The sequence below is a fragment of the Corvus cornix genome, chromosome 4, assembly GCF_000738735.6.
Source record: "Corvus cornix cornix isolate S_Up_H32 chromosome 4, ASM73873v5, whole genome shotgun sequence".
Classification (NCBI taxonomy): domain Eukaryota; kingdom Metazoa; phylum Chordata; class Aves; order Passeriformes; family Corvidae; genus Corvus; species Corvus cornix.
Genome location: NC_046334.1, coordinates 6,864,255 through 6,936,343, shown reverse-complemented (window position 1 = coordinate 6,936,343; position 72,089 = coordinate 6,864,255). Strand labels below are relative to the sequence as shown.

The 72,089-nt window shown below is 37.0% G+C and overlaps 1 long non-coding RNA gene across 1 annotated transcript; it reads right to left on the bottom strand.

Annotated features, from left to right (window-relative positions):
• Window positions 1–23,846: 23,846 nt before the first annotated feature.
• LOC120409972 lies at window positions 23,847–66,566 on the bottom strand. Its single transcript, XR_005601863.1, has 2 exons — window positions 66,379–66,566; window positions 23,847–30,427 (listed from the first exon to the last, which is right to left on the bottom strand). It is a non-coding gene; the product is annotated as an uncharacterized LOC120409972 (long non-coding RNA).
• Window positions 66,567–72,089: the final 5,523 nt, after the last annotated feature.

Below are 72,089 nucleotides of genomic sequence, written 5' to 3'. Positions count from 1 at the left end.
TTCTGCTGGTGTTGAATATGCAGAAAGCTGACAGCCTGGAATGGTGTTTACCAAGGTAAAGTCATGTTCCACTCTCTGGAGGTCAAGCAATAGTGAATCTATACCTGTCCCTTAGCTTCGCCCGTTACGGAAGTTTTTTGAAGATTTATAGACCCTTGTGTTTTGCCACATATGTACAAATGCAAGTTTGTAACTGCCACCCAAAAAATACTGATTTGAAAGAAAGTTGATTCTATAACGATACAGAATGCTGTCCCACCTTCCTCATGCAATTGTTCGTAGCTGCAGAGAAGGACTCCACATTCACAAGGCAGTGGGCTTTCATGACTAGTTCAGAAGTGTTAGGGCCTCATGACCCTTAAAGTTAGTGCTCTGTCTTCAAGTGTGTCCTTATCTTTAAGATGAAAGCTGCCAGGACAGGCTTGGTGAAGGGTAATGAATATCAGAAGCAGTCAAAATGAAAAAAAAATTTTAAAAAGAAAAAAATTCATCTTTCTACTCTGGCCTTCATCAATCATTCATAACCACTGCAGCTTCTTCCAGCTTTCTGCTTTACAGCAGCACATCCCAGAAAGGCATGTCTTGTGTCTTGATATAACAGGAGGTCCTGCAGACAAAATCAAAGAGCAGTGGGACCAAAAGTGCTTACTGATGTGCAATCTTCCAGCTCAGAAAAAAATATTTCTTTATTTCATGACAATGACTCTCAATACAAAGGATCATATCTCCTTCTGAATACCAGTTTCTCCTAAATAATGTTCCTTCATCATTTAAGCTTTGGGCCCTTTGCTGCCTCCGGCAAACTAGGAAATGAGACTTCTTTCTCTTTTACTAATTTGTTCCTGGTTAACATTTTAAAATGGAGAAAACATATTTGCCTCCAAGTTTCATTAAGTAAACATTTTTTCAACTCTTAGGTCTCCTTGAATATGTTGGGGTTTTTATTAACTTCTTGATTTTTTGCTTTATTACATTTTGCTTAACTGTATTTGTTTCCTCTTTAAATTTATATTACTCTGGTATTTACCTTGGCATATTTTCCCATCTGATTAATTTCCCTCTTTCCCTGTACAACTTGCTTTCAGTCTCCTCTCTGCTCTTATTAGCCTTCCACATCAATCACCTTTTCCCTTCTATATTTTTATCAATTCCTGTCAGGAGCCTGTAGACAGCCCCCAACACATCCCCACACCTACCATCAACCTCTCAAGCTCATGTCTCCTCACCCCCACGTGCACACACCCAGGTGCACATCCACACATGCATACAAAGATTCTTTGGAAGCAGTCACTGTTTATTTCTACAGAACAATTTACCTTCCCTGTGGAAACAATGTTTTTGCTAGAAATTGGACATATCGTGAACCAGCCATAAAATAGAAGAACCAGAGCACGTAAGACAGAAGGACTTGAGCACGTACACAGGGGAAAAAGTCCATGGGAAGGTTGTGAGAAAGGAACAAGCAGCATTGAGGAGGATGTGAACGAGGAACAAGCAAAGGAAGAAAAGGATAAGAAAATGCAAACTGAAGGACAGTTGTGACATACATGACGGACTATGTGACACACATACAAGAGCCAATCATAAAGCATAAAGTAGCATGTGAAAATAGGCCTTAACCAATAATAATTATGCAGGATTGTGTGTAGGGAAAGTAAGAATTGTGTATTAGGGACAGTAGTTCATCAATAAAATGGCTTCTGCTTGATTCATATTGAATCATGTAGAGTCCATTGCTTCTCTCCACACTTCCCCACACAGACTCTCCATCATGTGTACCTTTCCTCCTCAAAAGAATAAAAATTGGCATGTGAAGAGGAATATCAAATGCTTCAATCTTTGTCTGGAAAGGCAAAATCATTAATTCTATTTTTCAGCTTCATTTGCTGGTCAGTGTAGGACCAAGGGCATACATGTTAGTTACAACTGCATAATTAGGGAAAAGAAGTATACTGTCAGAGTATGTGTAATTTCCTACTTACTGGGAGTGGGTAAAGTGGTGACATTTTGGAGAACCGTAGACTATCATGAAGGAAACAGGGGCAAGCTACTATTTCAGGAAAAGATTTCATACCTTATTTCCTGAGTTCATGCGTGTTTGCACTCCGTTATCCTACCATTGCACACCCTGTGTGCCATTAAGTTCAGCACTTCTATCTCCAACACAGACAGGTTGCAATCCAGTCATTTGAGACTGCTGCTTAGAACACTAGCAGCAGCAACACTGCAGGTGACCGCCTGGTTTTGTTCTGCAATTCCCAGGACCACTGCCATTTTAGAAAGACTTCCATGAAGAGGCAACTTTAGTTTGCCCACAGAAGTGTCCTCTCTTTTGTTTGCATGATTAATTTGAGGTAAATAAGTTACTTGGGTATTTCTCTACGTTTAGTTTTCCAGGCTCACAATAAACTGAGATGCCTCCAATCACCTTAGCAGTGTCATTTATTTTGACAAAGCGTAATAGAAGCTATTTTGATGAAAGGGTGAACCATATTAAAACTGGACAGTCTGGTCTTAGCTATGACAGGTTTCAGCATGTCATGCAGAATAAAAATAATTGGAAGTAGAAACAGATCTATTTCTCCCTTCCAAAGTCTGGAGATGTCCAATTGATCTTCTAGCTTAAAAAAATATATAGAAGAAAAGTAAACTGTCAATTATATGTCATCTACCTCTGTCAACTCTAAACATGCCATGCAGTGCAACAAACAGCTGTGCAAGATAATTCCTTCATCCAAGACTCCTAGGCCAATTAAGGAATCTTGTGGATAGATAAAGGGGGTTTCTTTTTTTTTTACAGTAGAATATTGTGTAAGTATACCAGGAGTTCAAAAACTGCTATGTGTATGTTTTAGGAGACCAAAGAGAAGTGGTATATTTCTATGGCAATACTTTAGCAAAAAATATTTGTTTCTCTGTGCTTCTTTAGCTGTAATTTAATCTGTTCTTAAGGATACATTTTCAGTGAATAGTTCCTTAATAGCAAGTCACCTGCACTACAGAAAAAAGTTTTGCAGAATACAAAAATAAAGTTTCTGATTTTATGTGCGTATAAAACAACATGGCAATTTCTATTCTAATTAAAAGCATGTGCCTCCTGCCCCTGAGGCACAAAATTTTAGTCAGTCTGTTTCCTAACACACAGTTGTAAAAGGCGACTTTGGAATTCAGGTGCCTGAATTTTAGATCTTTGACCTGAAAGGGTCTGACTTTCAGAAACTGCTCTGCATCTTTTCACTGAAAAGCAGTCTTCTAGCAAAAGAAACAAAGAAAATGCCGAGGTTTGTGTAGATAAACTGTTTGATGCTGTTGGTAGAATTTCTGAAGGAAGAGTGTTTTGAGTAGATACTTCTGTTCTGCAGCTGGTGATGCTGACGAGCAGGAAAGGAAGACCTACTTGTTGCTAAAAGAAAGCATTTTCAAACCAGCTGCTCGAAAATCTTTAGCCAAGAGCCTTAAACAAAGTAGCTTAGGAGACTGATGAACCGCTAATGATACTTTTTAACAAATCTTGCAAAATAAAAACCCTTCTGAAGACAGCCCTGTCCTGCCAACACCATCCTGATATATTCAACTTACAAAACCATGGGGAATTACAGGCAGATCAGTCTGACAATTATCCCCTACAAATTAGTGGAACTACTTGTATATAATGAAATTCTTGAAGATAAAGTAATTTTGAGTTAATTATCCAGATGACTGGAAGGAATGTAGCTGAGGTGTATAAAACAGAGAGGAAAAGAGAATGTGAAATCAACTACTGACTCTGTCTTTCAGGTTAAGACCTAGAGGCATCAAATGAAACTAGCAAGAAGAAAAGTCACCTAAAAAATGAAGTGGTTCTTAACAACACTCTAGTTAAGTGAGATAACTTCTTAACTTAAAGATTTTTGTGGGTGGTATGTCTATATAGGTCCAAAAAAAAAGCACTAGGCAAGTTCAGGGGGAAAAAAAAGCCAGGAAACTCAGATATAAAAATGGTAAAAATGATATCTTTAGCTCTCTAAGCTTCCAACTGGTAAAAATGTCCAGAGTATTCCAGAGAAAAAAAAAAAAAAAGAATTGCTGTTTGTCTTAAGCACAAGATATTTGATTTTGTCCCAGTCATACATTAATGAGCTAGAGGCATATTTTCTATGGTCTTTTTCACCATTCTCTAACAATCAATCACCTTGTGAAATACTTTTAATCTAAGAAAATTACAGACAACACCTAATACTTCAAAAATTACAGCTTGAACAGAGGTCAAAATATTCAGAAGTCTTCATAAATTAATGCTTAGCATGGCTGAAAAAAGGAAAATGCCTCTGTTCATGTGTACATACATATATTTAAACTGAAAAGGTAGGTTCTCACAGCTAACATGGCTAGGACCTTTTTGAGAGCTGCCTAGCATTTGGATTTGTATAAAAAACCCAGCTATATATTTCCCCCACAAGGGGGGCTGCCTCTGGCCTTGGAATTTGTGGATTGATGAGTCTTACTGTTCATCCTTTCCAGTCTGGGGCTTTAATAAGATGAAGGTTGACAGACTTCCTCATATGCCTACGACACTTCATATAAAAGACAAGAATTACTGTCAGTTTTCTGCATCACAGTTTAACACTGTCATCTTCATGGGTAAATCTTTTCCATATGGATGCTGAAGTTTACCTGGGTGGAATGGAGGATTTGTTCTGGCTGAAGAATCATAAATTGGCCAAAGGTAGAAGCAGTTTATTGAAAGGGATGAACTACTGCAGCTAGGCTTTTTTTTAAATTATTGTATCTGATCTGGCCTTTTCATATATTCACAGTCTCTTTGGCTATACTTCACTGAGCAAAAAGGAGTCCCAGTCTCCCAAGACGAAGGAATAATTCTTACCCATGTGCCAAACACATGGAAGGTAGTGGTCCAGGAACCCTGTACTCTGATTTCCACAGAAGAGGAAACATGGACAAGTAAACCTGTCATGTGAAACTGACAGATTTTGCCAAAAGCAATTTTTGTGTCAGAAAGAAATTTCTCTGAAAAAATGTGGTCAATGTAGAACATGACTTAGAGGTTTAGCACCTCCTCTGCAGGCTCTACTTACCTGCTGAAATCATCTATGTAGATATGACTGACCAACCTCCTGCCAAGACAGATGTCTTGATGACACCAAAATCTCTGTGGTCTCTGCTGTCTAAGTGTCCTAAGGAGCAAAATGCTTTAGTCGAATGAAGATCTCCTGACTCTGGTAGTATGAACCACTTAGGCCTGTGATATGAAAGAGACTAAATTAGGTGAAATAATACCTTCTGAATGGTCTGAAACTGTATGAAAATATAAAAACGTTACAAACCCCAGTTAATAATGGTGAGTATCAATAGCCTGTGTTCTGAGACATGGTTCCCTGATTTCATTTTAGTTATGCAGCATCAGCTTTACTGAGTTTGATCTGTGGGATCTTGCCTTTGATACTCTGTTTTAAATAAGAGCCAGAGACAATCTGTAAAAGACTCTAGATGGACTGACAATGAAATAGCTCATTTTCAATAAAATAATAATAATAATTTAAAATTACCTTTTTTTTTTGTTGAGGATTGATCATAGCATAGTGTTTAGATTTGGAATCTTTATATAATAGATTCAGGCTATGTGGGTGGCTGGGAATTTTTTTCTTTTTTTTAGTTTTTCTTACAGCTCTTACCCTGACAAATGAGTAAGCTGGAAGTAGGTGTTACCTGCTTAACTCAGAAACATTCACAGAAATCGCAAAGTATTAGGTAGCCTTTACAGAGGCACTCCGTGAAGCTTTTGCAGCTGAATTCCTTTTAAATACATGTCACATGAATATTCAGTCAGATATGCAAATGTAGGGTATCTGTTACTTTAGTAGCTTGATTTGTTATTTGAGATCAAGGCATAGATCACACAAAAAGCATACCAAAATATCAGACCTTTTACAATATTCTTGTACAGGATATACTGCCGGTAGTCTTGTTTGTTTTCTATTCCTCTTGGCAGTTTGCTTTCTTTCTATAGGAAAATAAACCCTAAATTCCTCTTAGCTTTGTCACTCCATATGCTTTGATAATGTGTTTCATTACTGAGGCTTTACAAATAACCTGAAAAGGAGGTTTTGGTACTGTAATACTAAATCTACGCAGTATCCAGCATCTCAGAATTAGTTATATATTGCAGATAGATGCAGTTAAAAGATTTGGAAAGTCAAAGAGGTTCAAGATAACTCTGTATTTCAAAGCACCTGACTGGCTCTGTAATATATTCAGGCCAGTGAGAGAATGGGAAGGATTGCTACCCTATTTCAGACACTTTTTCAAAGCAGGTTATTCACCAATTTCTTTAGGTGTATTTTAAGAACAAACTTTTGAATGTTACTCCTGAAACTCTTTCAGAGAAATAAACTAAATTTACTGGGGGTAGGGCTTTAAACAAAGATCAAAAGAAAGTAATTACTGACCACTGAAAGAACTCCTGGTTTGCTGAGAGGAGACATGTAAAGGTCTGCTAATCTCTTGCAATACATTTCAGGATATTAAGAAATCAGACAAGTAAATCAAATTGCCAGGTGTCCCAAATTTCAGCTAAAATTTCTCTGCTTCCAAGAAGACCTAGGACTGTTTACCTTCCCTTTGTCACTTACTCCCTTCTTGCCTCTCTCCCTCCAAAAGGATGCACAAAACAGTCTTATGCACTGGGGAGTTTTACCTGCCTGGGTGAGGACACAGTCTTCTCCAGATATTCTACAGAATAGTTCTTTACAGGTGGATTCTCTGGGAATGGCTGTTAGACATGTTGCTTCCATTCAAAATTAATTATGAATGGGCATGACACCCAACTGTTTAGCCTCTGTATAATCCCATTACACAATGGAGGATAAAAGTCCTTTTTTTTTTTATTTTTCCATCTCTCCCTGCCTCCCGTCATTCTTTAGTATTCTCTGTTCTGCTGTTACTGTAAGGGATTAAAAATCCCTCTGTAGCACTCCTTTTTTTGTCAGCTATATCACTTGGCACAACAAAAGATGTCAGTTCTCCCTACAAACTCTACCTTATCTATGCTTAAACCACTACATCTACAATACACTTTTAAAAGTTTAAAATGCAATATAGGCCAGCCAGGTTTATCTAGAGCAGGGTTTGGATGTTGACAACAGTGCAGAGAATAGGACTGAAATTACCCAAGTTTCCCAAATTTAAGAGAAGGGTACCTCTCTCACTGATATCTGGCTTGGCTAAAGAATTTATTTGTAGGTTCCAGTGGTAAAGTTAATCTTCTTTGTCACAAATCAACAAAGGCTCTAAAGAAGCTCAACACCAGACCACACAATCCAAGAAAACTTTAGGTTTAGATGTATAAGTTCCCAAAACTCTGCTGTGACTAAGACAAGTATTACATACCTGCCCTTTTCCTTTGAAATCTGTGGTGCTTTCTCTACAGGACCTTGTGCAAACGACTGGCGTTGCTGGAACAAATTGTTTCAATTAGGAAACTCTCTTTAATTTCCTTCCATGTTAAGAGGCTGGTATTCCAAAAGAACAAACTGCAGAAGAGATGTGATTTGCAGCCACAGCTATCTCTTAGTCAGGCAACAAGCTCATCAATGATAATAAGCAAACAGGAACTAAAGATCAGAAAAAAAAAAAAGAGAAGTCAGGAGAAGAGTAACTTCTTGAAGAGCAATAAAAGAACTGCAGGGAAGCTTCTAATTAGCAGCAGAAAAAAAGGAGGAATGTTGGAATATTTTGTTATCACAACTTTTTACATTTACATATTTTGTATAATAAATGAGATATATAGTTATATCAATATAATTTACATTCTATACTAGGTATATGTATATATACTTATTATTTCACTACCACCTAAAAGAAGATATTAAGAATTTGGTTTATGACCCAAAAAGGACATTGCCAACAGCAAAATGATTCTCAGACATTCAAGATTTTAAAAATTTTACTAACTAAGCAGCCCAGTGGCTGCTAAGTTTTTATTTCAGTGATATGAGACATGGAGAATGATACGAAATGTGTCTGACAGAAACAAGTCTCTCTCCAGAAGTAAGAAATTTTACAGAGCATGCCATGTGGGACCATGACATTGATGAAAGGAAGCTCTCCATACCAATGAACCCAGGATACAGCACTGGAAAAGTTTGATGGCCATTTAACCTTATGCAGCTATCAAATGTTATACACGTAATTTTTATTATTACCAATAAAACCTATTCCCAGTCCATTGCAGAGGGACGCTCTTTAATGGTCAGTTTCCTAATGTCATCAGCTTTGCTGCTACTCTGTAAAATGTAAAGATAGCTCCATTGCAGAGCACAGCATTGCTGCACGTACATGAGATCATCTGGGTCAATGTAATTGTTGTTACTGTGTCAATGATATTGGCCTGTGGCACCACTGCTTTAAGATAAATCTCAGTATTGTTTAATTATACTGTAAATGATGAGATTAGCTCAGTTGGTCAGAGCATGGTGCTAATAAATGCCAAGGTTGCAGGCTCGATCCCTGTGTAGGTCACTCAGGAGTTGGATCTGATTGTCCTCGTGGGCCCCTTCCAACTCAGAACATTCTGTGATTCTGTGAAACATGAACAGCTTTATGTACAGATTTGTTCTTCATATCTAAACAGATTCACAGCATGGCTTCTAATTCTGTGATATATCAATTTTATTAAAGACTCAAACAAAAACTCTGTGTAAACCACATGTAGAGAATTAATCATAGGGTTATGGAGTTGTCCTAGACTGCAGTATGGGAAAACAGAAAAGAAGAGAGCATGACAAATATGAACTCTAAAAGGATTACATGTTGTATAGTTCAGTCAATGATGAATATATATTTTAGTTGGAGCATATACAATACAGAAAGAGCAGTAAGTACTTCCTTTTTAATTGAAAGAGATTACTGCAAAGTTTTAGGTCAGAATATAATTTTTACACCATTTTGTTGGGTTCTTTTTTCCTTCTCTTTCTTTCTTAGTCTGTCCCTGTACCAGAGGAAGTCACTTTTCAATTACACGAGGCCAAGGGTTAAAAATTAACAAAACCAGAATGGATTTTTACAGAGGTAAATTCAGGCAGATACTGGGGTTTTTTCTAAAAAAAATAAATTTCACATTAAATTGGATATGCAATATAATGCGTTAATGCTTGATAAGTCAATGAAGAGATCTCTCTGAAGTAAATTTATCATACCTAGACCGGCAGAATTCTATCTGTAGTTTATAAAGCATGGAGACATTTCTCAAGATATAAGGTACAACTATAAAAATTGATCTGTGAAGTAAATAATTTGCAGATAAAAGCTATGTTGAAAGTCTTCATTAATTTTGCGAAGTCTAGCTGTTGACATTTAGGGAAGGACTGAATTAGAGTTAAATACACAACTGTTTAACTGCAGGTTACATTTTACATAAACCCAAATTAGGCATTTCTGAAACATATATCTGGAAATGTACTCTGATGAGATACTGGTACTATTTATTGGCCACACAGTAAATATTCAAGATTAATTACTTTCCCTGTGTCTTTTGAAATCTTCATTGTTTTTAACAGCATCCATTTTGTTTGTTTTAATGATACACCAAAGTAATTATTACTTGGTATTTCCTGTCTCATGAGCCTTGCATTTACAGACCATCCCTCTTTGAATTTTGGCAGTGGTAAGTCATGGTAATAGAACTGTCTGTTCTAAGGTCTAAACTTTGGATTGGTTTGTTTCTTTTTGTGTTAAATATGGCTAAACTTATTGAATAGTTATGGGCTTCATGTTTGCCTTCGTTATTCCCCTTTCATAACCATCCTGCACTCATATCTAAGAGTCATTAAATATCAATACTTAATAGAACACTCTAAACTCTTCTTCAGTGGAAGGTGTATGCAATCAAACACCTGCCAGTGACAGAGATAAGCATGTATTTGTTGTGATATCTGGATTATTAGATTTAGTAATTTTTAAACACCTAGTTTCACATTGAAGTGAAATATCCCAATGCATCAATACCAATTTTGATATTAATTTTCAATATTTTTTATAAATCTTACCAGTCTCAGGGAGGGGTTTTCTTATAAGCTCCCTTATCTACACTCCTAGTCTGGTCCTTCTGTATGGGAGAACATTGATTAAAGTCCTCAGAACCACATCATTATGTCACTGCAAATTAAATTCTTCATCTGCTTTACCATCTTGAAAATTCTCGGAGCTGATAAGAAACAAAATAACTCATCTAGAAAAGCCAGCTTAACAAAACTGAATCACTCCATTATTCCAGATACCTTCATCTTCTGGCTCCTCATCTGCTCTGTCTCCACATTTGTTTATAAATTCACTGTAGTGGAAACTAAAATTTACTATAACTATATAGAATAGAGTCTGATTAGCTTAAAGATCTCTGGATGTCTCACCCATGTAACCAGTAAAATAGAAGAAATGAGACCAGCCTTGGGAGTACAAAAACAGGTCATGTAGAAACTTCACTACTGGTGATCTCTTTAAGACAGATGTCTGAAATATGAAGATTTAGAGTGAAATTGTGGCTCCAATGAAGTCCATGCTTTATGTTTTTTTGCTATCTTATTTTGGTAATAGTGTAACTTACAGAACATCTGTGTATAAAATTAACTTTAGAAAATGGCATATAATTTTCTTTTCCTCTGTTCTGCAATGGCTTTATTACTGTATTTACAAGTAGTATGACAGAATGTTCTTGTTTTCATCCTTGGTTTTGTAAAAAAGCTATTTCTTTTTCCTTTCAAGCTTATGAATCTGATAGCTGTGCATCAGTTTTGTAAACTTGACAGATGTGTTCTGTCAAGGGAGGAGATCAAAGGGAAAGCTGGTGGGCCTGAAAGTTTTGGCTGTGACAGGATGAACTCATCACAGAGGACTGTGCTGCCAAGTGTTGCTGCCAGGGCACAGCAAGAGCCAGCTGCTTGCTTAGGGATGGGGAGCCAGGAGCTGAGGGGAACCCCTGTGCTGGCTGTGTTCTCACACACAGGACATTATCCCCAGGGTCAGAACATGGCAGGCAGGACACAGTGCTGGTAAGAGGGCCCATCATCAGCCCTAGACATGGCAGTGAACCAAGTCCAGATGAATTCCTGTCAGGAGCAGTTGGTGATGGGCTGGAGAGAGGTCTACACCTCAGGCAAAAACTGGGCTGGATTTGTGGGGGTTCCCATCTGAGGCTGGTCAAAGAGCCCGTTAGTGCTCATCAGAGAAATCAGGCCCCACAAAGAGCTCTTTGCTTTTAATTTTTTTCTCTAGTTTCTTTTTTCCTTCCTTTTCCTACCAACTGTAAATCTAACAAGGTGAACACAGGTTGCCTCATTTCTTTTGTGAATGGCATGCTATATACACATCCATGAATAACACTTAAGAGGATAAAATGCTGAAAGTCTTCTTCATACTTAAGGGAAAAACAATTAAATGCTAAACTGGATATGCTGAGTTCTCAGGTGGCCCCCTAAACAATGTTTTCTTAAACAGAGCTCCATCTGTCTGAATCTACAAATCAGCACATAAGAGACCCTATTTGCATTCATATCTTTGGACTTTTACAGATACAATTCTGAAAACAAAATGCTAATTTACTTGCACAGCCACACGCCACAGAGGAAAATTCTGTATAGCACTGAAAACAGAGTAAGTTTTTTTCAGTGGAGATGGGATTTCATACTTACTTTTTCACTGTTCTAACAGGTTTATCCATGAATGCCGCAGATGCATTTGGAAAGACTGATCAACACCTCCTTTGGGAGCTGAAATAAATGCAGAACACTAACAGAAACTTTTGCATTTCAAAGGAGGTTCTTGAGACCAAGTTGGTTGCAGAGAAATATAACAGGGACTCTTTCTTCATTCTTTTATCTAGCTTAATACAATGCTTTTGAGATTAACTTCTCTCTTACGCTCCATGTATTTGTCAGTCAAATTTTCTCAGTTATTAACCATTCATTTGCTATTCTGTAGCTTATTATGTAAATTCATTTTACAAGACAGCAGGCAGGGACTCTTCCTTCTCTGTTCAAATAAGGCATAAAGCTCTATGCTAACCTTCACAAGTCATGCTGAACTTGTCACAAATACTTATCACCTAAGTTAAAGAGGTATCTACACAATTTTCAAGTTAGTGATATGGTTCATTAGCTTACTTCTTTTTTTTCACTGATTTTTCAGCCTCTATTGATATGGGATTTGTGATCTGTACAGTTTACATTGCAGACTTAATTATGTCAAAATAAGATTAGTAGAAGTTGTTCAGCTATTTTCATTGCTTTATCAGTTCTAATGGCATCATACTGAATGAAAAGTTTTCAAGAATGCCACATAATTATAATGAAACAATCTTGCTTCAACACATGATAGTCCATTGTACTGAAGAGTGCCACAGAAAATCCATTTAATGTTATCATCATGTTATTAGAAACATCTTGAAAAGTAGATACTTAGTTGTTGAATTTATCAGTTGGAAAAATACAAGTGAATATAATGTTCTTAGCCTGTGAATGTGAAAACAAAATATTGGGTTTGTCTCACTAAAACCAATATATACTACTGAAGTTGGACTAAAACCAAAATGTGACATAGTGCTTTTTAGTGACATTTAAGAGCTTATTGAATAAAAGAAAGCTTCTTCTAAAAGAAACTGGGTACTTTGCCACATATATCTCATTAACTTTCAATAGGCTTTTTGGAAAATTAGGTCACTAAGTTACCACTATAAGCAGCATTAATGTTATACTTTCCAACGTTTACATATACCCTAACCCCAATACTTGAATGCCTAAAGGTACATCCACAAATCATCAATTTCTAGGTTGATTTTCCATTCTGTAATTTAATGGAAGCTCAGATCGACCCCAACACTTCTAAAAATGCAGCCTATGGTTACTTAGAACACTGTATCTCAACAGAAAGCCTAAAATAGGCATCCCAAATAGACAACACTGGTTTCATTTACCTCATTTAATAGTTTGTTGCCACCAAATAAGTCAATATTTTTTCTTCGATTTTGCCAACATACCAACTGTTGAACAAAATACTCGGAAGCAGAATGTGCACACTATTAGCATTTTGGATCCGTGCAGATTTTAAGTCCAATGGAGGACCCAAATATAATTGAAATCAAAATTGTTCATTTCTTTCCCCTCATTAAGGAGTCTTCTTTTTCTTACTCAGGTAAGTCAGTGCTATCTGTAAGAGTCTTTCTGGCACACAGAAATCTCAGAAATGTACATGGAAAACTGCTCACTGAAACTATTCTATGGAAACTAATAGAAAAGTCCAAAACATCATTATCCCATCAAGAGAGTCCAATAAATACAAATACTCACAAATGCAAATAAAATTATTGTAGAAAAGAAAAGTTCTGTTTATACAGAACAGACTGACAAAAATACACAGCAACTTGTGACTGGGGAGAAAAGATCAAAGATCTTTGTGAGACACCACTTTTAGTACAGGAGTCGTTAATCTCAAGAAAATTTTGAATGCATTAGATCACTATGCTTGAAATGGTATTTATACCTCTTCTCTTTAATGTGTTTAAAATACAGTTTAGCTAATTACACTTTTGCCTGCTGGAAAAATCATCTATGGATGTTCCTAAAATCATGCATGGATTATGGATTAGGAACTGGCCCCCACAAAAATATGGTTATTAAATAAAATATCTTAATTTGTGACATTTACTGCTGACCTGATTATTATACTTACATAACTCATGTTTGTCCTCTTCTGGTTTGTTTGCTTGACTTTTTCCAATTTAAAAATCTTCAGACAGTGAGAGAGGCATGTGTTGCAACAAACCCCCTTCAAATGGAAGCAGAATTCTGCTCCGGCCACTGCAGCAGTTCAGTCTCATTATTTTAATCACTGTGCAGCATTCAGAGTTGGAAAGGAAAAGAGCTGCTTCGAATGGCTCCATCTGGCAAGCTGTCTGTCATCTTAATGGATGTGAATTCCAAGTCTTCTTAGACCCATGGCCATGCTTGAATTCATCCCCCTCAGCACAATACTTTAAAAGACCACTTTTGGAAAAACATAGTGGAATGAACTATCAAGCTTGGTGTTCAGGGTTAATAGCTATTTCCCTTATAAAAATGCTTAGAAAACATTTTTTTTCCAGGCTTTCTATGGTTATTAGCTTTTTTGTTTTGTTTTGGGGTTTTTTTCCCCTTTTTTTTGCCCTCCACTGGTAATCAGTTTCCATCATCAAGAGTGATTCTTGTTTTAAAGTAGTAACAGGAGTAAAGTAAGGTATGGACCTAATTATCATCCCCTCAAAATTTATAAAAGGATCCAGCCCTAGAATTGGGATTTCTCATGTAGAGTTCCAGGAAAGGTACAACTCAGTGGAGCTCAGTGGCACTGCCCTTTTGGTACTTTCCTTTTGGGAAACTGCACCATCCCCCAGAACTTGGTCAAAACCAGAACCGAATACAAGCCATAATCATCTGGCTTTATGTTCTTCTAGATTTAGAAAACTGAGGGGAGAGGAATTTGCGATTAAGATATTTTTGGCACCCCAAACAGGAAGTTTGGCACTTGTGGAAATAAAATTGTGTTATTTGTGTAAAGTCTAGTAATTTATGCATACTTCATATATGTGCATGCTTAATAATTTCGGGAGAGTCATACATAAAGAGAACACAGAAAAGTCTAGCCTAAATAAATATTGGTTTAGAAGACAAAAATCAGTGTTTTAAAAAGAAGAAAAAAACCCAGAAGAACAGGAAAAGAAAAAAAAAAAAAAGAGAAGACATGGCTGTAATGACCTTTTTTCATAAATCACACCCTTTGCAAATGAAGTGATAACTGAACAATAATTGGTTTTGTAATATCTACACCTCAGCTGTAGGTAGCTGATCCATGCTGTGAATGAGACTGCAATTGTAAATCAGATTCTAGTTTCTAGCTACCAATAAATCAGATAATTTACAAACATTTAAGCCTCACGTTTTTGTTTTACACATGTACATGACCATATTCCACTTTTAGCTTCAGTAGATCATTTGCAAATGAATTTTAGGCTGATGATGGAGCTTCATAAGACAAACATTTGCAATAATTTAAATTACATTAAAGTATTTTTATTCATCCCCTTTGCCATCGTTTTTGTTTTACAAATTTTCTCAGTGCATTTGCATTCCTAAGATTAATAAAATTAATATTTTTTGAAAATTGCAGTGTCCCTGTAATTACCTTGGATACAAATTGCACACATTTCCTTACCTTCATTAAGCTGGTAGTCATATGTGGCTCAGAAGATTAGTAATTAAGTTGTTAATGGACAGTTTACTCTACTTTTCCAGTCTGCTTTTGAATTTTTTTTACCAGCCCCTCAGCTTGTTGAAGCAGTTGTAGCCTTGCATACTGATATATCCCTTCTTCCCTGGCTGAAGGAATCTCCTACATAGAGTTTCAGAAAACACACAGACTTATAAATCAGCATCAAATTGCACAGAAATTAGTTTATTTCAAGGAAAAGCTTTCTTTATAACTAAATGTTGCTGCCTATAGCAACAAAAACTGTAAATCTGTAAATCATAGTGTAGCCATTAACAGTTAATGAACTACAAGAACACTTTTATTCCCTACTGTTTTAACGTAAAAGGATATGTAGATTAAGTAAAGATTCAGTCTAGATTCCTAGCAGGTAGTCCACAAGTTCTTAACTTTACCAGTAGTTTTGAGAGAGGGATGTGGGACGTCAGAAAAAGGTAAAAGCAAATTGTAAATGCTACTTGTGTTCTTCCCTCAAACCAGGGATCAAAAATAATTTGTGTATTTCTCCAGTAGATCATATAACATAACAAGAGCCAAAGACACAGCAGGTTTTGACTTCACACTTTAGTGACCAAATCCAGATTTTTCCTGCTCAGTTCAAGGCTTCTTTTGAAGACAGCTAAATAAAAACATCTCCAAAGCATAGAAAGACAAAAGAAAAATACTGGTCTACTTATGGGAAATCTATCCATACATCCAGTGCCTTCAAATTGTTTTCTGGACCAACAAAGGAACAGAAAAAAAGCATGTCAGGATAAAAAAAATAAAAACAAAAACAAAACATGTCAGAACATTGTAAAAACTAATTTATGTATTGTACACTAATCCAGACAGGAAAGCAAAACTTGGACTTTTTAAAGTCTCTGGTTAAATTTAAATTAAATATCTTATATGCAAGTCTGTAAAAATCCAAATGAAGTAGTCACTGTATCTGGCCATAAGAAGTCTTTCAGATATATCAGATTAATTGTTTGTAAGTGTGGATTATCTGGTGTATAGGCAAAATGGAGGTCATTTTTACTGGATGACCTGTCAAGATGCTGAAACATTCGCTCTTCTCAGTGTGAGCTTCAGTTTGCTGCTTTTTCAGCCATTCTGAGGGTCTGCTCCTTCAACACCACGAGGATGCACTCCAGGAACAAGGATCTAGATGCCAAAGTGAACACTGAGGGAGTTAGAGGCTTTTTACTTCTTAAAAGCATTAGGCTTTCAAGCATTGATCTGAACCCAGGATAGAGCTGAAACTACCAGAACATGACAACTGTTCCAGGGTGGTCTTGTTCCTTCAAACACATCCTGCCCAGCCATCAGAACAAACTCAGCACCAACAGAACAGACATATTTCTGTCTTCAGCTGTGTCTTCAGCAAAAAAGCTTCACAACAACTTATTTGTCGGTGCTCTCATTTATCATCCTCGCCTCAAACCAAAGGACATGGCACAATGCAAGAAGAGTGACCTTATTGCTTATGTGTTGGGCTTGTACAACCAAGAAGAGCAGGGGCCAGACAGGCCTCCAGCCTCTGCTTTAGTGTGTGCATGCCAGAGATGGGGAGAAGAATGGGGCAGGACTTTCTGCTCACAAGTGATTATTGGATATCCCACTAGACATCACATATTTTCTCTCTACGCCCTCTCTGACAGTGATTAGATGCATAAAACATTCTAAGTCATTTCAAATATCCTGCAAAATCATATTCTTTTGATCTCTAGTGAGCTATTAGTTAAGTATGCCCTGCCTACATCCCTGACAGATCAGTAAAGGATGCAAAGAGCCAAGCATTTTGAATGGTGTAAGGCTTTGCTTTTGTTTTGACAGTCGGGATCCAAAACAGCTAAAGCTATTGAAGCTTTAGAATTTTATCAAATGCAAATTGTCAGCTTTGGTACATAGAAGGTTAACACTGTACTTCTCAGCCCTGGAGTGATATATGAAAATATACAGTCAGTGACTTCAGGAAACCCATCTAAACCCTGCATGTACATTTTTCACTTCACCAACTACTCTGGTGGTAGCCAGTAGATCTAATTTCATCAAGCTTGTGCTCCTGACAGCAGTCACATCAAATTAAAGAATCTTCCAGACTTAGCTGGCACCTTCATCTAAGCCTTTATATCAAATAATATGCCTGTTGCCTTCATCATGCATTCCTTAATTATGTGAAAATCAGCAGACTGCGGCTTGTGCCAGCAAAGAAAATGAGGAAAGAAGAGTGTTCTTTCCAATGCACATGGCTGGACACCCTTCAGAGACATCTCATTTGATTGGTAGTAACAATATTCCACTGATGTTCTTTTTCTATATCTATAACTTAAGGCCCTTTTCCTAAAGAATTAGCTTAAGCATGCACATATTAAAACCTGCATAATTTTTTTTTTCTTGGTGACAGAGATGCTGTGAATTTTGGTTCTGGTTTTTAAACAGATGCTACTTGGTGGATAAGTATAATGTGCCCCTAGGCCGGCTATATTTTGCTGGTAAAAAAGATTAGGAGGATGGGTGAAGATTGCTTACTACTGAAGCATGCTGTGTGTAAATCTCATGGGAAACTCACAAAATATCCTATCCTAGTCCCAAACAAAGATGTTCTAATTCCTTGGAATCAAACACAAACCCCAAAGGGGATCAAGGCCCACACAGCAAACTAGGTGATCCATCAACAACCTAATTACATTCCATTGACCCAGAAGAATTTCTAGAAGCAACAGATACCTCTGGATGCTGGAACAGCATCTATCAATTGCTGGCCTCTGGGTCTTGTCATTACCTGACATCTCCACTGCTAAAACCATCCCTAGGAATCCTCTCCTTTCTATAACCTGATTATTAAATTGGATGCTGGTACCTAACAAACTTCTCCATGCTAAATTCCAGCAGAATGCATCATAAAAGGGGTTTTGTTCCTTGTAACATCCTGCCTCTCATTACCAATGCAAAATATTTTAAAATGAGCTTCTTTGGAAATCACATTCTGATACTAGCCATGCATTTCAGGAAACCTCGCCAGAGGGAATGTCTGAGGACTCTTGTCTGCCTTAGTTATGAAAGAACCAAACCCCAGTAACTTCACCAATAAGAAAGGACAATAATTAAATATTTTTTAAAATGGAAAAAAAGAAAACTGTGAATAGACCAGTTGACTGGTCTATATTAAATGTATTATGGATCCTCTTCTTTTGTTTACCTGATATCTCAGTGGGACAGGGATCTGTTCTATGTGCCCACAATATACTATCAATTACAAAAAAAGTAATCAAATTCATGAATGAAAAACATGATTTACAAACGTCTCTTACTAACAGCTGAGCACAACTGCTCTTTTCAATGATGCCCACTGGTGCACTGAGAACAGCTGAAAAAGTAAACAAGAAAACTGCACTGGAAAAATAAAAAGAAACTACTATTGGGATTATCTGTTTCTCACAGTCTGATGGCTCTTCAGGAGGAGAGAAGCAGACGGTGTTACTGGCAAGAAATTAATATTAAAATATAAAATAAAAAGTATGTCAGGTCAAGTCCCTCGTCTGTGAAGCCCTGTGAGTGTAAACTGCAAAAAGCATTCAATTGTTACAACTGTATTGAACTGTACTCTATGTATTTCTTTTTGTTTATTGCCTCATGCCACAAATATTCCCTGATTCCAAATCTCAGCCACATGCAGGAAAATATATTTCTGCTGCAATTTAAATGGACTAATAAAAAGCAACATTCAGCCATTTGGAACTGAAATATTCATGAGACACTCAGGGAACAATGAAACTGAAGTGCTTCAGCTCTCCTAAAGGAACGAGAGTCAAGAACACACAGGAGTAACTAGGAAGTGTCCTACTGTGCCTTCAAACTTTGCTCTTTATTTTTCCTTCTACCTTCTACTCCTCTTGGTTCAAATCAAGCAGGTTCATTCCCATTTAGTAGACACCACTCCTGACTACCCAGGTGGCTCACATCCATTTACTGAAATTTTAGCCTGTGTTAAGTTACTATGAAAGCAAAATATCAGACTGCTCTGCCTACCTGAGTGAACTCCTTTGCCGCAGTATAGTCATACAGCCAGATGATGTAATTATGAGAGTGTGTGCATCTTCACGTGAGCCCAAATAAATATTGAAATTGATTTTAAAATTTCCTGAACTCGAATCCTCAGTCTCAGAGAAAACTTCATATCCCTTGCTTGTTGTAATTACTAACTTTGCTGAGACATTTGTATTAGATGACTGTTTCCTACTCCAATGAAACATATGACCCAAATAAGGAAAACAGTTTCCTAATTAAAATTTCAAGCAGCAAAACTAAATTATCTTACAACATTGTTTAGAAATCCGGGTCAGTGCTATTCTTTCCAGGAATTAAATGGGTCTAGAAATAATGTGCAATGGGGCCAGCTATTTTAAACCACTGCAGCTCTGTGCCTCAGACCCTTACGACTGACACCCATAGCTAAAGAGGATGTAATCTGTGCCTCTTCAGTATCTGCAGCTCTGGGCAAGCAGAAAGTAATTTTACATGATTCTGTTTATAATTCTTTATTCTTAGCAACTATCTAGCTATCTGTAGTGGCAAATATAACTGTCACCTTTCTCTTCTTTTTAATAGCTGCCCTTTTTCAGAAGGGAAGATGGAGCGTTCCAGCAACAGCACAGAACAGGTCTCTGTTTCGCCCATTTCACAGACGTCTTCATCTATCCCATAATTTTTCTCTCAGCCTTATAGACAGGAAGGTAACTAAAACCTGAATAAAAAATAAAGCAGGTAATCAGCCTGCTAAGTCTGGAAATAAGAAATATTTTAGAGAACTTTTCAAGGAGCCTTTGATCTATTCTGACCATTTCAGATGATGTTCAAACTGCCAGGATTACTTTTAATGTCTACACTACAACTTTCCCTTCCTTTTGGTGTAACAGCAAGCACTGCCTACCTACAAATTTCCTTTACACATCCTGTAAGGGCAAAGGCTGCTCTGGCTGCAGCCAGCCTAGTCTCTTCCAGCTCCCCAAAGCTGTTTGTCAGCAGCTTTCTGCACCACCTCTGTGCATAACCATCTCTCTTGAAGTCCCAGTCAGGGCTTCTGCATCAACACCTAAACAATGTTTAAAGCCAGGAAATATTAACATATTTCAAAACCATATCTCTAAACCCAAGACTGACTTCAAATTGTTTAAATTCTTGCCCACTAAAAGATATTTCGATAAGAAGAATAAAAATATTTTATGTGAATTATCCTCAATTCAACTGTTCTTTTTCTGAATACAAGAAAATAAATAGTCTTGGGTGGGGGAAATGTCGAAGCTTTTCCTCTAGAAAACTAATTTTTCTATTGACTTGTTAAATGACAATTTTTGACATGTTCTTTAATGCTGATGACCATTTTTTGACAGTGTAAAATATCTCTTTGCAATTTCCTACTGTTTTCAAACCTTAAGTAATCCTCACATAGTATGTACTTTTGAGAGAAGACCCATGGATGCAGGATACAAGTATCAATTGAGGATCCAGAAACTGAAGAACTAAACACTAGCTTCCCTAGATTTATGTGCAACTTACTTTTGTATCAAGCTGTCACATGCTTACAGCAGTACAGTTAACAGGATCTTAATGTTTTTGCACCAAAGAAGCTTCAGTAAATTCCTGGTTTTCATCCAACTCACCCCACGAGCCCTCCATTTGCACAGCCTTAATGATGAACTTTTAAACCTCTTTAGGGGGCATCCAAATTTCCAGATTATAAGCTTTAAGATAGTTTTTGGCTGGTACATTGTTGCAATCTTTTGCTAGATTTATCCTGTCTATTTTCTGAAGTGTTTAGGAATACCTCTGAGATGCCGAGTTTTTCAAAGACATGAGAATATGCTGTCCTCTCCACTGAATGATGGCTTCAAGGTTAAGCCATACAATACTTTTTGTTCCCACTTCCACAAGTATTTGAGGAGTAATATGAGAGAAGAACCATCATCTGTCTACCTTCTAGTCATAAAAAACTGTAAGTATGTTTAGTGTCTTCATTCACATAAGCACTAACAAGAGTTTGCTTTTGTTTTTTAGCAAAACATTTACTGGAAAATAGTTTAAAAATGAAGAGGACTTCAAGTTATCATACAGCAAAAAAACAAAGAGCAACCTAAACAAGTTTTTATTTCTGTTTTCTGAAGGTATTCTATGTAACAGAAAAGTAAGATATATTGTTTTATCTTTGTAAATCAACCATTAGTTTTGTCTATTGAAGTTATTAAGCTGCAGTGTTGTTTGATTCCAAATGTGAAAAATAATTATTGTGTTTTCATGCCTATTAACAGAATTCTGAATCCAGCTCAGTTAAGTCTCCTCAACTTTGTGGTTACTATTAACAAACACAGGAATTTCTATCAGAATTTTTACTTAAAGAATGGCATAACTGAAACAAGACATATAATTGAAGTGTGAACTTTAAAAATCTTATAATTTATTTGAACTATGTAGAAACTGATAAAACACTATTTATAAAAATAGTGTAAGAAGGTACAAATAAATGAGAGAAAATTAAATCAAAATATAGTACTGTACTTTTGACAACTTTGATAGTAATGCTTATCATCCTCTAAAATATCAACCTCTAAATATCTGTTCTGCAATGTAATTTTTTTAGTTTGTTATTTTGGTTGAAGAACTGCTCAAAGCATTGGATTGCAATGCATAAACCTCTTGCTATGAAGAAATTAATGACAAATTACTTTCTTAATCTCTCCTTTGAAGAACTGCCAGCCAGCAGCAGTTAAATATTAAGCATTTATCTATTGAGTTATTGGAGCTTTGGATTTGAATCTGTACTATAGATGGTACCTTTATCTTCTAAGGTACCTTTTTGCTATTTTCCTAAAGAGAAAGTCTATTCTTCACAGCACTTGTGGAATAGCAAAACAGCTGTTCTGTATGGAAGAAGACCTAGTTTTTCTGACTCATAATGGCAAATCAATTAAATCTTGATTAATGTTTGGCTCAGTGTCACATAAATTTGTCTAAGTGCTGATGCTACATAAGTTAAGATGGCTGGATGCCAAATCTCTCAAAACACGGCACTCAGTGCATCCCATGCATCCGTTTCAAAACACAGGTTTGCTTCCTCTCGATGCCAAAAATTGCTAACACAGAATGAAGACTTAGAAATCCTGTGTCTTTTGTTTATTATCAAACATAGCTAAAAATTCAACCAGAAATATGATCACAATGCAAATTGCACATTTCAATAATATACTTTTGAGTTTACACTCTATTTTCTACCCCTTCTATTTGTGTGATAACAGAAAGAATACTAAACAAAGTGGAAGATTGATAAAGCTGTCACATTCTTTCAAAATAAGAATTCTTGATACATCTCAAATACTTTGATTAAAAATTCCATAAGTTTGAGTCATTCAGATCGATTGTCTGACTTAAGTCATCTCTGCAAGCAATCTATCTTTATACTCAGGCAAAGAATGGATAATGCTGTGGTGAGCTTCCTTTCAAGAAAGTAATAAACTGACTTCTGATTATTTGGCAGTGCCAACCAGAAAGCGTGTAATCATATAAATATGTGGTTCTAAATAATTTGCATGAGTGCCAGACACGCAGGGGGAGACATTGTGCTAGACATGCAGAAAAAGAAAATAAATTACAGTACACAGCAAATTACATGTTAAGAATTTAATTGTCATCTTGATAATTCTGTGATAAGTAATCCTTCTTAACATGGACAAAGTATATACAACACCTTTAAATGTACACTTCCCATCTTCTGATCACAAGTGTGAAGTACCATCTCATATATTTAACTAACCATGGCTGCAGCAATATGTCCAAAAGTCCACTGATGTAGAAAAAGCATTTCTATAATTATGAAGTCATTAAAAAGCAACTAAATATAGTAAGCAATAAATACACAGGCAATTTGTGACGTTAAAACAAAACCAACCCAAACTAATTGACAAGGAGTCACCAGATCTCTTTTGATGTATTTAATCAATATTGATTGTGCAGTTTAATATCCATTGTGGTCAATAGCTCCACCCTGTGCTCTACAGAAATATGAAGCTCAGTATTTGATGTCACATGTACTATTCAGTATTTATGGCAAAGCCACCTGTGTCACCTCTATCATTTAGCAATGGGCAAGATCCAGTTACAGACAAACGCAAACTGTAATTAGAATGGCAAGTCAAGCTTACACTTGCACAATGGCAGGTACCTATAAAGTGACCAGATTTCTCAATTATTTCAGATTACTTTTCTCAAAATGTCTAAGAATTTTCATCAGTGTCTGCATTTAGATTTTAATTAGATATGCAGCAGGCAATTAGACATTTATTTCAAATGCTGTTAGAATTGTTTGCTGGCTCTCTTCTCAAAAGGCCAAAATAGCTGACAATGGCTAATGACTACATATTTCACGTGAAAAAGGATATGCAGACATAATTACTGCTGCAATCTCATCAAGCAGCCAAGTCTAATTAAGTGTCAAACTAGAGTTACAGAAGGGTTATGAAACCTTCCCTCAAAAATGACAACTCAGCTGTGGTGACACATAGACAATAAAACAACCTCAAGAGCAAGAGAAACATGACTTTTATGTAGGTTTTTGAGTAATGTTACAGAAAAGACCCTGTTCTTTCCATCATTCACAATGCATTAGTGAATTTAAAACAAAATTGCAATATTCAACCTGTAGCCAGGAAACAAAACTTATTGTAATATTCCCACTTTCATTAACAAGTACTTAAAGCTGTCAATAACTTTTTAAATTGTTTTTCACTCCAAATCAAATCTAGGAGGCTCTCATAAGCCTTATCTCTTTCCCACTTGTAATTATTTACATTTTTAATTATTAGTATATCCTACTAATGAGTATGTTAACTATTATTAAATTGATGCTTAAAATATTAATGTTCTGTATTCAGTTTGTAGGCACAAACAAACCATATGAAAGACAGTAGTGTGTTAGACTTTCAAAAACAAAGATGGGAAGGAAATAGTATTATTGGCCTATGAACCTGCTAGTTTTCAAACATCTTTTCTCATTCTACATTGCTCTCAGACAGAGTTTTCAATTTCTCATAAAATCTTGACAGACTAATAAGCCCAGTTTTTATCTAGCCGTAGTAAAGTCTGGTTCTTAAGAACAGAAGATGTAAAGATGACACATTTTATATTCTGTTTATCATCCTGCACATATACACAGACATTCTTCATAATTTCTTCTTTAATGCAGCAATGACTTTTCCTCATTTGAGACACATCCCCCAGAAATAAAAGGAAACCAGTATGGCTTTAACACATCCCATTATTTCTAGAAGTGGCTGCCCAACTTAAGATAGAACAAGGATTCTTCTTTTACTTCTTCCACAGAGATCTGTCATTTTCTTGATATTTGTGTTGAATAATACTGATCCTGTTCTAATTTAAAAATGTAATTGTGTTTCAAGTCAATTCCTGCTACACTACTTATCATGTAGAGCAACACAGCTATGCTAATGCTTGCTGTGGTAACAATGCAGAATTTGCTCAGATTTTACTATTAGGAGACACTAAACTCTTCATGTGTGGCATGCTAATCTTGTTCTAATTCCTCATCCATCTCTTTTGAACCTTCCTCCCTTCCTCACCCTAAATAAGGCGACAATCCCATGCCACTGAATGTTATTACAGTTCCTAGAAATGTTCAGTATATATTTCATCTTGCTCAAGGAGTCCTCCTAATAATATATGTACATGGAATATCTTAAAATGATTGGCAGCCAGTCACCTTTTCCTCAGTCAAGACAGCTATTTAGTATTTTAATATCTTCCATTAAAAATGCAAGAAAGAATGCAGAAGTTTAACACTGCCTCTAACCCAATCACAGTTCTGATTTTCCTTCCTATTCAAGCAGTGGTGTCTATGCTATGTTCTCATCAAACACCATTCAGGCAAGGGGATGAAATACCAGGCTTACTTAAAGGAATTACAAATAAAGCTTTTGGGTTTTTCAGTAAGATTGTTTGTTTATTGGTTTGTTTGGAGGGTTTTGTCATTTGCCATTAGTTTGTGATTTTTGCTTGGTCATGCCGTCAGTTGGAATGGGAAGACACGACAGAATCACTGGCATAAGGCAACCCACTCCTACTGGTGACTTGAATGCAGGTATTTGAGATTTGCACTTTTCACATAATAACTTTGCTGCCCTCACAGATTACTCCTTGCCTGCAAAAGAGGATAGGCTGTTAAGCTTTTTTATTTTTTTCCTTTTAAAAAAAACTTAAAATCACTTGGGCTTTTTATTCAAAACAGCTCATTCAAAGTACAGTCAGTGCTACACAGTATTGAAAACAATCCTTAATCACAGAGTCTGACTTGAAGAATCAATGTATGCATCCTACAATAGCCTGATTATCTGCTGAGATAAGGGCATGCATCATCTCATCCTCTCCACTTACTGAAAAGGGCATCCATGTGCTTGAGCTGAAGCAGGGAAGTCAGAGATGTGAGCCAGATGATGCCCCAAAATCTTGTATCAGCAAAGAGAGAGATTGAGTGAAGGACTTAAAAAGAGAAGAGTGCAAAGTGAGGTAATACTCACTGTTTATGCATGTATATTGAATAAATTTATTTGCTTTCCTAAGACTTTTATTCAAAAAAGAGAGTGTGAGCAGATTTTGAGAAAAATTCAGGAGAGGATGTGAAATTCCTGAGCTGATGTTGGGCTGTAAAATACACTACTTCACAGAAAAAGACAGTTTAGTTACCACTGAAATTAAACAATATCCAATAAAAGCCAAAGAAAACTTATCGCTAAGCATAAGTACTGTTTATATCCTGCATTATGGCTTCTCTTTTCCTGTATGCAATTTTATTTTACTATGGATGCCATTCATTTAATTTTGGGATATCACTCACCTGAGTAGACTAAATTCTAGGAGCTCTGGAGAATATGAGAGCACACGCATACTCATTCTCACACATGAGAACAGAATTTGTCTGTAAAATCGCAAAACTGCAGCAAAGAATTTACTTTCTAAATGGATTTTCAGGCCTTTGTCTCGGTGGAGCTTTCTCCATTCAAGCAAGCCTATAATGCTGGCCACAGAAATACTGTGAAATAGCTCTTTGAAATAAAAATAAATTGGAAAGAAAACAAGCTATTGAAGTGACACTCATATTTCAAAGGCATTGCCTTTGTGGATGAGAAAAAAATTTTGAGAATTTTCCAGTCATTTTAAAAACTCCAGTGATCTAAAAGAAAAATAAAATATTCCAGATAATTATATCTCTAAATTATCCTAAAAATCAATCTCTACATTTTCTAAAATGTTTATCATAATATAATTTTCAGAACCACACAGGTAATGTATGAAATTCACTTGCAGGAGGGGCTTTTAAAAGGACCATAAAAAAAACCAGGCAACTAATGTTTCTCATTGTCTCTGTATATGACAAATAGACTGCTTAAATTATATTGCAGTAAAAGTCTTGCTAGAGTGAAATTTTAATACTGTCAAATCATTGCAATTGTTCCTTATATTTGGTGCAACACTCAGCACCCTTGCTTGTCACCGGCTGTTCCACAGTTATTTAAGAAAAACAAAATCCAAAATCATGAAGACTGTTTTTCCTATTATAGAGGGTATTATTAAAAAAAGTGAATCTCCAGTTTTAAATTCATATTTTAGGGGCTTTAAGTAGCAAAGTACAAAACTCAGATATAACTATGTTGTTTCAAAGACCAAAAGGCATCTCTACACAAATGCTATTTTGAGCAATGCATATTGGAATTGAGTTAAATATTAACCCACTACTAGTCTCTGAGAGTCAAAATTATTATCTGTAATACTTTGTAAGCAATGCAGGAATGTTAAGCATAAGAATCAACTATAATGCAGCCAGAAGACGGCCCTTTCAAATAATGTTAAAGAATGAAAGGTTTCAACATAAAATAGAAAAGATGTACTGAATATAAACATTTTGTACCCCATGGTCAGCAGATATTCATGGCAACTGTAAAAAGTAATAATGTTCAATATGCTATGAGAAGCAGACAGCCTCAAAGAGACTGTTTTCCTCTTATGTGCCATGCCCGTATTCCAAACACGTAATTTTTACACCTAGGAACCCCTTAGTTCAAAATTCCATGAAATCTTTTTTTAGAAACAAAATGATTTTTTTGTAAATTTAGGTTCTTGTTATGGCTGTCAAATACTGTCAGTCAAATTTAGCTTACAAAGCACCAGACGGCTGCTGGTTGTACAAATTTGGATGTCAAATTTAAAATCTGCCTTGTCCTTGTTATCTATTTACAGCAGACAAAGGTCTCAATACAAAAGAGATTAATAAATTTGGGGGCTAGTGAGGGGATCAAGTGTCATAGTAGAAATACAATATTTATTTTAGAAAATTCAGCTACTATTCAGGGTCTCTGCAAATGTTTTAAAAGTTTTGCTCCACTAATATGATACACTAGATGATAAAGTTTTCATCTTTCTTCATACACAGTCTCACACCTGTAGAGAAACTTCTCCAAGTTCATAATTAATAAACAAAAATTTACTTTAATAAACTTATTCTTAAGGATTCTGTGATAGAGTTCCATTTAGAGTGTCTCTTTCACAGAGAGGATTGCTTCATTTTTTATCTCACCTGAATACAAAGACAGTTATTCATGAAGGAAGGAATACCATTGTCACTTGACTTTATTACAAAAAGAATTAAATAGATCAAAGCCTATGCTACTAATAAAAACCAGGTTTGCCAGATGTACTTTATAAAAAATTATTTTTTTCCTAAAGATGGGGGTTTGCCAATTTTATAAAATTACAGCCAGATGTGAGAAACTATATAAATGCAACAGACCTTGATTTAAAAAAGTAGAAAACATAGCAAAAAAACCTGAGGTCTCTGCTTGTCTGGTAGTATCTGGTGACATACTAAATCAATAAGAAATGTATACATCTGAGAGGTCTGGGATCAGAAGAATGAAGGGGGTTTAAAGGGAATTATTAAAATTTGTGACATTTATATTACTGCTAGGAATCTTAACTCAGCCTTTGAAAACATTTCAGTATTTGGCAAAAACCAGGCCCTGGAATAGAGCAATACATTCTCTTCTGTCATTTGGTGTCTCTCCAATTACCAAGCTTCAATCCACTTCTCAGAGGAGTAAGAAACATGAAAGACAGCTTTGTGAATGACTGATTAACACAGAAAAGATCATTTCTCCAAGATTATATTGTATTCCTAACAAGACCAAAAGTGTGCACTAAATTATTATTATGATAATTAACTTTGGCAGACTGTGTCTTATTGTTAAAAAGCAGTAATAAGGTACCTTAAAAGGCAGAATAATTACACTTAACTGCTGTAATTAGTAAGTTAATTTTCAGGTGAAGATTATTCATAACATAGGAATTATGCAACTGCTGCCATTTAAAATCTTACTGCAATGCCTTCATATAATTTAAATCAAGAATTGTTAGCATTTCTGAACCTTTACTTCAATAAGGTAAGAGAAAAAAAATCCATTCAGGAAGAAGACCATTTCATTTCTGTGTCAATGGACTGGAATGTCTGAAACTGAATATCAAAATATGCATATATAATCCAAATGAGAGAAAAGGAAGGAGAAGAGAACAAAGTTAATATTTTCACACACAACTTTAGTGATATTAGTTTGCTCCTTTTCCACCAGGTGCCATTCCAAAATCTTTCTTCGCTTTCACTAGTTTTTGTATTTCACTCCAAGAATCAAAAAAAAAAAAAAAAAAACCCCAAAATTTCACAGAGAAATTTCATCTTCTGTTCTGTTCATAGAGAATTTGTGCCAAAATCTGTGATTTCATATAATTTAAAGTGAATTTTGTTACTTTCCTTAAGATCTATTTTCCTGATGACCTACAACTGCTGTTTCTGGGTGATCTTCAGAAAACGAAAAAATGAGTGATTTCAGTCATGTTTTCTAATAAATGGTTCATTGGAGTAATACATATATATTGTACAAAACACTCCTAGACTGCTTGCATTTTACTACCAATACTCCAAGATGACTCCTACATGAGCACACAGCTCTCATGTCCTTATTACACAGGAAGTCATATAGGTCATCATTTTTACAAAGATGAATACACAAATCCCATAAAGGGGCAGTGAGAAACAGAAAAGGCCTTGACACCGTACGAGCACTGCTCAGCAACAGCTAAAACACTGGTGTGTTGTCAACACTGTTCTGGTCACAAATTCCACAGAGGAAAGTAAGGACATGGGCAACACTCAGAAGGTATTTTAAAGAGTTTGATATTGTCTGGTAGCTGATTGTATGATGGGGCTGCCTCAGCATATGTCACCTTTTCGTCCTCCTCCTCTGCTCATAGCCCAAAATTTTCTCCTTCACACCAGTTCTTGATGACTTCCAAGATCCCTGGGAGATTGAGGTTTCCTATTCAAGCTTGCTGTGTGAGCAGTATAACCCGCTTACCCCACACACCATCAGTGGCAAGATGTGCGGAAGGGACTTCCCCTTTGAACACCCAGCCCAGCACTGGTAGCCAGGGCGCCAGAAGCAGCTGTGCTTCAGTGCCAATCACTTCTGAAGCAACTTGAACCCTTCACAAGATGTCAGGATCTCTTTTTCAGTTGGGGTGTAACGGGCTTCGGATCCTTTGTATCCCCAAATTCAGAATCTCAGGGTCATCCTCAGGTTTCTCTGGGTACTCTTTGCCAGAGGCTCCAGGAAGGCCCGTTCTCACTGGCTGCAAGTAGAGCATATTTTTCACACCTTGTTGTAACTCGACTGCTCCAAGGGCTACTCTACGAACAATCTCCCATTTAATTTATTCAAAAGCTTGTTGTTCAGGACCCCGCTTAAAATCATTTTTCTTCCAGGTCACTTGATAGAGGGGGCTTACAATATGACTGTAACCTGGAATACGCATCCTCCAAAATCCCACAGTGCCTAGGAAAGCCTGTGTTTCCTTCTTGCTGGTTGGCGGGCACATCAATGTATTGCAAGTGTTGTGGAGCCTCACCCTCTTCCAATGCAGTCTGGATCAGTCCATGGCAACCAGTGGGGTTGTTTCCACCCCTGGGGCAGTCCATTCCTGGTGTACTTCCAGGTGTACTGCCTACCCATCCAGGTAAAAGCAAACTGTGGCCTGAACTCTGCTGCTAAAAGAATGGAGAAAAAAACACATTAGCAATTGACCATGGTGCATCCCGTACAAACTTCCTCCACAGTATTTCTTTCACCTCTTTTATCACTTTATCAGGGCACTTTGGTCGTTCAGGGGTGAACTTCCAAACCACTGGAGCAGAATAATCCTTCAAAAACTGGCCCAATTTCTCCAGCCTTCCATGCCACTCATGGCTATCCAACCTCAGGGTAGACCTCTGAATAACCTCCCAAGAAACCTCTGTCTTGACTCTAAACCTGGCAGACTTAGCAACAAGAACATGCTTTGCTTAACATCCAAAGGGAATTCAAAATCCTCAAAAGCTGTTGTAACAGGCCTGAAGGAGGAAAAGGGAATAAAAAGCTGGGGAAAAGCATCCCCCTGTTTCCCCCCCAGACTGGGTACTGCTATTAATGGACTCCTGAAAGCAGTGCCCCAGGTAAGGGTATGAGAGCAACACTGAATTCACATCCCAAATGACCCTCATTGCCCTTGATGTTATCATGTCATAAGGTGATATCTCACAGTGCAGCAACAAAGCAATCCTGATCCCTCTCCCTGCTTCGAAAAAGAGCACCAGGATGGGCACACAGCACATATATGGAAACATACACTGGGCTGGTGCCACAACCATCTGACAGACCAAGTAACATTGTGATCAGCGGCTCTGGATATACTACAACAAATGCTCAGACAGAATTTGTTTCTGATGAGCCTGGGGTTTTAATGACGGACTTCTGTCCGTCATAAAGAAGTCCATATTCTGGGACCTAACATGGAATCGCAGAAAGGTACAGGGAACATTTACTATACAAGGTTGCTCAGAGCCCTATCCAACCTGGCCTTGAACACCTTCAGTGATACTCTGATCTTGTTGTCAAGTCACCTCAACAACTGGACATAGGCAGTTTCCGGAAGAAATATAAAACTACCTCTGAGCCATAGGTACAGAATTTAATTCATGCAGAAAAAGACACTGCATTATTTTCCTGGAACACTTTTTGTGTGTGCAAACCATAATACTCAGCTGTATTGACTCAGGTATTCTAAGCTTACTGTCCTCATTATAACATTAGCACTTAATTATAACATGTTTCATCTCAGACTACATATGGACAGGTTTGCTAAAAACTTGCATTACTGGGGATTAGCCATGCAGAGAAGAAAAAGACAATATTGTGCAGATATGTGACAGAAGCTTGATTATCAAAGAAGGATTCAGGTTGTGTTTTCTGCTCTCTGCCTCAGCTGAAAGGCCAATTTTCTCAGTGGCCTGACCCCTTTCTAAGATTCATCGTCTATGCCTGGTATTCTATAATCCGTTTGTGTTATTTTTATTACTGAATTCCCCAGTTAAGGCTCTGACTCTTCAAGAACAAAATCTCAACATATACACCAGGAAATGAGTACTTATTCAGTTCCTACTTACAGGAGCAGACAAGGAGGCTCCACGCTAATGTCTCAGCACTCCTTTTGGCTTTAAAATGAACAGTTAAATTCTCAGTGTTCAACCCTAAAAAAATCTAGCTTCCAGATCTTGTGATCCCACCTGAATCTATCACTGATAAGCAGAGTTACTGATATGATAACTCCCTTTATTTAAACATTTCTTACTTCATTAAACATCCTTAAGAATCAATAAATACTTTGAGAGATAAAATAAACCGTTACATGATAAATGAAGCAGGTTCTTTTAAATATGATAAAAGTTTAAAAGCCATAAAGGGTTCTCTACAGGTGCTAATTTTACTACTTGAATGAAATTAATAAGACTCTCCATAAAACAGCAGGAGATCTTTAGATTACATGAGTAATCAGCAAGAAAATTTATTGTGGATTCATGAAGCACTAAGTGTTTGTGTAATGTATGCAAAAGTGGTACTTTATTCTCTGCAGTGAACAATTCTGAGTCCTTATAATAGAAAAATATTTAATAGCTTGAAAACTCTTGAGGCATAGTTTTAAAAAGTTGTTCAACTGTGATTAATTCAACTCATGACAAACTAGTAATGAAAGGTCTGCCTTATTTTAATATTCAGTAGGAGCCATTATTTAAAAAACTCCTTAAGGTTAAACAATGGATATAGAGACAACTGGAAATCCAACCTGATGTGTAGGAATGGAAGAGATAGGAGAGTGAGATTTGCACATTCAGTAGTGCATTAATCTGAAAAGCTAAACTAACTTTTCACCTTGGCTGCTCTATGGATAATGTATTTATTTACATGACTACTTGTTCCTGCAAACTTCATGTTTTATGAACCATTTCAGATGAAGAATTTCCAGAAGTAGTCCCATAGAGGAAATTCTGTCGCATTTGTGCTATCAAATTCTCAGTAAATTATGCCCTCCGAGGAAGAATATAGCCAAGCTTTAGTAATTTTTTCAAAAATCTTTTATTACAATGTACCATGGAATCATAAGTTTGTATTCAATACTTTACATTTAATATTTATTGATTGCTGCAGTTAATTGCTTTTGGTTTGTAGCTTTGGGCTTAATTAAGTGGACCAAAAGTGTCGATACACTGCAGCTGTTCAACTGACTGACAAATGAACTAAATAATGCTTTACCATGACTGGTTATTAATGTTCTATCAATGAAACAGGCAAGGGGAATGCATGGGTCAGGGAAGTAGTAATAATAATAAAATACAGAGCCTTTAATGTTTAGATCAGCTGCTCAGCACAGATTAACAGTAGCTAAAATGACTGTAATCTAAGGACCCCAATTCATTCATGTTTTATTATGTGTCGTGTGAAATGAGATTACTGATAAAAATACAGTGCTTAAAGACATCTCTTGTTCTGAACAGAGGTGAGCTAACTCTGCCCAATGTTGGAGCTGATTGAAAGGCACATGGCTGTGTCAGTACAGCGCTAAAACAAAGTAAACACATCCTGCAGACAAGGCCACAATACCAGCTGGAGTGTGAGAATGTGTTCCCCATGGCTTTTGAACTGAATCTGTGTTATATTCCACAGGCCTATAGTTTGGGCAATGGCAACATACAGTGTCGATACATCCACTGACAGTTCAGGAAAGGGTCTTTGCATCAGCTAATTTGGGGACTGATCTACACTGTGACCTTTGTAACTGTTCACCCCTTTACAGGACTCTAACCCAATAATCTAAATAGGCTCATTTCTGCACTTGTCAAGTAGAAAGTATAAAAAATAGGAAAACATGTATTTTTAGAGCTTTGGCACTTCTCAGGAATATTATGTTAAAGCTTATGCAAAGAAAGATGCTATGTTTGTTGAGCTCAATTGGTACATCTTTGATAGCAACATAGCTTTGGAGAAGTGAGAAAACCTGGTCCAGAATGTGACTTAAGATCCAGTTTCCCTGCTTAAAATAAAAGTTGCATGTTAACAGATGTTATCAATTCTAACTGAGTAACTTCTTGTATCTGTTATATGCAGATTCTTCTAGTCATCATTTAAAAGTCTGGACACATACAGTTTCTAAGATCTAATTGGTTAACTTACCCTAAACCACAGATGTTCACAAATGGTGCATCATTAACTAAAAGGCTTAAAGTGAAACTTGTCAGTATTGCAGGTTATCCATGAAGCTGCTGCCAATCTTTTTGGGCATCAATGTGCTACTAGACCATCTCTTCCCAGGCTTTCAAGGTTTACCCTTTCCTACGTGCAAGAAAATTTGCCATTTATCAGCTTCCTTTCAAACTTCCATGCCTCTGCCCTTATCAAAAGACAGTATTCAGCTACAAATGTTCCTAAAACACTTAATTTTGAAAAAGCTGATGGATTTGGCTCTCAAAGTATGACAATTTCACACAACCATAGAATATGCTGAGTTGGAAGGGACCCACAAGGACCATTGAGTCCAACTCCTGGCCCTGCACAGGACACCCCAGCATTCCCACCATGTACCCGAGAGTGTTGTCCAAATGCTTCTTGAACTCTGTCAGGCTTGGTGCTGTGACCACTTCCTTGGGGAGCCTGCTCCTGTAGCCAACCACCCACTGCGTATAGAACCTTTTCATGATATCCAATCTAAACCCCCCCTGACACAACTTCAGGCCATTCCCTCGGGTGCTGTCACTGTCACCACAGAGAAGAGATCAGTGCCTGCCCCTGCACTTCCCCTCACAAGGAATTTGTAACTGCAATGAGGTCTCCCCTCAGTCTCCTCCAGGCTGAACAGACACAGTGACCTCAGCCACTCCTCATACGGCTTCCCCTCAAGGCCCTTGCTCAGAACTTTATCAATCTTTTTTACCAAGGATTAGTGTTTCCATGACTCTTCCCTCCAAATACCTTACCAAGCTGAATATCTGCTCTTGTAATTACTTCAGCCTTTATTCCCCTCCCTCTACACACCAACACCCATGCATGTACCGATCTCTGTATTTATACATCTACAGGTTTACTGGGTCTTATCTGATGCAGATCTCCTGTATGGAGATGGCCTTCGGCCATTTTCTCCCTGACTGGGGGCAAATCAGTCTCACTAACACTTCAGTTTACTATTTAATGACAAATAATAATCTTGTGCTCTGGGCAAATAAAAGCAGACCATCTTCAACAATAAAGCACCATGCATGCATTATATAACATGTATAAAAATGGGTTACAGAGAAAGAGACGATTTAATAATTTGAAAAATATTTGTATTTTGGAGGAATATTTATGTTTTTCATATTCTCTGCAAATACAAATACAAGACATGAATCATGCCCTTTAACATATTTCTCTGAGTGTTCTGAGATTAGATCAGATGGAACATTTCATCAGAATCCTTGAAATGATGCAAACAAATATGAACATCTGCATTTTAAATATTAACTGCTAAAGCACCATGAAAACCTCAGTGCTGGCAGATTTGCTCTGATTCCTCTGGCAAAGCATGGGCTCATATTTTTTACCTTAAAAGCATTCTGCACAAGAGATGAATGTGAAATTTAGCTTTCACAGCTGACATACACATAGCAAAAAGCCTTACCATAATTATATTTAATCCTGATAAAGAACACAGTAATTCCTATGCTACACTATTTATATATGATTTAAAGAGACTATTCAGTAGACCCAAATTCAAATAATTATATCCACCCTCTATCTTTGAATCCTATCAATGTTATTTCAGCATCTGCTCTCTGTAAATTCTAGCCAACTTGAACAACTATGGATCTAAGATTCAAGGTACAGTATCCTATATCTACTTGTTTTTTCTGCAGAAGTGACTTTACCTACAAACATAAACAGAAACTTTTCATCCTGATGGGCTAGTTCCACCCTTTAGTAGACTCTTGCTGTATGACCGATCTTTGTAATTTAACTTATTTGGTCACTTCTTTATTCAGGCATTTAGGAAAGAAAGAAAGAAAGAAACAAACAAACAAATAACACAGGATGTTGCATAATAAATAATCCCATTTAATCACAAAGTCCAAAATATTTATGTATAAGGCATGGGCAGCTGTCTGCATTTTTCTGCTTTGTAGACTACTCTCAAGTTTTCAGCAATGTCTACACTGGGCAACGTAGAACTAGCACAAGGATCCCTGTGTTTGGGTTGTCAGACTAGTAAATCTGGAAATGATATGCATACAGTGCTCTGCCTAAAGTGCTCACTCTGAAAAAATGCCTGGGACAATAAAAAAAAGAGACCGCCAAATGGTATGTACAGTGCCTCTGAGGATGATAAAGACTTTAAAAGCAACAATAACCAGAAAAGTATGCAGACAAAATCTAAATAGTCACATAAAGTAAGATCTGGAACAGAATTTGTAGCTTGGCAGAGTTGCAACTTCAGTTTCTTCCTTTCTACATATAACAATGTATTCCTTCTATCATATATCATTCCCTACACTTGTCTAAATGATGTGGTCTAATTAAAAACAGCACAAGCCCTAAAGAAAAGAAAACAGGCCTAAGGACTGAGGGTTTTATAAGCAGCCCAAGATTCCAGTCTACAAAATCCCCAAGGCCACTTTGAAAATCTCAACCTAAATGTTTAGCTGAGTTACTATCTGCTTTTCTTTCAAACTGCAAATCCCAGTTGTTCTCACAATTTCCTACTGTGCACCACGCTTATCCATGAAACATAAGCTGTGGTTAGGATGAAACCTTTGCCCTGCATTTTCTCCATGGATACAAACTGTCTGTCAATATACCATAGCACTGCTACCATTCCCCTCACATTCCATTTACCAATACCTGCACTTCAGGATTTAGGAGGCTTCAGAAACCATCTTTCTTAAGGATTTTCAGCAATGTAAAAAGCATTGTTGGTCGATTTAAAGTTTTTAATATGATGCAAAAGGATGTGAGGTGAATGCAAATACAAAGCGCTGTGGAAAGGAAGCAGGCATTCCAGATAAAAGTACTTAAGATTAATTTAACATGCACAGGATTTCCCAATTAAAACTTTCACATTAGCACTGCATTTTAAACAGTTAATCTCCTAACAAGACATCCCCAGCAATAAGAAGTGGATTGCAGGACTGAATAAGGCCCTGAGGCCTGCATCTGGAAAAGGCTGCGCTTTGTAAATGCTGGATTTATGCTGCTGTCACAAATTCTGCAATGAAAGAGCTGCACTGCCACCTACTGCCAAGATGTCTTTTCCCAGAAACCGCCACTAAAAGTGAGAAACCCTCTGTGCTTCTGCACAAAAGGCTAACCAAAGAAAATTATGCAACTCAATTTTTCATGCAAACCAATTTTAGGCTTTTTTTTTTTAACTCCAGTAGCTGGAAAGGCTGATCGTTTACTTTTCTGTTCCTTTTCTTCATAATATGGTGAAAACCAAGAAATGCTGTGCTGAACAATGTGGGAGAGTCTATGTAAAAGTCTGGTTTTCCCTCTCCTATTCCCAGATCTCAACTGTCACACCTTTGAATCCTGCCTGAGCTGCAGTCATCTCAGCTAATGATACCCCGACTGATTCATGCAAAAGAGTTACACTGAGGTTGATTTCTTCCCTTCCTTTAGGAGCCAAAGACAATACCTCTGTGATGCACCCTATCTCCAAGAGCCTAGATGTGAAGGAGTCTCACACAGTATCACAGCACTGCTGTGGCAACAGTGCCTTACTTGAAAATGAAGTTTTACTGTGGTTTCCTTTCGGGGTCTTTTTTGACAGCTAAATTGCATATCAATTAACATTTCGAGAAGAGCTACTCTCTTTCCTAGTAGACATAGTCACTAACAATTGCTCATAAAATAAATTTTTAGAAGCAGCAGAAAAAAAAAGGAATTAATATTTCAGATCGCAATGAAAGACGATTAACAAATAGCGAAGTAGGGAAGAGAGAACATCAGGATTAATGAATGTCAGCTGTGCTCTCTGTAAATTCTAGCCAACTTAAACAACCATGGATCTAGGATTCAAAAGATACAGTATCCTATAACTACGTGCTTTTTCTGCTCTTTGCCTTAATTGTATATGCAAATAACATTACAGGTGTACAGGTGAGAAAATCCCCATCCTTGTGTTTATAGTTGTTTGGTAACAGTAAAGCACAGATCGACTCGAGCTGCTGCTAGGAAAACCACAGCATCACATATCATCTGCAAGCACCCTGGAGGGAAAAATATCTTCAACTCCCTGTGTCAGTGGTGTCTCAGACTGAAATTGTATGCACACACTCAAGAAGTATGTGCCCTTCCTACATTACCATCAAAATAAGTAAAAAACAAGCAAGATAGCATAATTGCATTTTTTAAGACAAGACTTTTTCTTCTTTTAGACAGGAGCTCCTGCAAGTACAGATGTGGTGAGATTTACTTGTTTAATATCTGGGGAATAAAACTCCAGACATCCTGACACTATCTTCTCCTCTGCCTTCAGGCTTAGCAATACTTCACATTTCAAGTACAAATTCAACTACAAAATTTGTGTGTCTCCATTCTGTATCTTTTTAGGTACATAATATCTCACAGCACCAAAGGATTTCTATGTTTAGGGCCTAGAAGAGAGCTGCTTCTTTTTAAAAGCATGAATACAGCACAACAATCCTTGAGAAAGCATAAATTTTCACACATTTGCAGTTGAAAAGTGTCTTTACTTTTCATTTATCAAGAGAATAGTTCTGAAGAATCAATTCTGTTAGAAATTATATTTTATCTGTTGCCCTGAAATTAAAATCTTGTATTTATCTGTTCATTGTCTTACGTGCTTTAGGGTTTTTACTGCACATACATTCAGAATTTTTGTCTCCATTACAGAACAGTGGCAACAGGTAACAAAAAACAAAGAAATTTTTGTTCTGTCTTTATAGAAATGTTACCTTTTCTTCCCACTGGAAATGCTTAAAACATCTTCCTTCCAGCAAAAAGTCCACATGATAAGTTTTATACAGCATACTATGTAGTGTTACCAAAAGAAAGTTGTACTTTATCTATTCCTTCTGTCTACTGTGTTAAAATGCATCTAATGGAATAGTTTCCATGAGGAATAACAGACTTTTAAGCCATCGTACAAAGCCCTTCAGCCAGCAAAGTCAGTCTAACTAATGATATGTTTTCATCCTGTGTTTTTACACAAAAGCATAAGACAAGACAAATACATAGCAAGAGAAGTCCAGAAACAAATTTAGGAAGACTAATCTTCCCCTCTACACTTTCAGTATCTGCTGTCTGGGGTTTCATCACTAGTTGGCTACACCATCAAATACTTGGACAAAGGCAGTTGTCACTTTTACCTAGGTGTGGCAAGGTGTGTCCATTAAACACTTCTGAGCAGAAGTGTAAAAGCCTAATGTATAACACAACCAGTATTTAGGTAGTGCTTAATCCAAAACCATTTTGCAAATGCAAAGCCAAAAATATTGAACTCCTTTCTGTATTTAGTTTCATGGAGCTAGGGCTTTTTTAATTCTGCTCTTTTCTACTTCCTTTCCCCCAAACTGACTCTCTTGGTATCTTTTGTCTTTACGCAAAGAAACATCCAACAGTATTCAAGCTAAACCTTCACTGTTCAGCTGTATCCATGGTAGGAAAAATAGGCTATCCACTTTCAAAAGAAACTGCAGTAAATATGAGAATCGATGGAGAACTGAAAATAAAAATCTATAGGAAAATTATGAAGACGGTTTTGGCAGGCATATAATTTCTAACAAAATATACATATTCTTTTTCATTATTATTGTTTGTGAAGAATCAATCCTGCAATGCATTCCCTTTGGTAAGTTACCTTTTTTAGTACTGGAAAGGCAAAGACAAAAGGCCAGAGCCTCAGATCCTGTAAATTATGTGGCTTGCTGGCCCATAATAACACTGTTCTAATAGGAAGCATGATGACGGAAAATCCTGAGGTACTACAATGCAAACCCAGGATTTCTACTGTTAACAGAGAACTTGAGAATCCACTTAATAGGAAGCTTCATTAACACACAGCAGATATGTTGTTGTACAGGCTAACAGAACAAACCTCTGGCTCTCATGTAGAGAACAAACCTTTCAGAGCCCCAGTACCACTTTCTGACAGAGACTGAGTGCCCAGCTTCCTGCTGATGAATGACAGGATGTCCAAATGACAACACGGCAACTTCACTGAGCGAAATAAAGATACAACCCTTTGAGTGACAAAGGTTAACCACATACAGAGACATGTCCAGGCTAACAAGAATGCTACATTCCAAAGGCTTTAACTGTAATTTTTCTCAGTTTTGGTTCACTATTAATAACCTGATCCCTACTACAATAGTCAACACCATTGTCAACTGTTGTGACTGAATATGCTGGCTGACCAGCATGGCTCTTTCATTCTTCTCTGCTCACAAACTGCATTACCAATACTCTCAGGCAAAAGTTAATGAAATGTCTGCAAGATCTGCATATATAGTTAGATCTCTTCTAACTAAGAATTTAAAGTTCTCTTTTATAAATCTTAGTGGCAAGCCCAGGTCATTTTAAGGTATATCTTCCTAGAAAAAGTAGCATATCCAGCAAAAATGTAGGAAGAAATGAGACCTTTTATACAGCACTTCTGTTTACTTGGAGATTCAGGTTGGCGTAGGCTCTAACAGATCCTCCAGTTCTGCCCACCTCAAAGGCAATTATCTCACCTGAAGCTTAGTCCTTGGATAGAAGAAGGTTTGCAGCAGGATTTCTTACTCAGGAGCTGATATTTCTTGAGAGATTTAATCTTAATGTTCCTCGTTATTTAGGCTTCAGCTGAATAAGTAAATTAAATAGCCAAAATTCTTAGAAAATAGTGGTAGATTTATTACAGAGTACTTTCCCTCATTTTCTACTAGATGCTTTATTTTGCACATTCATATTTTTGATAAGGATCCTCAGGGAAAAAGAAGAATTTAAAAAAATACACATTCATATTTCATTATCAGCTTTAAAATTCAGATCTGCATCCTAAAGGCTTTACAAACAGGCTTCTTTGGTTTTTATTCTCTGTGATGGTTAGGAAAGAAATAAGCACATTCAAGAGCTGGAAAATATTCCTGATATACAATCTAGTTTCAAAAGGAAGAACACAGCTCAATCCTAGACATAAAAATAGTTTTGCTAAAGTAGTGTCTTTAAGTAAAAGTGGTTAAGCTTAAACCACCACAGTTTAAGGAAAAACACTTTTCTTTGGTTTTTTTTTTTTTCACTGTATTATGCACAGGGAAAAAAATATGCAATTAATTGTTCTTGACATTAAAGAGAAGATGATCAGTAGAATGTTCTGCACGTCTTCCAGATGCTGGCAAAAACAGCACAAAGCAATAAATACACTGTACATATTGATGTGGTTTTTGTGAATAGCTGGAAAGAGTGGAGCATACTTGAGATGAAGTCTCTCTCCTCCATGGTTCTTCCAACCACAAAGAAAGCAGAGTTTGAGATGAAGAAACAGAAATTCACATGGTAATCCTGCAGCTCAGAGACAGGACACTGTTGAGCTGAGTGATACTTAGGAGGTGAAACAAAGTTAAACTGGTATTACTTACCCACATGCAGTGACTTTATATACTGATTGCACCTTCAAAGTACCTGTGCCTGGCTTTCAAAGGTGATTCTTACACAGTCATCTATGAAGCACTTCTGCTGAATGTAAGTGACATTCAGAGATCCATCTAATCCTCAACTACATGAAAGAACAAGTTAGATTTGACTTTAATCCTCATTATTGTATATGATCAACTGTACTGTATTAAAACTGAATTTGTTTTAAGATTTACAGCTATATTTACGCGTAACAAAGTTTATGTGGCTCTTACTTAGATAAGCATTGGTGAAAGGTGTGTTGGTTAGACACAGGACACTCATTTGTTTCCACGTTAAACAATTTGGTATCAAGTCAGCCTCTTCATTTCTGAGTTGCCTTCTCCCACAGCTCGATCAAGCTGCAGTGACAATCAGGCTGGAATTCTGCTAAGGCTTTGCAATTGATGACACAGGTCTCCATAGCTTTGGCAGAATGCTTTACCAAGCATTTTCCCCAAGAAGGAAAGCTATCACTCTTCTTACTTGGCAGTTGAATTATTAAGCTCCTGGCTTAAAAATTTTCAGTTAAGTGAAGAGGTAATTTATGAACAATGAAAACTGAAAGAGCTTTCAGGTTAAAAGAAAAAGAAACAAAATACCTACAGTGTTTAAACAAGAAAAGAAAGGGATTCAGAAACTCCAAAGAGATTTCTCACCAGTTAAAATAAAACTTAATATTTCAGAATCCCCAACAAAATAAGGTTAAATAAGTTGAGAGCCCTCCTCCTCATGCTTGAGAAACCTCCATGTTAATATTGTTTCTCTTTAATGCACCAGTCTAGGATGACCCATCTTTCACCTAAAGTATTTGAATGCAAGCCCCTTTACCCTAGGAATCTTGTGTGGAGTACAGGCATGAGTACCTTTTGGAAAAGGGATTAACCATGGCCAGGACTGACAGAATACCTGAGAATGTAGGCAAAGTTCTTCATGTCTCATTCCTCCATCTTAAAAATATTCTATTATTCTTGAAGGAATAAGGTTAATGTCAAGAAAACTTGTCAGAATTTCTTCTAGATAGTTCAGTCACTTTCTTTGATTTTAAGGCCTACAAGACCACTCTTTTCTGCTGTGCCACACAGATGAATAAAGATTAAAGATGCCAAGCCACATTTTTGTATTACCCAAAACACATGCTTTGCAAGAATTCCAAGTGTTGTGTTCTGGCCCTAATACACAACAGGAAATTAAAGCAGAAATACCACCAAAAATAAGACAGTAGTAAGAAATTTACTGTCAAGACAAAAACACTTGCAATGTGAACCTGTCATTTTGTGCTTGACAATAGCAAAATGAGAGCTCAAGGTGAAGAGAAAAACATTATTTTGACAAAAATATCTTTGCTTCATCTCTTGTATTAAAATGCTCTTCAAGTTTTACTGAACTAAACAAAATTGAGAAAACAGTACATTATTTCTATAGCATCACACATCTGAGAAGCTGCTGCAGTGGCCAGAGTGAACCTAAAGTACTCTTATTCCAGAAGGCAGAGCAGCAGCCAGAAGGTCTCAATGGTACTAGACCAGAAGAGAACACAGAACACATAGGTAGACCTGTGTCTAGAGAGCCTGAGTACAAATAAAGCTTCTTGGTCTTCTGGCAGGAACTTCTGGAACAAGTAGCCAGGGTATGACATAGCTCCCTGATGGACTGAATCCCCATCCTGCAGCTCTTGAAGGACGAGGCACTCTACCCTGGCCTTTGAACCCCACTTCTTTCATTTAACTCATGGTTTTCAGAATCTTCATACACACAACATTTTTAGCATCTCCTTGCTGTTCACAGGTTATACTTTAGTTGTGCATGTATGTCCAGGTCAGCAGCTGTTACAAGTAAGAAAACATATTCTGTGCTGGAAGAGCAGTGGAGTGTTTGTGCTCCAGTAAGACAAAGAGCGAGGCTCTGCATTAAGTCATCCAGGTGTCCATCACTCTAAAATATGAGCAGAGTTTCTAAGTAATTGTATAGAAAATAATTAAATATAATTTAAATCTCATCCGATCCTCATATAATTCTCTTTAGGATTAGTTTTAGACTTCTAAAAACATTCGATTAAGCACAAATAGTGAAAAGGCATTAATTACCTCCATTTGTTCATTTTATGAAGCTCTACAGTGCAGCGTTTTGCAAAAACGAGATACAATGAAGGATGTTGAAATGCATGAATTGGTATATTAAAGATATTCCCCTTGCTACCAACACACTTTAAACCAAAACTAAACTAAAAGCAGCTATCAGGAAAAAAACTCTCACATTGTAATAAGCCCTCATTTAAATTTCTGTTATTTTCCTTCTTCCCTTGCACACATTTATTCATTCACCTATCAAATTCATGGAAGTAGTAGCATTTTAGGATAAGTCAGACAGACTTAAGTGCTGAGAAATTCTTAAGAGAAAATCTGTCACAAATCTGCAGCTTCAAAAAAGTTCATTAATAATCTGGACATCAGAGTGCTACGGTAAATGTTGTATTTCTTAATTAATAATATTCTATATGGCTTTGTTATCAATGTGATAATCCTGTATCATATACCAGGATGGGCACTATAGCTCTGAAGTCTGTCTGAGACCTCCTTTGCACCAACAGGGTTAGCAGGAAGTAGCTGACCAGCTGAAATTGATACCTTGTCCCACTCTATCATACACAGGGTAAATTGTTTTCATATTCTGGTCTTTTGGAAGGGGCAAAAACTTTTCTCACGATACTGCATGCACACAGCAATGTGAGGAAAGAAAGCCATGGTGCTCTGCATCGAACATAATTAATGCACATTTAATATGGCAGTTACTATATAGTGACAATCAATTATTAAAAACACACATTAATTTCTGTCCCTTTCCACATGCTAATTAAATAACATCCTTCCAGAATTTGTGTTTCTATTAATGCTTCTCAGTTTGGAAATCAGAACCCCTCTTGGGAACACTTTGACTTCTGTACTGGTTTTCAGATGGTCATTTCCTGAAAGGTGGGAGGTGACAGTGCTACTGCAGAGTGCTTTTCTGTTGTCTCTTAACTTATTCTTTTGCATGTATTTATGTGTCCTGAATCATCATGTAGTGGCATTGCAATTATGAAGAACTAAGATTCCACTGTTTATAGGCTCCCATTAATTAGTTCCCTTGTTTCTATGATTTCCTTGTTAACTTTGCAGAAGGCTCTAAAATACCACCGTCTTATTAGGCAATGTTAAAAGTGTACATAGAAGGCATCTCTTAATATAACTTCACAAATTAAATCAGTAGCACCACTAAGCATTTGCACATATGCATTCAGTTATAGATGCATCACGATGCATTTCTGACTTATTTCAGTCACTTTCCATTAACTCAAATGAACACATCTATTTTGATACAAATATGCATTGAAAAATACAAAAAGTGATGTGAGTAATGATATGGCCATGCAGCTGCCTAAGTCCTTATGTTAGATGTCTTTGTGTGTAGACTGAAAGCTTTTTGTAGGATTATGGTCCATCAGAATACAGTACAGAAAAAAAAATAATATGCAATTTGCTATTCAATATATTACTGGAATTCAGACAGTCCAGAGATAATTGATTTGTATTAAAGGCAAAAAAAGCACAAAAGCATAGGTTGAAAGTGGAAGTAGAGAGGTGCTTTATGACTCAAATTCAGTTGTAGCGGAAACTTTAGATAGGCAGACTATAATTTGCTAAGTCAATTTGCACTGTGATCAGGATACTAGGATATGGAAGCTAATAATAATTTCAAACATTTTTTTCAATAATGCCTGGTTTTATTTAATCTACAAGCTTGTCTTTTCATGCCATACAATCTTCACATTTCAGATATGACCATTCTATTTAAAATAGCTTAATAAATATATTTATAGAAATTACGGACAAGTATTAGCTGTTACCATTCCTTTAAAATGTGTATACTTATTTGTAGGCTGATAAATTCAAAATTAACAAGACATGCATTTCCCATCAAAACGATTTAAAACAATTTTATGAGTTGTTTAGATTAATTAATCCTGTAAATCTTTCATTGATTGTGTAGTAAATGTGTGTTGCATAATGGGTGCATTTAATTTAACTCCATTTTGCTCTGTTTTTTCAAACTAATCTAGTATCACCTAACATGAAGCTGATAATATTTTTGTCCAGTAATTACTATCAAATGAAAATCAAATAAGATGCAAGCTTAGACCTTTGTGCAGCAAAATACGTCAACATCCCTTTGAATTTAAGCATGAAGTGGTTTTTTTGTGTTAAAATCATTATGGATGTTCACATGATTAAATCTAAGCAGGCCACCAAGTGGTAAACTGGATTGCGGCCCAAATATTTAAAGGAAAAATCAATCCTTTGAAAGCCACCAAGAAATCCAAGTAGAGAAAGCCGGTGTTCTCACTTACCAAGATTTAGGAGAACAGTCAAAAATGATTAACTGGAATCAATTTGCACATATTGTATGCACTGTATTTAGATCACACAAATTACTTCATATTAGCAAATCAATACTTCCATTCATTGCAATCTCCAAGACTGATTATCCCTTGCAACTCTGAAAAGACCATGGAGCATTTTTAGCCGTTAATAATTCATATAAGGATAAAGGCATTCTCTAGGCATGTAGACTAAAATAGATACCTATAAATATACCTTTGATTAATATAAAAGCTAAACTAAAGAGCATTCAGGAACTTGTTTTGCAAACAGCCAAAGAAAAATTGCAGTATTGTATTTGTAGATTCCTATTCTGTTACTGAACTATTCAGTATTTTCCCTCATAGCAATCCCATCCCACTGTAAGCAGTGACTATTATAAATACACTAGGTGAGCAAAATTTGCTTATTTGGAAATGATCACCTGAGCTACATAAAAAAAAAAATTAAAACCCCAAAACTATCTGGTTTTTAGGCAAGTAATCCAGCTGGAATAAGACAGCAACAATTCCTGACATAAAAGTACATACAAATGGGGCATGTAATATAATGACCAGTTGGCTGGAATGAAAACTGGAAAACACAGGTTTTAAACAGAATGCTCTCAGTGAGAATATGGCCCTCAGTACTACTATAGGTAGGTGCAAACTCATTCTGTTTGCTGGCAGATTTGTTCTCAGCTGAAAACTGTGAGACTGTATTACCAGAGAGCTGAGCTAACAAACCCATAGAGAGCTAAAGCAAATGCCCGCACGTTCAGGTCTCTGCCTGTGTGGCTACCCAGCTTCCAGCACAGACCCCCCTCATCTCTCACCTCCCGAGTGAACAGGGCAAGTCACTTCATCTTTTTTGTTTCCCCTCCCACTTCCATATCTTTCCCACTCAGAGCAAAAGCTCTGCAGAGCAACGCAGGCATGATTTCAGCTGGGACTTCTAGATGCTTCTGTAATATGAACACCAGCAATAAATCGGGAGAGGATAATAGAAGTGTCAAGCGAGTCCTAAGTGCAGCAGCAGAGCTGTAATGTACTGTACGACACCCTACATCTAACACCATTCTTCAAGGCCTTGCACAGTATGGTTTATTCCACTACAATAATAAATGTATCCATGATGCATCTCCAAGTATTACCCAGCGTTAAAAATGAATCACAGTAATGTTACCTTCACTTCTCTCCAACAAGAAGATAATACCTTTTTGTATGTGATACCACTCTGTATAGTTTTTGACAAACTGGAAATACTTTAGTGAAATAAGGCTGTACAGGGAGCACACGATTCATTTTGAGGCAGCAGCATATAAAAAGACAGTGCTGAAATAAGTGTGGAAGTTCAATTTGTCTCTGTTTAGTTATGCTTGTTTATATTGCTAACAGTTCTAGATTCCAGCAAATACTTCCTTTGCAGCTCCTCCCATTCACCATGATCAACAGTTTCTAGATGTTCCTGAGATGCTGCAAACTAAGCAGGAAACACCAGCAAGTGTGTGTATCATTAGCACATAGAAAGATTGGAGAGTAATCAATGTGTAATTTTTAATTCTCCATTAAGCCAGTGGTGCTTTTTCAAAATTTGAGATACTACTGTTGATTCTCTTTTTCCTCTCACAAATCAGTAAACCTGGTTACTGGTAATCCTGTGAATGATACTGTGAAGAGCAAAAGCGAATCAGTTTTCATACTGATTTTCTGTTCATCATACATTTTCTAATCATGCTGTTGTTTACTATTGTATGTTTGCTCAGCCCACACTACTCTTCATTCTATTTCAGCAGCTTTGGCTGATATAATGTTTCATGGTTTTGTAAATTTATCTAAGTATCAAATGTTTTCCTAAAACCTCAGTCAGTTCTGCCATGTAGCTGTTTCAATGTTAGCTACTAATTTAGCAATGTTCGAAAACCACGTATTTGTCAGTCTCAGTGTCCTCTTTATAAATCAGTGCCAACAGACCTTGCAGTGGATGGCATGTTTTGTGTCTGACTATCCTGTAGTTTTACCAGTGCTTTCTATATCTTCCCAAGAAAATTTGGGGTGTTCCTGTAGTTCCCACTATTCTACAAAAACATCTTTCCCTTCCATACTACTGATCACGTCTTTTAATCCTCTTGGTAGAAGACTTTTCTTTTCTATTGCTAATAATTTTTGAAGGCTAATACATGATTTTTCTGAGCGTGATTCTTCGTCTGCTTTTGATCACTCTAATTGCTTTATTATAATCTGCTCTCCTACAGTGATAAAGGCTTTTAATGTTTCATGTGCTGGGAACGAAAGGGGGAAAAACGTGAGCAAAAATCTCTTTTTGTTCCTGGAATATTACCACCTCCACAGTTCATAACTATTAGGGGGAAGAATTCATTTTGGCCCTCTGTTGTGTTAAAGTTTCATCCTGTCAGTGGCCCCACTGTCTCTTTGTGATTTTGTTCACTTCAGCAGCAAAGTGAATTGATCATTGCTGCTCATTTTGCCACCTATTTCGCATGCTACTTTAACATCCCAGAATAATGATTTGGACTCACTTCTTTAATTTCTCTATGAACTGTACATGTCATGCCTTTTTTAAATATAGCTTCTTGTGTAATAAAAAAAGCGTACCGTCATTATGTTTGCCCAGGACCTGAATTTTATAATCTCAGTTTTAACATCCTTTTCTTCATTACAAGGAGACACTTTACAAAGTGGAGATTTAAACACATGACTGAACTTGTGTAGATTTACCCACCATTTTGAGTTCTGTCCTTTGAGAAGTTAGAAATGGCTCCAAATAATACAGTCTCTACCACCCTCCAAGTTATGTTGCCTTTGAATTTCAGACTTCAGAAGCATACACCAGGAGCTTACAACTAGTACCACAAAATTCCTCATTAAAAAACTTTCTAGATTATCTTCCAATTATTTTGCAGCCCCTTTAATTCAAAAGCATATAAACTTAATCTTGCGATTTTTTAATCTCTTTTTTTTCTGTCAGTCAACCAAAACTGCTCATAGAAACATGCTGGCCTCAACAAATATTTTCTCCAGAAAGACTCCTCAGGTTCATAGTGAAATTAGTACTCAAAACAAAAGGAGAAGTTAAAAAAAAAGAACAGAGAGAAACAAAACCATTTCTGCCTAGGTATAGTCCAAATCCATTAATTCCCAGGAGATTACCCTAATTTAAATTAGAGAAATAGTCTGCCAATAGTCCCGTGAATATTTATTTTTAATAACTAACTCCAACAGTAGGAGGAAGAACAAGATAACAGCACTGGCTTTACAGTACTGCAGCAGAAGTGTTCAGTGCTTGGCAGGAGACCTGGGTTCCAGTTATCCTTTCTGTTTGCAGTCTAGATCATATTTTAGAAGGTAATTGGGACAGTTCTTCCTTACTGACTGTCGCTGAAGTTTTACAAGTCTGAAGAAGGGACATGACTCCAGGTCTTTTGAGTCCCAGGATAGGGAAGATATCTTCTGGATATTATCTTCCCTCGGTCACCCCTTTGTAAAGCTCCTATTTTGGAAAATTGTCCTGCTGTTTAGAAGTAAAGGTTTCATTTGGACAAGAGAGACCCAAGTGCTACACGATCTGGTGGCTACAGCGTCTGCCTAGGAGACTTGTAGTCAGTTATCAGTTTCAGAAAAAAGAGTGAGAAGAAATGATTTGAAACCTTTCTTCAATAATTGAGGAGCAGTTGTCTTAGAGAATTAGCTAGCTACTGAGTACAGTGGCATAACAAGGCTATGCTGTTCTGGGGAAAAGGAAGGTCTCCTAACAAGGTCTACTTCCAAAGATTGTAATCTCACATCTTTTCTTGTAGAACAAAACCAGTGAACACACTTAGAAGGTTTTTATTTTTTAATTTGTGTAAATTTTTCAGTCACATAATTATGCTCAGCCTAAAAATTCCAGTGCATTTTGAAATTTTGTCATAATATTGCCATTTTAATTCTTGTTTCATCATGTGAAAGAGCTTTCTTTACATATAATTGTATAATAATGAATTATTATTATTATTATGAGCAAAAGGAAAGTAAATGCACATTGACTTTGGCAGTCTAAATACAAACATTGCAATTTTCTCACTAAAACTATTTTTGCAGGTCTATTTAATTAAATAGTACAGATCTGTATAAACACTTTTAAACTGGCCTGCAACAAGTTTCTTGTGATTTAGCTTAAATCAGTAAGAAATCTACTTAAGGTAAATCAATATAAGCCTTTTGTAAAGCCATTTAGGTTTATATGAGGGCTTCAGGATTGTAACTAAATTGATTAATTTAGATGTGAGTTCAGTTAAACAGATGCTGCTTTTCTATGGAAAAAAGGCCTAGAGGTGTGACATAGTGTCTTGTCTGCACTGACACCATACCAATTTTCATTGTTTATTAGATTTTTAATCTTGTCAATGTTATGGTATTCTTCTGAAAGGGCAAAACACCAAACTTATTTATACATTCTGTGATCTATCCCTTGGTCAAAAAAATTATGCCTATTGGTAACCCCTTAACTACCTCAGGTCAAACCCCAAAATAAACTTTACTGATAATAAACTTCAGTGATTAAGGTGGCAAGTAACCTGCTTAGTCACCTTACCCCTTAGGATAATGAGTAACATATTGTACAAAGAATATTTTTCTTCAAGGCTAAAAGTAGAACACAAACACCCTGACTATTAATAGTAGGCCTAGTGACAGCTCCGAGTACCACTGGTCACAATTAGGTGTTCTCTGGGGTGGACCAGCAGAGCTGTGATTGGATTACAAACCAGAAGCTGTTCACACTTACAGAGAATCACACCTGTTGCATTCTTCAGGGCACAACACAAAAATGAACACATAAATGGTAGAGTCATGATATCGTGGTATAATCAGAATGGTGATGGACCTCAGCTAGCACAGGCAGCCAACAGACTGTTTCATACATCTAATTGCACTCTTTTTTAGTGTTCAGTCCCCCCAAAACCAGAGAAGAGTATGTTACGATCTACCTACTAATTAATAGAACAATGGGGTTCTTCTGGTGCCAAAGATTCTGGATTCTAGTTGTCTCTAATTTTTCTTACTGGATTGTTCTCTAGCTTAACATTTTCCCAACACAAAGGGGAATCAGTCTTTTGTAATTTTACAAGGTACAAGGTATGACATTAAAAGCTTAAAAAATAACAACCTCTGCAAAGAAAGCCTAGCTACTAGTGCATTTCTGGGGAGTTTCCTTCCCTCACTTCTCATGCGCATGTGGAGGGATTTAGAATTTTCAGTGAAAGTAATACAGTATCAGAATAACGTGCAAACCATTCCATTTTGATTTGTCCCTTTAGAAAAGACAGTGATTATGAAACCACGACCTTCAAAACCCTGAGACCTCAAATCTGTGGAACAAACTTCAACCAAAATGAACTGAATGCCTCTAGGCACATTTGCCTGAAATTAAATGACTTTGTCGTGACATATAAGCAGATTTATTGAAAGACTGCTGTGATATTTCCAGGTATGTCATCATTATCATCACATTTTTCTGTGCAACAGCGTGGAATAATGCATAGGAATAAACATTCTTCTAACACTAAGTTAAATTCAGAGAATAAATATAAGGATATATTTCTAGTATGGCAGCTTTGGTTTTGTGAGAAAACTAAAATGTTCCTCTCTTACATCTTTAATAATAGATAGCCACGGAGCCAGCTATGCAGCCAGAGGGAGAAAAAAAGAAAAAAATTAAAAAAACAAAGAAAGAAGAAAAAGGCAAGGTAATAATTGATCCACAGCTATGCCATATATTGCGCATTAACAAATACCTTCATATTTTAAGGAATGCATTCTAAATAATAACTATTTTAACACAACTGTAAATGTATGCAATACATTACAAAAGCCTAAAGACATGTTCTTTTGTCTGGATCGCTTACAAGCTACCAGTTATAAATATTCTAATGAGGCTTTTATACCTCTAATGTCTCTAATGTCAGTGTGGTACTGGAGTGCCTTTCTATTAGTGCATTAAGCTACATGACTAGCATTTTTCTGTCTTTCTGTCCCCAGGTGGAAAATTGCGTGTATTTAAAAGTAATTAATATTTTATTTTTTTATCTATGATGTGCACGCACTTTCACCAGCAAATGCAGACAGAATAATATCTATCACATTTTACTGCATTGAATTTAAAGTACTAGACAAGCCTGTTGTATTAAAATAAGTATACTTATATGCTGAACTGGTGGACAACAACAGCTAGAAATGTCTTGAGGAATATATTTCATGCCCTTAGCAGCAAATAGTTTTCATTATCCATGTTCCAGAGTAACCACTGATGAACATTTTGGATGGATTTTCAGATATGCACAGTATTGGCTTAACTTTGCTTCAACTGGGAGTTTTATCACATACTGTAACGGAAGCAGAGTCTGGCCATTGCTTCGTGCATCTGCAAACTCCAGGCTCTGAAGAGAGTGTGAGAGCACAGCAGAGAGCCCAGAAGTCCCTGACTGGCTGCTCAGGGACCTAATTAATCTGCCCCAGTTCCATCCCGATCTGATGGAGTTCTTTGTTTGCCTCCGCATGTGCGAACGGCAAATTTCTTCCTGCTACACCAAATGTAGTCACCAATAAAAGTCAGGTGTTTCTCACTGGAAGTTAAAAGTTAACTTCACCACTTGCCAGTTAATGGATGAAAACTGGAACATTCTAAATGAGAAAACATTTACATTACTTCCCACTAAGGTTACACCAGAACATCTGCAAGTTGCCCAAAGAAATTCTGTGGCTGTATTTTATTGTGCTGTTCTGCGTATTACACTCACTATTCATGATGCTTCTTTCCTGTTAAAATCCCTTACTCCCCCTTTCATTTCCAAGGCGTAACCATCCAGAGATTTCAAATCTCAAATGTAGAATACATATTTTAGTCAAGTTTAATAGGAAAATTTTGATACTCAAAAATGCCTTTTCTGCTAGGGACATGATATAAACAGCATTTTACTAAAGATGTTTATAACTTAAATTTGGATTAGATCTGTACAACTTTTTTGACATTGCAAGGAAAGCATGGAAACACATATTTGAAAGATCAGTGCAGTTTGAAAGGTCAGTGCAGTTGTCAAAACCATGGGTTCTTTCCAGTGTGCTTCCAGCATTTGCTTGGAAACTAGACTCCCAAGAACAGACTATACAACTCAGTGGCCAGGGGAATGCTAGCTATACTGTTACATAGGAAACTACTACTCAGCTAACCCACCTAGATTCCTATAAATAGTAAATACAAAATTTATTCCTGCTTAATTTTATGCAGATATCTCCCTTTCCCTCTTTTTAAAAAAATAGAGGGAAAATGTTTTTTACAGCAAAGTATAACAAACTCTGCAGCAGGAAGATGTGAAGAGCTCCATTAACAAGTTTTAAAAAGAGTGATCTGAATTATGCAGCAGCCCAACATTCAGAGTGCCTTGCATTACTGCAGTGGCATACACAACACCTTACTGCACTGGAGTACACATTCTCACAGCCCCATCCCCAAAAACCCAGCAGTCATTTCAAAATGATCTCTCTAGAATCTAACTTCACTAATTTAGGTTTCTACAGTCTAGAATGACATAAGTTCTGAACTGCATTTCTCCTTCCCACACCAAGACCCGTTCACAGCACTATATTTTTCTTTTTTAATATCAAGAAGTATGCTATTGTCATTCAAATAGCTTCATTGTTACAATACTACCATGACTAGCACTTCCAGAGAACTTCTGAGCTCAGAAAGATGATGAGGCAGATTTTCTTATTGATGTTTGTCTTCCCTTCCCCTTATACCTCTACTACCATAAAGCCATCTATTGTCTCATGGCTTCCTTTTTTACCCCGCTGTACTCCACACCACCTTTACAAGCATCCCTGTGACTTTTCCACTTGCTAACAGACAGTGCATGCAGTCACCAGACAATTTACTTTCATGCTGACTGACCTGCTGCCTGCAACCAACCAGAGTATGTAACAGCTGAGTTGTTTCTGGACTTGTCTTAGAGCATGGGGAGGACAAACATTTTTGCTCTTTCTTCACAGCTTTGGGTTTTCATGAAACTTGCACTTTCAAGATTCCTACCTTCGTTCCAAACCAGATGAAGCCAAACAGCTGGTTCAAAAGCTACTGGGGAGGGATTAGCAGACAAGCAATCAGACAGCTTTCACCTCTGCCCTCAAAAAGAGAAGAAATACCAGGATCGTTCAATGGTTCACCAGCAAGGAAAGGCAGCAATCAGGTAGCACCTTTCTAGCAGAGGAAATCAGAAGAATCTCACAGTTATTCATAATGAGGTCAAAATTTTGTCAGCGTAACCTGAGTATATGCAGAACTACCTCTGTTTCAAAGATCAGAGGTCACCCAGTCCTGTCATTTTCCCAATACTTAATAGTGCAGATATTTAATCACAGAGAACTGGAACAGCAAACCCCTCAGTGTTAAATTATTATCTTTCTGAGTCAGCTATACTTGCGAGCTTTAAAATTTCGGATATCTATTCTGGATTACAAGGTAATCAAGAAATGAAAGGGTACATCCAACCACAGTCTTATGTTTTATTTCTAATCTCGGAAATGGGTTTAAGTCTAAACATGTCTTGTTTATGTACTCAACTGAGCCAGCTAGCCTATGACAATAATCACATATCTTATATCAAGGTTAGGTCCAGCACAACAGCAGGAGTGACATGGTGGTTAAGGAGGCTGACCTAGGATGCAGAAACAGCCAAGTTCAGTTGGGGGCTTTTGATTAATTTCTCTCATGTGCCCGAAGGCAAATCACTGTGGCACAGGCACACCAAGACATTTACATGTGTAAACTCTGCTCACTCAAGAAAGCTTGAGAGACAGACAAACAGTACCTGAATAAAGGTACTCTCCAAGTGTCATTGTTCATACAGCTTTTAAAACGTTTATGCCTCCCTAAAATGTGTAGCCTGACATATAGAGGTTTTGAGAAGAAAAATAGACTCAGATAGTTTAAGTACGCAAAGTACAATCATATTTTGGCAGAATCCACAGCAAGTAAGAATAAAAGTAACAAACTCCTCAAGAGTATGTTTTAGGCTGCTTGTATGGTACAAAGATGTTCTAACTGTGTTAATATCACTGGACCTGATCCAAGTCCTGATGAAGAAAAAGGACACTTTTAACTGAAGTTAAATAAATTTGAACATGATCAATCCTCAGTTAGCTGTGTATAGGTCCCTACCACACAGTTTTAACAGGGCTGTACAGATCACCTCTGTACTACCAGTGCAGCAAGAACACATCAAAAAGACCATGCCCTAATGTTGTTTAATCACTTCACAATCAACTTAAATATTATTTTCTCTCATATATTGACCATCCTTAACTAAAAGACAAATCTGTGCAAATATTTCAACCATACAACATCAGCAAATTAAACTGACACTAGGTTAAAAATGTGTTTGAATTCCAAAGTTATTTAAATCTGCTGGCAAATTAGGATGATATTCTAGGAATATCATGTCATAAAAATGTATGAAGACAATTCATTTGGTTATACTTCAGAGAAAATATTAAGACTTGGTTCTTGTATTTTTTACTTACAGTCACTAACCCAAAAATTCCAAGTTAATAAAAGTAGCAAGGAAAAAAAAAAAAAGAGATTGCTTATATGGCTACAATACGATCCTTTGATGATCAGTTTGGTGCTCGAATAGCTAAAAAACAATTTTATTATTTTGCCAATATGGTAAAAATAAAAATGCAAATATACATAAGAAATTTTAAAAGCCATGTTTTTATTAATAAGAAATCTCAAAAGCTCCTATTCAATAAACAGTTCCCAATATAATTTTTAAACAGCAGATTATTTAAACCATGTTTGGACCAGAATACTTCCATTTCAAAAGATAAAGCAGATTTTTTAACATTGGTTCTATTCCTTAGTGTATTTTTTTGAATTCTAGTGTATTTTTTTTTAATTAGACTCCAAAAGCGACAATAATTAAAACCATATGTAGAGCAGGAAGGTCCCATTTTTCATGTTATATTACTTCAGCATTATTATAAGTCCAGCCTGTCTGATGTGAGTCTAATTCTTTGCTCAATCTTAGGCTAAGTCCCACTGGAAAAGTGGGATATTGTGATTATTAAAAAAAGCAGAGAAAGAGGAGACTAAAGAACTCCCTGCTAATGAGCAGGAAAGAAATGTGCCAATCTACAGTGTAGCATGTCTAAATTGAACTGCCAAACAATAAACAACAATTCTTCATTACAGAGAGATATATTTTTTGATGTTCATAGATAAGAAGTGAAGAACAAAAATACTGATAAAACATAATAAAAATAATAATAATATACAATTCGGAATTTATAATGTTTGACTACTTCCCCTACAGCCTTTGACAGAACAAATATAATTCAGACACCTGGTATATTCATAAAATATTTTAAAAGATAGATGAATAATGAAGGTCCAGTAAGATATTGCTAATATTATTAATTTTATATCTACTCATCTGAGCTGATCAAAATAACAACACGATTCAGCTTCAGTGAGAAGGACGGCTGTGTGCTGTAGAGTGGGACCCAACAACAAGAGTATTGAACTGATTAAAAAGATTAGCAATTGTGCAGACAAAATGTTTAGAAATGACAGTTTTCCAAAGTTATTTGGGGTACTTGGGGTTTTCTAACCTCAAGGAACTCTCACTTACACTGCCTGTACTCCCAGAATCTTCATCCCATGCAATTTAGAAAAAGCACAGTGATGACAGAGGAAAATGTCTTTGAAGATTATCTACAATTCAAATTCTCTAAAGACTGGTGCTACAGCATCAGGTAAAATATTTCTGCTTGCAATATTATTGAACAGACACCATCTCATCAGCAGATCTCAATACATTTTACCAAGGAGGAAAAATTTTTAAATGGAGGAAGTCATGGTGAAAGAACAAATAGAATGCCTGTAATTAACCAGGATATTCATATGGCAGAGGTAATAATAGTAAATATTATTTTAAAATTCACATTTTTGCAAAGCATTCTTTCTAAATTGCCAAGAGGGAATTGGTGTTACTTGACAGAATTACCACAGGGATTGATGGAACTTTAGACACACCTGTATTTATTAGAGGACTGCAAAATATCCCTTAAGTACTTGAGAACCTGGGGAAAACAAGAGCATTTTTACCTTGCTTCACACAAATACAGACAGACTCATCGGTGATTCAAGGAAGGTCCTTGCATCATCTGCACATTGATGGTGTTTATTCCAGGCCACTGGCAAGCCCTGGAATACTGTCTGGCCACCCCTGACTAAGACCACAAGACCTGTGACTGCTTGATGATTACTCATCACTCATTTAGCCACTCTTCATGCATAGAGTATGTACTGAGATAACTTTGTACTCTTCTAGCTGCTTAATCAAAATTCTTTGCCCTCCCAAGTCCCCTTTTCCCATAAAAAAGCCTCCCTTACTTCAACTGCTCTCTCAGACCTATCAACCCAAACTGTAATCTCATCAAAAAGGTGTCATATCAACTTTACAGTATCTGTCTTCCACAAGTCTAACAGTTATTATTACCCTTATTTCATCCTTTATAATTGAGTCCTATATCAGCCATGCCATTATTTTGCCTAAGATGCATGTCAGTCTGACAGGCCTATAATTACCATTGTAACCTCTTTCACCCTTTCAAAGTATTGGCTCAACAATAGATTTCCTCTCATCTTCTGGATTTTTCCAGTGTCAGTTTTATTGAAAAGCAATGGCAGTGGTCCTCTGGGACAATTTTTCTGTAACATTTGGACATACTATAAAGAAATGCTGATTTTAAGAGGTCCAAGGTTAGGCCCATTTTCATCCTCATTAATTGTTGAAACAAGGTATTTCAGCTTCAGCATCATCATATGCCCATCATCCTGTTCCTTTTCCATAGAGAACCAAGAGGAGCATTCTGGATCAGCACTAACTTTGAATTTTATGCATTAACCTGTAGCAAGCTTCACTTCGGAAAGCCAGCAAGTTAGACAATAAGGGAGCAACAGATGGGATGCCTGCTTGGGGAGTAAAAAGGGTTGTAAGAAGAGAACATCTGTCTTCGAAAACACAAAAAAAGCCAAGTTGTTTGTTTCCCATTATGAAGACTACTGAGAAACCCTAGGTATTTGAAGGGACAGCTGCAATTTGGCAGATTAAGGAGAAAAGTATCTAGATACAAATGAAAATCTGTTCAAAATGAAACCTTGAAAATCCCAAATCTTTACTTAAGTAATTTTTGTCCCACTCATTTCTTATTATTTACCACCTTACAACTTCTCTGCTACTGCTGACCCCTACCTACTTGTGCTTAATCAACAATTTCCCGGGCAGCACTTTTCTGTGCTTCCCAAATCCACCCAGGGGAGATCACTGAACAGACTTGAGCTGGGAAACTTGGTATCTTCACTAAGAAAAAGTGGACAGGTTAACACATAATTCAGAAACGTGGTTGGTAAACCATGTAACAGAAATATTTGTTGACTACCTCTGTTTTTCCTGTATTATTACATACCTTTCTGCCTTTTACGCATAGTGGCAAGCTAGCACCAGGTTTACTAGATTTTTCCACTTTAAAAATTTTTTCTAAGTCCTTAATTAAATGGCCGTTTCTTCTCATGTCTTTCTGCTTCCTTTACAAATGACTTCAATTCCTAACTTCTCATTTATATTCATTTATTCTTTGCTATCAACTTTCTTTTCTTCCCATTTGTTTCGTTATGTATTACAGCTGCTTTCTCTTCCCCTATAAGCCAGGCTAGTTTTCAACTGCTGAAAAATTTTCATTAAAAATGCCAAAGAACTGACCCTGAAACATTTCACTCAAGACATCCCTAGTTTGATAAAACTTTTGTCAAAACCAGCAGAGGATTCAGGAAAAAGAAGTGGGATTCCTTGTGACTGCCACAGGGCCATGCACTCTCTCTGTGTTCATAGCTCTGGGCAAGATACAACAACAAAACAAAAAAAAAGCAAACCCAAAAACTTTCTAGTTACCGAAACAGAAGGGAAAAAAAAGAAAACAAAACCAAAACCCACACACACCAAACAAAACTCAAATCATACCATACCACATTTTAAATTCTCAGTCCTTAAAACAGTGCTTAAAAACAAAGGAATATATTTCTCAAATACTTTCAAAACAGAGACACTTGAATAGGGACTACAAAAATACAAAATCAGAGAACAAAGAGTCTAGAGCTTAGTACATGCTTCTCTATGTTACCAGAGCTTTCTTAGTTATCCATAACTCACACAATTCCAACATTCTGTATTTTTAAATTTGTTCAGCTAACTCACTGAACGTCTCAGGAAGTGATGGTTGTCTCTCTAGCTGAGAGTGACTGACAGGTGCTGTGCAGGCACATGTGTAATGAATGTCACAGATAAAACGGAGGCCTCCTCAGAGAATGCCACGGGGAGAGACAGCTTGTCTTCTGGCAGTTTGTAAATAGCAATCCACTGGGAGTTACACGGATTTGAGTTACAAGCCACTTTACTCCTGCCTGGTCTCTGTGGGAGTCAGGAGAATAAACAAGTGCTTTTCATCATGGCACTTCCCATCCAGTGGAAGACAGTGTCTGTTCACAGCAGACCCTTTCAAGGAACAAGCTGTATTTTGCTTTATCAACACCCCAATCATGTAGCTAAGGCTGCAGTTGTAGCCAAATAGTCATCACAGACCTAGATTTCCACAAGCTGCATTTCTACCACGCACCTATTCTCTCCTTTTAAACAGAGCACACATGCCATGCTCAAATGGTGGATGGGATTCTGAAGGTAAAGTCCTTTAGAGATTTATTAGCATGACTTTTACTGCCTATTTTACTGAGTTATGCCTGGACACAAGAACAGATAGTTCAACAAGAGCGCTCTCACACATTTATGCAGGCAGCATGTTTTCAAGATAAACTCTTCCTGTTCAGAATAATAAGCATTTCTCATCTTTTTTTTTCTCCTTTGTTTCCTTACTGCCTTTCTGTGATGAGAAGAGCAGAGCAAAGATGAGCAGCAATACCTAGAGTTTCATCCAGTAAAACATGGACACTAGGAAAGCCTTGGAGTGCATACACAGTTGCTGTCTTTTGGTCTGGATATCCCAGAGACAGCTGACAGGCAGACAGAATCATATTCTCTAAAGATGTACCCAGGAAATGGCACTGCACACACACTTTCAGATAAATCCCTGCATACTGAGGTTGTGTGAGAGGCCAAAGCCAGCAGGTGGCACTCAGAAACATGTGCCAGAGCCTGGATGAGAGCAGGATTTTCTGCACTACACAACTACTGTTTTCTCAGCAGTGCCTTGTCTACATAACTAGACACAAACATGGAAAATAAATTTGTTATGCAGAGTCTGATTTTTAACCCAATATCAGAGAAACATCTATGAACTCTTAGTCTCAAGGGAAATAATTGTCAATGCCATCTCTAAAGCCACACTCCCACAACCCAAGCACAAAAATTCATGTACTCGCGTTCCATTTTCTTCTTCCCTTCACGCCAGTGTGATTTGCCTGCACGAAGAGCATTTCCATGCTTGATTACATTTCTTCAGTCTCAAGAGAGGGAATAAATTTTATCAGTCTTCTGTAACACATGGGATTGGAAGCTTTTTTCCACTGCCTTCAGTGTTCAGAAGTGAAATATCTGAACACCTGCAGGCAATTGTACTTATTCACTGAAGATGATGACTAGTTTTCCAACATTTTTGCTGCTTCCCCCTGCTTCTTCCTTCAACATGTAGCCATTTGCTCAAATTAGCACATGTCCAAGCCCAAACCTAAAGCTTGTTTTAAAGTTTGTCTGTGTTGGCAGAAATTTACCACTGCTTTATTAATGATTAAACCAAGGTTGCTTCGGTTTGCGATAAGGCATCTCCAGCCTCATCTGTCACTGAATAACAAGAAGTCAGTGCTGCCTGTCATTCCTAGAAAGACACTGAATCTAAGGCTGCCACTTTAAGCACAGCTCTCATTATTTATTCTCCTTCTTCTACACAGCCTGTCATCAAAATAGACTTTTTTTCATATTTCACTTTTTTATAAATTTTAAAACTCGACATTTACAGGTTGGGGGTTTTTTTCTCCCCTATTAAACTTTCTGTGAGAAGAAGAATGCAAACCTAAAGAATTTGCAAGGTTGGATCATATTGCTAAAATTTGTTCCCACACTTCTATAATTTCTTTCTAAGGCTGTGTCTGACAATTTAAAGAGGGCCCTATATGTGGGTCTTTAAGAACAAAGCCCATAATTAATACACTTTCTAAAAGACTGGCCATATGACTGATTCAAGCAGACTCTCTAACGTGGCAAGACAGACAAGCCAGCCAGAAAAGTCACAATAGAAATAAAGAAATCCTTACTCCTCTTTTATCCTTTTGTTTTTCTTTTTTAAATATGACCCTTATTTTTCATCCAGTACAAGGGCATAATCAGCACAAAAAGCCCGAAATAACCTTATTTCTTCCCACCACCAAGAAATCCAATATGAACAAAACTCTTCATTCCGATTTACACAGTAAATAGTTTGTGAGATAAAACTATAAGCTCAGAAGTACTTCAAGACATAATGCAGTGCTTTATGACCCCTTATACTCCCAACCACAAAGTCAGCATTGTTGAATGTGTCTCCTGATAAGAGGGAGAAACGCTCCATGCTCAGATTTAATTTTTTAAGAGATACAAACCCATATTTTGTTCCCTCTAAATGACCAGATAGGATGTTTCTGAGGTGCTTCTTCTCTTCCTTCCAACAGGAGGGATAAATACAGCAAACATGGTCCAATTGACTCTGTTCTCTTGCTTTTACTAAAACAATTACACTGTGTATTTACCCAGAGAAGCCTAGGGGATTCTTTCCTTTTTTTTAATTTTCTCTCCCTCTTTTTATTATTATTATTATTATTATTAATTCCAGTTCAAAACTCATATGAATAATCAAATTAATCTAATTCTAGTTAAGGAATTTTTTAGCTTGCCTTACAAAGTGCAGACTAGTTTTGGATGAGAGAGACCCAAATTTTACAGTCCTGATTAAATTAGTCTCAACAGTGAGGAGATCATTTTCTTCATCATCAAGTCAGAGATCTGGCACAACAGTTGGATTTCAAAGGCAATACTCAAAAATTGTCAGCTTGCATGGAGTTGTCACGTACTTCAGACTTTATGTTTTGCAAGTTTTGTCTTAAAAAATATTACTGCCCCATTTACTCTGCTGCTCTCATCTCACATAAAATTTTAGTTTAGTTAAAGATGAAACAAATAAGCTTTTGAAATATTTATTTTTATTATAGAAGAGAACAAAACCACCTTTGTATTTCCTCTTTCACATACTTTTAAGGTGGCATATTGTTTAATGGAGATATTATTCATGTTACCGTTAGATTACATACTTTGCTTATAGCTATGAATTAAATATTAAGTAAAAGCGAACTGCATTTTAAACATTAATTAGAAATTACATACCTCCAGTACAGTGGATGGGAGGAAGGACTACACATTGATCTGACTATTTTAATTTATTCCAGCTGACTCAGTTACACAACTTAATTTTTTCTTTGCTTGTTTTTTTGCAACTGGATGGTAAATCTTCAAAAATTCTGCCTTTTTCCTAAGATTGAAAACAACCCACTATACATCAGAGAATTCAGAATGGCACATTATTAGTGATTTACAGAGAACATATTGTAGCTAGTTAAGAATTTTTCCATTGGTGATCAGGCCATTTCTGTGCAAAAAAAACCCCAACCCTCAGAATCAATTTTATTGTCCTTTCCTGGTTTCCTGCATTTAAAGAAAATTCAAGTTTCAAAAATACTAATATTTGACACCTTTTAAAATACAAACACATAGAATTATTAGTATAGCTATCTAGATTAAACACACTTGCACATGAAAATAGAACTATTTGCATGTGTCCGTCCTCCTTCCTTACTGTCTGGAACACAGAGTGACAGGAATGCATCCTGTTTCTTAACTGTCCTACGAGTTAAGTGCCCAGGATCCATCCATGGGTCCCCAAAGAAAAAACCTTTGAACAGACACTTACTAAGGCACATGGGTATTTTCAGACTTTGCTAAGCAACAAATTTTCACTGTTGCCAGTGACAGTAGCAAACTCTGGCTTCGTCATTTTTATAATAACTGTCTTGATTAGAGAAATAGAAAAGCAGCATAATCAAAATGTTAGCATAGTAACTTGTATTAGAAGGTTGGGATGCATAATGAGGGAGAATTTTTTTCCACAATTGGAAATAGTTACAAGTGCTTATATGTAGGCTTATGGAACTCTAAATGGAAAGCATTTTTAAGAGTTACAGAAGGTTTAAGGCAGTTTGTCTTCCCTAAGTTGTGAGTTTGGGGGTTTTTTTCAACAGAAAGTTTTACAAGCCTTAGACAGACTCAGGAAATGACACGGGTGTCAGAATATATTTGCACAGGCTGCAACGGTATATAACATGTTGACATTTGGAAAAATATTGTTTCTTTTAACCAGATTTTTATCAAAGGAGTGGAGTCCTTCATTCTAAGATGAGTGACTATAATTAGATGGTTCCCCAACCAAATCCTCCTACTCTCCCAGCTTTTGATACAACAGTAAGTTATTTACTCATAGAATAAGCCCTGCACCAAGCTAATGAGATGAACAATAAATGCATCATTAATTTATGCTAGATACTATTCTGTTCCTTTCATATCTATTGTCGTTATCCTCCCACAGCACTCAAGCTAATTCTAATTGACGGTTTTCATCAGCAAATTAAAAAACAATATACTCCAGACTATACTGATGAAAAATATAGAGAGTAAAACAGTATGTTCTAAAAGAACAGCACACTTTGTTATCTTTATGGTGCAGAATGAAAGACAAATTAGCTAAAGAATGCTGTGCAAGTCTTTTTATTGCTTTTATGATAATAAGAAGATACTCTTTATTTGTTTTGATTGGATGGTACAAATTCATTGTCCTGTTACAAATTATTGATATGGTTGAAAGTCAGCACTGTCTGGTTTAATACTTACAGGTGTTTCCTTCTGATAGTTTACATTTACAATTTAAATTGCATTTGGAAAGCTTAAATGACTAATCCTCAACTTAGAGGCACTCTCCTATGTAGGCACTCTCCTATTATGGAAAATATAAATCCAGTGTCAAACACCCTTTTTTTTGTTAAATACACTATTGGTAAAGAATTTTTTACTTGTCCTGTGGAGAGAGAATTACAAAGTTTTAAGGGGAAACTGAGGCAGGGCCAGCCTGAGGGCCACGCTGGGCCTGTAACAACATCTATATAACAGTAAGAGTATAATATGTCTTATTTCTAACATGTCTTATTTTTTACCTGCTGAAAAGCAGTTGGCTTTTAGAGAAAATAACCACCACCTCTCCAAAGAAAACCACAGCTTCAGCATGTATTGATTGTGCAGCTCTAGGGCAGGATATAGAAAATCTTTCACATGAGCCACTCCACCCTCCCCATCCTTCTGAAACTGGACTGCACCAGCAGCTCAAACTCATTTTACACACAACTTTTAAGATGCCTTCTTTAAAAGATCATGGTCCCTTTCTTCTGCTCACATGCCCTTCTAAACCCCATGCCAGGCAACCTGGACCTCTGGCACTGCTCAGGCTCTGAACTCAACACATGTAGTGGTACATTTGCTATCCTTAGGGAGCTGCTTGCCCTCTCTATAGCTCAGTCTCATCTCAAACTGTAACTGTGGCAGTAATACATCTGTACAGTGCTTTCATGTTACAAATATTGCTTGGACTCTGAGTCCAAGCAGCCATCACTATTTTCAACTGGTTCTCAGTTGATAAAAAAGATTAACTGCATTAATATTTGGGTTATGGCTTCAAACTGAAAGAGAGTAGGTTTAGAACAGATATTAGGAAAACATTATTTAATGTTAGGGTGTGAGGTCCTGGAACAGGTTTCCCAGAGAAGATGTAGATGTCCCGTCCCTGGAACTGTTCAGCTGTTCAGGCTGGACAGGGCTCTGAGCAACCTGGTCTAGCAGAAGGTATCCCTGCCATGGCAGGTGGTTGGAAATAAATGGTCTTTAAGGTCTCGTCCAACCCAAATCACTCTATGATTCTGTGATGTTACTTTTGTTTTATTTAATTGTCTCCTACAAGCCGTACACTTACAAGACAATTTTAATGTTCCTCCCCCTTTTCTCTCCTGCCTTGTCAGTAGTAACCAGTTCTCTCACTTAGGTTTCTATTCCACATCTATATTTGTGAAAGTTCCCCTTCCTCAGGCACATGTTAGTCAAAGATAAACAGTGTAGTTTTATGACTATCATGGTATTTTAATGTTTTTCTAACTCAGTAGTCCATAAATAAGCAATATCAACATGGTTTTCACAGTTGACAGTATCTGACATTTCATAAAATGCTGTTCATTTATTATCATTATTAACCCTGCCTCTGACCAACAAAAGAAGTTATACTGGCACATGAACCTATAGTACTCCAGCAGATTAACTACACAACACCAGCAGGATGCCATTCAGAGGAAAAATGCCATGTCTTAAAAAATAGATCATAAACTGATGAGGAGCCTACAGCTCCCAAGCCACACTTCGAGCAGCCACAGGCCTTGATTCTTCTGTCAAAGTGTATCAAAGGAAAGGAGCTGCAAAGGGGACAAGCACTCTGAAAGCTTGCAGAGACAGCAGGTGGTCATTTCAGGTTACTGCTGTTAAAAGGAAGTATTGCGCATGTGTATTCACTTTTAGCACCCAATTAATGTTTTAAAGAGATTCTTGAACACTTCTTATAATTTTATTATTTTTCACTTTTATTGTTTTAATGCCCTCTGAGAACCCTGAAAATCCAATGTCTTTTCCTTTCAATTTTGTCCTTTTCTATTTGACACACTCATTTATCTGAGTTTCTTAGCAAGCGTGCAATTAACATCTTTGTCTTTCCCTGTCCCTTCCTTATTTGGAAAATGCCTTACTTCACATGTGCAAGATACAGTATCTTACAGCAAACAGCACAGCACACCACAAAACTCAAAAACTTCATCCCAACTTCCCAGAGCAAGACAAGGACCTAAAGAATAAATTTAAAATATCGACAGCAACGATGTAACAGCAGCCATGAAGTAAATGATAAGGGAATAAATTCTGGTTTCAGATAGCTTGGGTCCAGACATTCTACCACTAAAATTTAGATTGCCAACTTAAAACATCAGAGCACACAGTCAGTAGAGGCAACCTTGGACTCCAACTACAGAACTAAGGTAGAAATACCAAATCCAGAGCTCCAGTCCTGAAATACTTGACTCAGCACCTGCTTAACTTGAAGGCCCCTAAAGCCAGAGTGTATGCCTGTAGGATTACCAAGCTATATTCTTTTACAAGTTACTACTCTTTCCTAATTTGACGGAAGTTTTCTGTGCCCTCAGAACTACCTCACTTAAAAGGAATTGACACTTCTAAGGCAAACCAGCATGTAAGCAGTCCCACCTTTGCCTACGAGGGGGCAAATCAAATAGTCATTCACTGTGCAGTTAAAACATACCAGGTTGGATACTTGGTGAGAGGGTCTGCAGGTACCTACTTTGGCAAATATGTCACCTGGCAAAGTCCATCCTGTCCCGGGGTGACGTTCCGAAGCCGCTTTATTCCCGAGCCGCCGCTCGCTGCCCAAGGGCGCTGGGCCTTTGAGGCGGGCCCGGGGCCGGGCCGAGCGCGGGGCAGTTCAGCGGCCGGGCCCAGCGGCCCGGGGGCTCTGGGCTGGCGAGGGAGCGCGCCGGGAGCGCTGGGCTGCTCCTTGGGTTTCTTTGTGCTCCCGATAGCTGGGAAAAGCTCCTGGTGCGTTCTTCTTGTTCTTTTTGCCTTTCCCTCCCCCTTGCCCCACTGCCTCCCTTCCCTCCTTGCCGGTCCGGGGAGCCTGCGGGGTGGCCCCGGCTGGTCCGAGCCCGGGTGTCTGTTCCCTCTCCGGGAACTTTTTGTATTTGGAGGTTTGGGGGTTTTTTTCCTGTTCTACCCTGTTTTGTTTGTGTGTTAATAAACAGTTTGTTTTTTCCACATTCACTTGCTGTGACCCATTTGTCTCATTGGTGGAGGAAAAGGGGAGGCCCTTTTCCCTTCGGAGGGGACACTCATTCCGGAGTGTTTCCTCCTGAAGTGTTGTCTTCCAAAACCGAAACAGTTCCTCCAGCAGTCAGTGAAAAGGCAATTCAAAGCAAAAAGCAAAGAGGCTCTGAATTGTAATCAGGAAAAGACTCTGCTGACAACTACAGAAGCTTAGCTAAGTAATTTTCCTGGCTAAATTAAATTTGTGCAGTAAAGAGCTAATGTCAAATGATACAAACTGGTGTCCTTGGTCCTAAAATGCAAAGAGAGGGTGAAAATAGCATTCAGTAATCTTTCATTCAAATCAGGTCCTCTTTTCTGGGCTGTCACTGACAGCTGAATGTAAATTGCACAAATGCTGCTGCATGCAGAGAGTAGATGCCAGCAGTCCTTCTGCAGGCATGCTTAAGCTGTGCGAGTCATTGTGTCGCTTGTGCTACCTCTTTTCTTGTGACTATTGCACCCCTTTCTACATAGTGGATCAGCTTCAAGGGCAAAGTTAAGATGGCTACTGAGATTGCAGCCCCAGCCAGATTACTTCATGTTTCACATCTCTTTCCTGGGGCTAAAGAAAATACAAATGGGGCAAAGCAAACAGCTCTATGACTATCACTCCTGTCCAGCTCTGCTTTAGGAAGAAACACGACACATGCTCAATTCTTAGAAAAGCTAGTTAGAAACGCTTACCATTAGGAAATAGTTCTTTAGAGTGGAGGTGGTGGAAATGGACGTGCCCACTTAGAGGTGTGAGTAGTATGGTAAAGGTAAGAGGATATGATTTCAGGCAGAGGATTTATTTGCTGTTTTCTGCTTACTGGTTAAGGCAGTTTGCCATTCTCCTTGCATGATTTCAAATGACTTTTGAGCAATTTAAGTCACTGCACACAATGCACAGGACTACAGATTAGTTACTCAAGGAACTGTTTTGCAGCACGTACCTTGCAGATACTTACACTGTTTATCAGAACTACCCACAGCGGAAGCACTTGCTGCAAGCAATTATGTTGTCAATAACACATGACTGTAAGAGAGCTAATATGTGCGTAAGTGTGAGAAAGCAAGTTTGGCCAAAAAATGAACGTGAGAAAGGTGCTGTTAAAGATTGCTGAGTTGCCTAAAAACAAATATTTTCTTCTGAAGAGGGTGCGGATTTGTTAATCCCAGGTGGTCAAGAGAAACATGAGATTCATTTTTGTTCATTTAATGCAGCAGCAACACCACACTTTGTCTAATCCAGTACAGGTGATAAAGTAACCGAGCATCAACAGAAAGACCCACAAAAGGATTAAATTTAGACTCACAGAATCATTAAGATTGAAATAGACCTCTAGGGCCAGCAAGTCCAACCATTAACCCAGCATCTCCACTGTGTTCACCACTAAACCACGTCCCTAAGTGCTACCTCCACAGGATTTTTGAACACTTTCAGGGATAGTGATTCTACAACTTCCCTGGACAGCTGTTTGCAATGCCTAATCGCTCTTTCATTGAAGACATTTTTCCTAATATCCAGTCTAAACCTCCCCTGGTGCAATTTGAGGCCATTTCCTCCTGTCTTGTCAGTTTTTACCTGGGAGAAGAGACCAAGACTGTTTTTGTATATTACTGTTTCCCTTGGAGCATGAGGTCTAAGTAAATTATAAAACTTCAGATTCCATAAACACTTAGAAAAGCATGTTGCTTCCCAGCATTCAGATAAAGATCATCTTCCTTCCATGTAACCTTTGAGCTCCTCTAGATGCTAAGATTCAGGAATAATTGTCCTGGTATCATATAAATAGATTTTTTCTACGATTTGACATACCTCAAGGAAGTGGCAGATTTATAGCTTATCTTCCAGTGAAGTGAGGAAAGAATCCTTCACAACTTTATTTTCTTTACCTTTCCTATTTTAATGGGAAAAAAAACCCTGTCTGCTTACCTTTGTTTAATATGCAGGTAAGAAAATATCATACACTTTTACCATAGTAAAACCGCTTCATTATCTTTCAAAAGTAAAACTCACAAATAAAGTAATTGTCATTAGTCTACGTGTTTAATAAACAAAGAAGGTGTTGATACAATCATCCAACAATCTTCTTCCTAATGCCTGCCTCAGAGAATGATTCAAAAATGTGTCACAGCTTTAAATGTAAACCAACAAAAATGATTTTTAATATATTTTCTATAATAGACTTTGGTACTGAAACTTTTAAAAATAAAACTGCTACAACCCTGCTATTACTTTCTTTTCCCTAAGATATTTCTCAGTAATTAACTCTTGTCTAGATCCCTTATCTATATCCTACTATTAAAAGCCATTATAAACCATTAAATGTTGTTAAAATAGTTGTCTCAATTTTCCATAACTTTTCCTTATTTGGTGTATTCTTCTTCTATGCAGAAAATGCACCAGCTGCTATTTTTGGAAAATATCTGTATGCAGCATATTGTACAGAACTTTATTTTTACCCTTCTACTTGTAAAAAAGAAACCGAAGCTGCAGAAATGCGTTGGCCTTTAGGAATAACCCACCCTCCCAAAAAGTGAAGATTGGACTGACACTTTCATACAAAATTAAGCTAGTAGAATTCAAATAGAAACATATGGGCAAAGAAGCCAGAATTGTTGGCATTACCCAATATCAGAAACTGAATTTTAGCCCATGGCCCTCACTCACCACTGCTTGCTTTCTTTGCTGATATTTTTCAAATGATGGTTATCCAATCCTAAATGGATTACTTCCAAAATTCTGCTTACAGTGGCAGTTTGTTTTCTGTGATAAATGCGCAGGTTAGTTTCTATCTTTCTTTTCCTTTCATGAATAGAATTGAAAAGTCACTTTCCTAACCTCATTAACACTCTGATAGTTGTACAAGAGGGTTCACGATGTCCCTTGGAAACAGCCCATATTAAAGCATCATGTGAGAAGTGGAATAGTAAAGGATGAGCATCAGCAGTGAGGACATGCCTATACATCTGAGCACTATCTCTCGGGTGTCCTGTGTTTCCCTTGGCCTCTGGAGTCATATTCCATTAGCCAACATACTTACTTCGCCCACCTTATTTGAAATCACAACTGTGAGAGTAGTGGTATTAGTAGGAATTAGTTTCTATCGTGAAACATGCAAAAAACCAAGATTTTTCTTTGTCCCTCTAGTCAAATGGACGCTTGAGAATACTGACTTTCATTTAAAAAATTGAACAAAACCTTCATCAAGGATGGAGCTAGTGAAGCCTAGTCTGATACAACTCAGTGCCCTCACAGCCTTCTCAGAACACCACAATGAATTCTGACTCTTATATTCATCACATAAAACACCACAGCTGCTACCACAAAGGGTGTGCAACATGCCAGTCTTGCCAAGCTTTCTTTCACTGGAGATGGTAACCTTTTTTTTTTTTCCCTTTGCATTCCATTTACCAGTTACTTCTGATCTGATTGAAATTGGCTATTTAGGTTCAAAACTTATTGGAAAAAGTGATGAACAGAGACAGAGGGGTCTTAAATCATCCTTTCCTTAAGAAACTAAGTAAAAAAACTTTTACAGATATGAAGAAAATAGTTTGAAATATGACTACATGTACGCTCGCTTAAAAGAGAGCAACAACTTAGGTCTTTTGAAGCTGTTTTGTGTTTGGATTCTAAATTTAGGCAAAAGAAAGCTTACTAAAGAGATTTTGGAAAGGACAATACAAAATATAAAACAAGGACTCTGTAAAATGTGACTGACCATTTTGCCTCACAAGCAGCTTTACCAAGCTCAGAGAAGGATTCCAAAGCAGCTGTTGCTTGCAGGGGCTAGATAGTAAGAAGGTTTCTCATAAATCTAGCTTATGCCTTTTTACTCACAAAAGAGTTTGTATTTCTACTGCAGATGGTATTCTGCTGTGTATGATGCTCTTTCAGTACAAAGGAGTACAAAAACCGGACTGTAAAGGCTTTAAGATTCACAACACTTTCTTTTCTTCTTAACTAGTACCCTGTTTACAAAGATCCAATTACTCCAGTCATCTTGTTTGCAGACATTAGGTCAACGAATAGCAGGATGGATACACTTTCTTGTGACTTGGGTAACCAACATGAATAACTCATTCTGAAAATTATTCTCGGAGGAGCACTTACAAAGTTCCACAAGCCTAATGTGGTTGTAAGATTATTTGATGAACTACATACAACACACACAGTCATATAAAAAAATCATTAGCAGGTCATGGATAATTCACAGATAGACAAAGTTATTAAATCCCAAAGTGTTTATATACAGTGAATGTCTATGACCTACTCTATTCGGTACATGTGTATTGCAGAAGTATATTGGTTCTTTTCTGACACTTCATAGATATTTACATATACTATTCTACAGTCTAGAGTAGGAAAAAGATGTTAGGTTAACAAGCTGCTTCTGAAAAATCCAGCAATCACAGTGATTCATAAACCAAGACCTGATAATCCCTCAGATTTACTTTAAATATTTTCTTGAGTAAGCTATAGAACACACAAAACCTGTATGTTCTATATTCATATTAGAAAAATGCCTTCAGTGTTTCAGAAAAACAGTTTACAGGAGCTCATTAAATTATTATAGGGTTGTTTGGAATCCTGTTCCAGCAGAGTTACTCCATGTGTGAATGCCTATTGATTTCAGTGGAACTCCTACTGCACTATCTGCTCTGAAGTCTTATTTCTTTCTCATTTAAAGTCCTCACTACTGTGTTTGCTCATTTCATTTTATTATTGATTCAAATCCTGGTGATATTAGAGCTAACATATCCAGAGCAAATCTATGAAATGAGAGAGACTACATATCAGAATGCTAATGATAAAGATGGTCATTCACAAAGAGAAGACTTAACTATTTTTTTAAAGACTGCTAGGTATAAAGAAATCTAATAAATAAATGACACTTAATCTTTCTTAGCTCTAATATACCATGTATAATCTTATTTGTCTCCATTGTTTTTTACAGAAACCTCCCTGCAATGTAAGATTAATTCTATTTAATAATTAAAATTACTTAAAAGCAAAATTGACTACTTACAGGTACAAGCACTGATTATGTTAATTTAAATTATAAATGCTTTTTCTTCAGTGCAATCATGTATTTTTAAGTCTTTTAGACAATCATGCTTCAAGCACATTTGCTATGTGAATAGATAACTTGCATATGGTACTAAGTTTCCAATTTAATGTAAACCTTTTTTAATTTTCTT